Raw genomic sequence first — 72,089 nt, 5'->3', positions numbered from 1 at the left:
AATTTTGAGCGTCCAAATCACAACTCACGCACTAGTCGTAGTGTCCAAAACGTTTCGCTCCATTTAACTTAATTTGTGTTTATACATATATATATATCTATATATATATATATATATCTAGTGGTTTACGAAAAAAAAAAACATTCATCGACTATATTTGGTTTATAACTCTTAACAGATTGTATCTGCAATCGCACACTGCTACGTTTATATCCATCTAGGGATTTCGAGAAAATCACTTTCACTAGAGGAAGTTTCTCCTCTTAGACGGTCTATTTCCAAATTTATTAATCGAATAATTTCAAGTTATTTATCCAACACTGGGACACTTCACGAGACCTTTCATTAGGATCACTTTCGTATATGTTTATACATGGTTCGGATTTAAAAAAAAAAAAGATCTTCCACAGGTGTACGGAGTATGATGGTTCAAATTGAGGATAAAAAAAAACTGGTCAAGTCACAGGATACATATGAAGGTGAGACGGATTCAAGGTGCACTTTCCACAATGGTTTTAGGTTAATTGCTCAGGGATAATATTTGTTATGATGTGGATTACATTTAGACCTGCCGATATTTTTTCAATGCATGCCATTATATAAGTACAGAGGTTATCACTTACATTGATTCAGAGGAAAAGGAAAATTACTTAAGTGCACGGCGGTATTCTTAACAAAATCTACATTCTTAAATTCGTCGGAAGACTTCTGGTAAACTATAGCAACCAATACACGTCTAGGGGGACAGACACGAGCGCTCTTACATATACTCATAATACATTTAATATCATACTTTTACTTTAACATCATATTCACATACTAATTACACATACATTTCGAAGTATTTATTTCTATCTCTCTATATATATATTTATAATAAATGCGCACACATTTAAATTAATCATCCCCAACAATAAAATTTTACAAGGTTGCAACATTGTCCAAGAAAACAAATGACTTCCAACATTACATTTGGAAACAAATTAACTTTTATCTGATACCGCGCGTCTATAAATTTTTAACTTTTATATAATCAATTCGTGTTTAAATCATGAAGGAGAAGAAAAAAAACTTTGTGAGGCAGGCACGTAACACAGAGCATTTCTAGATATAACTAGGTAAATCAAAATACAATTTCTGGGCCCAGGTTAACTACAAGGTAATTGAAAACCAAAACAGAAAGGAAAGTGACCAATGGATTAAAAAGAAACTTAAGAGGAACGACGGTGAAAGAACGTAATCGAAGTGTCGTCAAATACTAAGTCTTTGTTCATTTCAGCGATAGGTCAAAATGTGATGGAGGACCCAATCACTATCTACTTCATCCATGAATCGTGTCTTGCAACGTCTCAGCTGATAATTTCAGATCAGAGTTGTACGTTAAATAAATCGTAAGCAACAAGTTCAAAATCTTGGGGGGGGAAGGTTGAAACAAATTTAAAAAAACTTGAAGAAATGAAGACAGAGAGAGAGATAGAGAAGAAGGAAGACGAAGAATAGGGGCGCCAAAGACTTAAGTGAGAAATAACTAACGCTACAAAGTTAGAAGTCGAATTTCGCTCTCAACAAAATCCATAGCCAAAATATTCTTAACATGCCAAAAAGGGTGGTCTACTCAAATACGTAGACTCAAGGGGCGCCCTGCTGCCAAGGATGCAAGTTCTGTGTCCATCAGATCCCAATACCACAAGAGTTTGCTTGTAAGATTGAAATCCGATCCCCGTATCCGGCCCAGACCAGCAGGATAAAAGGAGAGGGGGAAAGGGACCAGGTAACTGCGTCCCCAATTTTGAAATCTCTAAGTAAAAAAAAATATTCGACCCCTTAGAAAAACTAAGAAGGTTCGAGGACAGTAATGAAACTAGAATAGAAGTATTATCTAAGATATCCCTAACTAATGATTTGCCGAAATAAAAAAAAATTAAATAAACTGAATTTTGGATCGGTGATTTCTATTGCCAAACCTCACCGATAGCTACCCTGCGCAGACACGCCACAGTCTGGGATGTCGTTAATTTCCCTCGTCTAATTAAACTAAGAAAAGAAATGAAAATACTTAAAGGGACTAGGGGTCGACATCCGGGTACGCGAAAATAAATTTCAATAACTAATTGTTTTGATTCTGTACCCTATCAGAGCTGTCGCCTCCATGAACATTGTAAGCTAGCCCGAGTAGGTAACGTGGGAAAAAAAAATCTCACGGAGCAGGATATTCTATTTAAAAAAAAACGACCAGAAAATATAATTCACTACAGCCCTGTTCTATAACTGCTACTGTCTTTTCATAATTTATTATTCAATATGTTTAGTCAACGATTATATGATGCTACCCCTTCTATCAGATGGTATTACTATGGTTGATTATTATTATAACACATAAAACTACAAAGTATTACCATAGTCCGATTATATATCGCCCTCCGGTCCGCGTGATATTATGGTGCAGGGGTCAGAACCTGAGATGTTTGTAGCTACACATATCTATTCAATATCTATATATCAACACACGGCGAAGTATTCACTGGGCTACTATATATTTAACTATATGGGTGTCCTATATTCTATATTCATTTACTACAATATTCATATACTTTATATTCATATTCACATTAATATTCATTTGCCACGACGCTATATTCTACAAACACCCTGTTTCCTCTATCTACGCCCAGCCTATATACACATTTCATCATAACACTTTAAAATCTATAATCACTACAAACATTTCCCATTCCGATCACCGCACGACAACCTCACTCGAACCCAAGACTCTTTCATCCCACACACAATACTATGTAATACTCGGTAGCTTTATTAAGAAGAAAGAAAAAAAATCCTACGTATGTTCACTGAAAATAGAATTATCTGCGATAATGTTTAATGTTTACGAAATTTCTGCAGCAACAATTGACTTCTGCAGCCACGAAGAAAAATGAACATCTAATATAATTCCAAAGCGAAGAACTAGCATCATATCGCCCGACTTCTGTTAAAAATTTACGTATTGTTTATTTATTTAAATATCTCGATTTCTAGACTATGCAGAATGTTGAAACTTTCAGAATATATTAATTTTGGGTCACTTGACCTAACTGTACATTCATATGGGCTGTGAATTATACCTTCTAGGTTTTATTTCGGAAAGAAAGGTCAATTTCATGAAAACTAAATCACTAAGCACCTCGACGGAAGAATGGCGGTTAGTACTGACTTTTGACACTAGGGCTAGCGACGATATAATCAACCCTTGAACAACGGAATGTGACCTTGTACACGGAATTATTATACTATATTACGTTCACTTAATGACGGAGTAATAAAAATTTATCGCATAGTAAATACTACACTGTCCGTATTTAATTATCTCACACACTCTTTCATCACTTAACTACCACTACCACTGATACTACATTACAAATATACACATACTACTTAAACTACAAGACACATCATGCCAATACACACCAATTATCACTATCATTAATACATGTTGTACTGATAAATACACACAGAAAACATTCATATTTTACCATTTTAAATCGGCTCGAAAGGAAAAGGAAAGAAAGGGACAGGGCCAACTGGCCCTTGTTTCACTGAATCACATTCTTAAGTGTTTAATCAACGCCCCCGAGGGGACGTATCGAAGTATTAGCTAACAATAGGACCCCTGCCCTGAAGGGGCAGGAACCCGGAAACAAACTAAATGTTCAACTCATCCCGCTGGAAGCCGTACTCCCAATTTGGGAGTCAGATAGGAGCCCTTACTGATAATTCACACGTGCATTGTGATCACTATCCTAACTACAAAGAAATCAAATACCGCCATGTTATTACTAAATAAGTACAAAAGAAATCACATTTACTACATACACGAACACAAACGGCAGTGGGGCAGGCCTAACGTAACTCTAAACGGAGTAATTTTCAGGATGAGAATATTTTAAGGGAGAAACACTACTCTTCCGAAACTGTTTATAGATTTTTTCTTTCTAAGAACAACTAGCAAACTGATGCACTTCACAGAACCTGTCCACCACTAATTATATCAGCAAAACATGGCGTTACCGAGTTGACTTCCTATTTCTGCTCTACAGTCCGGTTTTTTACTATAAAAATTGGCAAATTATGGCTCCATAGCTTCCAGTGATTTTTTATACGTTAATAACGTCACAATATTACCTTTATTTTTAGTTTCTCTCAGTCCTTTCGACTTTTAAGTTAGACGAACAAAAACCAGTGTCTTCAGTAGCACTTTCCGGCGTGGAATGGAATAATTGCGCCCTAATATCATAGCGTGGGTTTATCAGCCAATCAAAACTAAGCATTTTGGCGGTGGGGCTTTGAAACGAATAAAATTTGGTAGAATCTGGATTAAACTAGATTTTAGAAGGACCTAGGTATCTAAAAGAGAGGTGAAGGGTGGTCCTGAAAATTCTGTCGAATTTTAGATTGGTTATTTGATCTGGAAAGTTCCGTCCAATAGTGGATCTATATTTTCGGATAGCACTGACACCGTAAGAATTGTAATAATCCATATACACATCCATATACAAGACTTATAACTAATTTAAAATATAAATAAAGATATTGATTCCCAAAACTATAATTCCCAATAATTTTTTTTTTTTTTTTTTTTTTTTTTTACAGTTTTCCATGTTAATTTGAAATAGAATAATGAACAATATTACGAATTATATGAACAGCCAGAATTTTTTTGTTAAACATCAAGTACAGTCGGTGCAAAAAATTTCGGGCACCCTCCTATTAAAAACATAATATCATTAGACTGTAATGGCATATTACATCTTGTCTCCTCATTTGTTTCTGTTCGGTTGCTTCCCATTTCGACAGCCCACCATGCTGTTTTTTCACTCCTATTCACAACTAAACTCATTCTGTTACTCGTCATGCTATACAGAGGTGTATACTCAGGTGAATACTAGTGAACCCCAGTTGTGGTATCTTTGTTTCGTATTCGTACGTCAGGTGTACGATCACTTTTTGCGTCTGCTCTATACATTTTCTACGGAATTTATTTACTTTCTGACCATTAAACTTGTCTTTGTGGTTATTTATTGATATATTCATAAAGCGTAGTTTTCATTATTCATATTGTGTGTGTTATTACACTTCTTAAATTTTCTGTTTCTTTTTCGCAGGCATTCTCGTTTCAATAGCATTGGTGTACGAACACTTTCTGCGCTCACTGTATGTACAGTAAATACAAATTTATAATTTTTGACTTTACGAAGTATACAATGTAATTGTACAATAATTAACATAAGCAGGCATTCATTAATTTATATTAATATACCGGTAATAGTTAACAAAACTAATAAGCGGGTGATTGATGACTCAGTGATAGAGTTTTCATCTATGGTATTCTAACCCAGGACATGTGGGTTTTCGATGGCTAATTTTGTGTTCGAAAATTTTCCCGGTGGTACTCTTGGTTCCCTTTCTTATATTTGTTCCATCATCACTCATTAACGAATTTAGTTTATCAAAACTCTATAGCCATATATTCATTCTGTCCGTCAGTGGAACAGTCTCAAGAACTATCTGATGGATTACCAATCAATTTTGGCCATGATGTACAGAGTCAATAGTTAAGAATCGAGTTCCCTGATGAATGTAATATTCAAACCGGAAGCGGTACAAATCAACCATTTCCGGTTTTAACGTTAATCATTATATAGTAAATATGGTAATAGATAGCGAGAAGCGGTTTCCAGTAATCGACATATATAACATTCATGTAGATAGAATGTTACCCAGTTTGTGCATCTGCTGAAACTAATGAGCTTAGGTATTTAGAGAGCATTTTCCGCTTTAGAAAATGTGTGCTTGGTAAAGAATGTAGAGAATTAGCTGAGTCAGGCACGTAGCTAGAATATGGTAATAGGAAATGGGGGTCTGTCACGAAATACTGTGGTTATTTACCAGGGGCTCAATCATTCTAAACTATTTTATTGGCAACATATATTGGTTCGTTTAGCCAAGATTTCTAATGGGGGCATGATATGAAATACTGTGGTTACACACCAGAGGCTCGATCAATCTAAATATTTTACTGACAACATACCCATATTGATTGGTTAGGACAATAAAATGAGGATATATTAGTAAGTATTTTAACAAGAAGCTATGAAGAAATCTCGAGTAAAAGAATATAAAAAAAGTATTGAAAAAGATATCGTCTTCCGAGGTCATTCGAACGGTGTCGAGAATTTTGCGTCTGGGAAATTTGCGCCCTACCTCAAGAACAGGGAAAATTGCGCCTGCGATGTACCTCCACCGGGAAGTTTGAGCCCTGCGAAATAAAAGAACCTATTGGAGCTTACGCATTTCCTCGGAGGGGCTGACATTACAGCATAAACAATCCTCCCCCCACAACCATGCCATTTGTGATTTATTTTCATTGTGGCTATATAAGGGGAGAATAAACTTCAATATAAGCCAAAAGAACACAACGGATCAACGCAATCACTGCTTCTTCCAGAGATGATTTTGGGGGAACACTGGCCTCCCTAGAGCTCTCAGAGTGCCCCCTCGGAGGAGACCAAAATAATACGTCTATAATATAATAATAAATAGAATAGTACCAGCAGTGACCCCCTCCGGAATACTAAATGTGCCCCCCGGAACATTTTTCCTGAAAGAACGACTGAACGCAATTGTGTGTTTGAAGTGTAATTCCAGCAAGTAAACACACTGTACATAGTTTTCTTGATAATATTACTGAACTGATTTTACATTCACTTCACATTTTCTTTTCTATATTTTGTGTCCTGAAAAGCCAAACAACTCGCAAGGATTGTGAACAGAGATATCTGGGTAGAGCCAAACAGCCTTTTGTAGATTAAATTATACTCTTTGATTATATTAATAAATAATTATATATCAGTCATTTATACGTTTATTGTAAATTTTGTAGTATAATGAAAAATTGTATTTGTATGGATTGCCCTTTAGTGAACTAAAATTGTATTTTTTTTTCATTTGTTCGGAATATTATAACGTATGGAGTAACTCACTGAGACGATGAGAGGCAAGCCTAGTTCAAGTGCGAGTGGAAGTTACTTTACACAATACAATAATAAGTTGAATTGTAGGGCGCTAACATCCCAGTGCAAAATATATAGCCGGCGCATTTTCCCCTCTTTTTGGGGTAGGGCGCAAATATCCCAGTGCAAATATATTGCGAGCGTATTTTTTCCTATTTTTGTGGTAGGGCGCAAAATTCTCGCATTCAAGGAAAATATAATGTCCGTGAAGTTGACAAGCCACTTATGTCAGACTCCAATTTCGACTTTAAACGTCGCTAGTGCTACGTTAGTGTTCGATAGTGACGCAAATCGTTAGTACTCCAACTGCATGCCAACACGCCCACTTCTAAGAATCATCTAGTGGACTTTGTGGTGGACAAACACCGCGTGCGTGGGTTTTCTCGGGGTTCTCCCGTTTCCTCCCACTTTCTTCATTCCACCATTTCATTCATTACTCATCTTCACCGTTCCTTTAGTCTAACCGGCATAACCGTGGGACGTAAAATTCAGAGATTTCATTTTTTCTAAGAATCATCTCAAAAATGAGGTTAACCGTTAGAGCAAGTAAGTGCTTATTGGTGCCATTATTAACATTAACGTTAAAGCCTCCATCGTACGGCCCTTTGAGTAATAATAACACCACGTTTTTTGCTAGTCTCAATGCGTCCCTATATTCTCGCGAATATTCTGACGTGCCCAAGTTAGTTACTTTTTTTTTGGGACTATTGTTTATCTGTTATTGTTTATTGTTTATTGCTAGTCTGCAGAGTAGTCCTTACATTAATATGCCATTGTCCTTGATAATCATTGCGTATTTACAAGCAATTTGTTATTACTGTTAGAAGATATCAAAAAACAGCAGATAAAATCTACTACTTAACGGTTCATATTTTTCTTTTAGAGTACATAAACGATTAATAATAATAATAATAATAATAATAATAATAATAATAATAATAATAATAATAATAATAATAATAATAATAAGACTATTCCAGCATAAAAGTTATCAATTGCATCACACTGGCAACAAGCGACGCATATTTTAACTTCATAAAAAATCGTTTCTCACGATTTTCTGGAAAACTACGTATGATAACATCTTCATTATGTCAAGTTGTTTATCTCAGTGTGATATATGTCTTACCTCTGGACAATATCACAGTAAAACAAAAATTAAATATTAGGAGTACATCGTACTTTTGGACTACATCTCATTAACCATGGGAAGATTGAGTAGTGTATACTTTAGGATGTAAGTTTCAGCTTAACTTGCATCATACATTCTTAGGATTACAAAAAGGAAATTTGTTCGTTTGCATTTGAACAAAATTCTTAGGATTACAAAAAGAAAAAATAATTTTTCCGAATTCCGGAATTTTTCCGAAATCCGGAATTTTTCCGAATTCCGGATTTTTTCCGAAATCTGTAATTTTTCCGAATTCCGGAATTTTTCCGAATTCCGGATTTTCCCCGAAATCCGGAATTTTCCCGAATTCCGGAATTTTTCCGAATTCCGGATTTTTTCTGAATTCCGGAATTTTTCCGAATTCCGGATTTTTCCGAAATCCGGATTTTTTCCGAATTCCGGAATTTTTCTAAATTCCGGATTTTTTTTCCGAAATCCGGAATTTTTCCGAATTCCGGAATTTTCCGATTTTACTTTCCGGATTCCGGAAAGTAAAAATTCCGGAATTGGCCATCCCTAGAATAAACAAATAAATCTACCCTCTGTGGCGTAACATATCTCATGGAAACAGGGCCTACCATTCAGCTTATGCCACTCATGTCTTTAGGGTAGGATGCGAATCCCGGGGCGGAATTTCCTTCTATTTTATGTAATCCCTTTCAAAAAGCAACAAACTGAAACATTGATTCTTCACAAAGCAACCAACTATCTCCTGTTAGGAACTATTTTATCCCCCTTCAAATATACACAACCTAATTCGCGCACTGCTTTTGGGTAATATATGCTCAGCATCTGCTGCTCTTATAGAATCTAGTCCTTAATGAAAGGGTCTAGAAAAAGAAGGAAAGTCAACCGTCTCTAAGTACAAACAAACTAAGGTTTTAATTTCGAAGTGTGACTTGACAAGTTATTTAAAAGTTACAAAAGCACATTTAGAATAATTAAAATTTAATATATAGAAAACGAACTATCACTTGATCTGAAGTACAACATAACCAAATCAAAACAATATCAATTATGTTGTTGTACTTTACTAATATGAAAGGCGGCAACTAATTCACTCTCCTGTTTTCTTTCCCAATCTTTCAAGCATGTTCTAACAGTGACGGTATAAATGCACCATGCTACGTTACATTGGATAGTACATTTGCTCATAATAATAAGTTCCTTGGAAGTAAAATATCTTTTTAAGATAAAAAAATACTTTACCTTAAATACAACTAATTTTTAAATGTGTAAGTGCTTGTGTTATCTCTTATTCGTTTAGCAACTGTAGAATAGATTGCTGTATATTTAGAAAAGTTCTCATCAGAGCCGTAGTTCGGGTGCGGGCGAGCGGGGCGGTTGCCCTGGGCGCTGATAGCAAGAGGGTGCCGAACGAGCAAGAAGAAAGAAAAGGTATTGGAAATGAATAAACGACGCGTCGCCCCGAAAAAGTATTGGCGCCCTATTAAATCAATATTGTTGTTGGTATGGAAAGAAATAGATTTGTTAAAAATTTTCTTGCTTGCTACGCTCGCAATCTAAACGTTTCAATAAGAGTCACAAGTTTTTACTTATCACTTTAAAAAAAAAAAGCTATTATATATGGTTTATTAATGACGATGTGACATACATGCTGCCAAGTAATGACTTACAGTGTACACAAGAACGTTTTCAAAATCAGAAACGGTCAAAGTGTTAAATACGAACGTATTTGGCGTTTTGCTGATGATGAATTTGGTTAGTTAATCACGTTTTTCTACCCAATTGTTTTAATCACGACGGTGAGAATAAAGGTATGAAAAATGAAAGGAGTTAAGAGACACACACAAGTTGCTCTTTGCTCGGGAATATTAAAAATAAAGGTAAACAAGGGGAATAATAACGTTCTTGAATTTGAAACAGTTGTAGTATAGGGGCTTAATGGGTCAGAACTTAACCCCATGAATTTTCTCTTTTTCAAAGACTGATCACTACCAGTGATTTTTTAAATTTCATTTGCATATGAAATGGTTCCAATTTCAAGGAATTTATTGGGATGATTCCTGCACTTTTCGCCTTTTCCCATCTCGCCTTATGACCTCTAGCAATGGAATTTACATGTAAAACCTGTTATCACTTTCTATCTTCATGTAAGGCGGAACGGGAAATCTCGATGTGAATTTTCCCGTTTCGCCTTACGAACATTATGTGGTAGGCTTGCAAGTGCATTCATAGATATAATTTAATTTGTTTATTCATATAACAAAATAAGTGCAGTAACTACAAGAAGTACAGAACACCTATACAAGATGGTGTTTATCTTCGGTACATATACAATGAGCAACAGCATCTAAGTATTGCATTAGAGAAATCTGTTTACTACTCATTCTACATTTCAAAGTACGCAGGCAAATGTTTAATTGTTTTCACTTCTATTTCTGGTGTCTCAGTGGTAGAGCGTTCATCTCTGGTGCATAGGATCCTTGGTTTGATCGCAGCTCACGCCAAGTGAGCCTTGTAGTGGACAAACACCCTGTGCGTGTGTTTTCTTGAGGTTCTCCCGTTTCCTCTCACTTTCTTCATTTCATCATTTCATTCATTTCTGATCATCACCGTCTCCTTTAGCCTAGCCGGCATAAATGTGGGACGTAAAACTTTCATTTCATTTCGTATGAGAGAACTTTCAATCTGCTCATTTCTTGGAGGATGTGTGTATTCACCAGATAAAGATTCAAATTCAACACAAATTAGAATAACAGTAACCTTACACCCTTCACTACAATTGCAATACTATTTTGACTCACGACAATAGTTTATCCGATAAATATGTTCTTCCTAACACAGTAACCTTCCCCTTCGTTTATATGCAATGAAAGATATAGCCATTTAACACACTTAAACACACTTGCACTTATACACTTTCCAGTGACGAACTCAGTACTAATCAGGAACTTTTACTCATCATACACAGTGTGAAACTAGTTGAGCAACGTACAGATTTTCAAATGTGACATCTAATCTGAAACCTGTTACCTGATTGACTCGTAATAATCAATAATCTTACAGAAAACAAAGTTACACAAAAATTCTAAAATCCCTTTCCTCTCCTGCTCTATCTTCGCAAATACATAGAAATAATCCAATTACATGAATATAAACATTAATTCTTATACATTTTCAATAATTTATCCCACTGACAAGAGCGGACTTGCCTACCTGGCTACCCGGCAATCATTTCTTTCAACTATTTTAACGTATTAGCATTGTTCATATTTTTAAAAAGTACTTCATTTTATACTATATTCTTCATTTGCTGTAGGCAGGGGGTGTGCCTGGGGATCCGAAAACCCCTATCCGAAATCACGACTTTCCTTAAATTTTGTCTAATTTTAGGGGCGATATTACAAATTTTAATACAATTTGTCCTCATATTGAATTTGGACAGCTTCCCCCCGAAATGAATTCCTGCTCACTCACGTCCCTGGCTGTATGTAAGTATTAAAAAAGTTTAATTAACATATAAGCGAACTCTATTTGGCAGGATATGGTTTGAAGGTCCAGCTCTTCGTTCCACTCTCTGGTTACCCTTCTGTATTGTACTCCTATTGCAAGTTCCTTGTTGCATTTTTTTAATGTCAACTTTACCAAATAAACCTATCCTCCCTTTAGGTTGTGAAAGAGTTCATTTATATTTTTTTCTGCCTAAGTATAGTTATACACTTCTTGCTTGAAATTTTTTGTATACTATGGAACTAGGGATGCGCACGATACAAGATTTGTGGCTGTCTCGTCTTGAAAATGTGCTGTAAAAGTGATGTCTCGACTCGAAAAATGTATATTTCTCTATTGGAAGAGCCGTGTCTCGACTCGAATTTTGTCAGGAAAATCCTGTCTCGACTCGTCTCGTGTGCATCCCTATATGGAACGTTAGGCTCAGACTGTTTGATATCTGGGAAGTTTTCTGAATCGGAATTTGTGCAAAAATGTTTTCATTACGCAATAAATGAAACATGATTATGAGAACTATCATTTTAGTTTGTCTCTTTTCTTTACACATAAGCATTGAGCGTCGGTGAAGACTTTTTGCACTCTTCAAAAATTTTCTGCGTTCCTGATCCAAATTAAGTTGTTTTCGAGGAGTTACAATTCTATTTCTGTAGGCAGAATAAACGATTTATATTGAGGTAAAAGAAATAAAATCCATTTAAGGTGGATACATGTAAGGTTAAAAGGCAGTGGCGGATCCAGGATATGATCAAGGGAGGGGCTAAACCATAATTTGCCGTTTTATCCAGTGTAAAGCAGAATTGAAGCCCATTTTATCCAGTGTAAACCTGAGCGTCAATGGGGGGCTACCTTATCACCCCTTGGATCTGCCCTTGTTAAAAGAGATTCTACTGTTTTACGTACAAAAACAAACACTTACGCCCTCCAGAATTTGTAGGACTATGCTTATGCCGTTTTTCTTTTCTTCTTTCTTTCTTTCTTTTTTTTTTTTTCTTTTTTTTTTTTTTTTTGTAATTAGGTATAACTTTGTTCCCGTGAATTGCAGTAGGGTGTCGAAAATCCGGATTCGTGAGCCATAATGGTCGGATTCATGGGTCAAAATTTTGATGGTGGGCCAAAGTTTGCCAGTCCACCCCTGCTCTGTGATAATTAATTCTTAGTTCTGATTTCGAATCCATTACATTGTTACCTTCTTTTTCAATGCAACTTATTTCTTTCCAGTTTTTCAGTATCCTTCTGTTGAACATTTTAATTACATTTATATTTGCTAAAGCAGGGCTACCAATATATGAAAATTATTGTAAGGCGAAAGGGGAATTCCCAATTTGCCTTATGATAACAAGTCATTAAGTACCAATTTTTGGTTGACGTTTCCTGTGATAAGAATCATAAGGCAAAACGGGAAAAGGCGAACAGTGAAGACACGATTGGGATCATTTCCCCATCAACCACTTGTATCGCCAGGATTTCTTTTGTGTGTGTGTGTGTGTGTGTGCGTGTGTGTGTGTTTACCTTTCTAGTTGTGTGATATTTTGTATGTATATTAATAATAAGTAACCTTAAATTCAAAATTTTCAGTCATTAAGAAATTAAGTAAGTACTATAATTTTAAATGTATATAGTAGCCAAACTATATTTTGGATTTCAAGTACAAACATTAAACGATTCTTCACCTCTATCGATCAATATTAAGAAATTCGCAAAGAAGGTCCATTCAGAGCTTCCGTTACATTTCACAAAATATTTTTTACTGTAAAACAATCAAAATTAAAATCTTCTTTATGTGGTCACATACAGAATAAATTTACAAAAGTTTACAATTATTACTGGAAATTGAAGCTGTTACCCATTTCGAACATTTCTTTTTAAACACATAGATTCAAACATATTAAAATTTCATTTCTTCTAGATAGTATGAAACGTAAACATTGTAAATTTTCATAACTGTTCTCAAGGTGGATCTGTGTACAGCCAGAGGCAGTTTTGTAAATTCAACAAAAAGTCCAAAATAAGCCTCTTGAAAACAGCTTTTATTTGTAAAAGAATAGAGAATGATCACTTTTGGCTGTTGCAATAATCTGTGTCTTATTTGTAAAAAAAACAGCTGTTTGTCTTATTTGTAAAAAAAAAAAAAAAAAAAAAAAAAAAAAAAAAGCTCGATAAGGTGAGTGTAGGGGCGCCGAAGTCTATAGCTACGGCTCTGTTTTTCATCCCCCTTCTAAACATTTGTCTAGTTTACTGACACTTATCGATTCGACTGTGATATTCCTCATTGTTGTAAATATATATATATATATATATATATATATATATATATATATATATATATATATATATATATATATAGAGAGAGAGAGAGAGAGAGAGAGAGAGAGAGAGAATTTTTCGAACATTTAACATTCCCCTTCACCGGACGCAAATTCTTATTAATCAATACACTGAGAAAAGTCGGTTATCCGGACAGTGATACATTGTACAAATATACGAAATCATTGTTTACTACAGGAATCTGCAAGGAGCACACGTTATCCATATGCTACAGACTTTCCTCACTTAGATGCTACATAATGCCGTTTTAGGATGTATGACATCTAACAGTCTTCCATGTATCAAATACGTATACGTATGTTACATACGCCAGCTGTATGTTACATGCGTATATCTGTATGTGACATCCTGATCACTTATATACAGTTCTTTCGTTCGTACAGAAAGTACGTTTATTCGAAATATTTATACGGAAAGTATGTCTTAGTTATACTTTTTTAGTTATACGTTTTTTAGTTCTATCTTAAGTCCAAAAACTACAGGATTTACACATGTAACCTACGTTTTTACGTACGCCACATACATTTTTTCTGAGTGTATAACTTCACAATACGCCCTATGTCCGTCTCTCATGTTAGTGTATAAGATATAAGAAATTTTACAACATTCAATGTAAGGTCTACTGAAAACATTTTGACACAGTAAGCAGACACTTTTGATCGATGTAAACCAACTTTTAAATTGAAAAATTATTGATTCAAATGACTGGACTAAACCACATGTTCAAATTAAATATTACAAATTTAGTGTTTTTTTTTAAATTATTTAGTTAACTGTAAACAAATTAATTTAAGTTGTTGGCCAATGCAATGATTGTTAGTGAATATTCTATGTTTGAACGCATCGTTGGATGACTAACAATTAATGAAAATATAATGAAACTAATTGTAGATCTGAAGTGAAGTGATTCAAATAAAAGCGTATAGATATAATTATATACTACTAAAATTATTCCTCAACAATGTCTTAAAATTCTGTTAAATTGGGAATAATATTAACAAGTTTGCTGTCCATCGGCGATTAGGTGCGTGGAGGTAATTGCTGCTCTCACTTTTTTAGCTTTACACTATAACCTAATTACATGGCCCCTTTATATTAGTAGTGTTTTGTCCCACTTTTTAGTGTTCATACCCAATTGCCGTACTTTCTATTACAAGTGAATGGATCTGTTTTTGCGCAACTACAATCGATCACGGAAAGTAAGATAAATTTAACACTTTATTAAAATTGTTATAGTTAGTTAGTATACTATATATTGATTTTTTCTAAAAAGAGAGGTTTGCACGTGTATGTTATATGGGAACAACATATAATAAAATGTAGGGTTGTTACAAATCATTGGAGCTGTTTCATGAATTTGGCGTAGATATGACATTTGGCATATTATCACGAAGCTTTACCATAATATAGACCTTAATTTAGGGCCTATTTAATTTCGAATTTATAGTAGTCAAATTCCGTTCAAACATTAGCCATTCACAACTCTCTATCCTACAATTCAACTCAGATTAGGTTATTTTCAAACAAAGTTAAACTATTCTGAACTACTAGTTTGTTTAAATTTTACTACATGTTGGTACAAACATCTAACTGCTTAATTAAATGAATTGAGAACTACCCAATTTTGGTTCAGATTTTTTCTTTCAAATGTTTAAACTGTTAACTCATTAAAGACACTTTGAACCAAATCCATTCGTTCATTTAAATTTATTTTTTTACTACATTTGTTTCACAACTTATGAACCAATCAGTTTGAAGGAATCTAAGTCGAAAGAGTTTCCATACTGGTTCAGAAAATAAACAGGTTTGTTTTATTTTAAATTTTCATTTCTCTCAGTGTAAAGATCCCGTCGAATTGTATGTTTTTAATACTCATAGTTCTTATATTCATTACATAAGGCATATTTCACTGTAAGAAATCGTGGTTATAAGGAAAAGGAATTAAGGAGAAAGTAAAAGGAAAAATGTAAACAAACTTGTATGTTATACGAAACTGAAACAATTAAATATCAATTAATTTCGAAGCTCTAGTAGTTAAAATACCACTAAAATAACACACTATTAAGTAGGAAATTGCGTCAATTATTATATCAATTCTCCTGACAGTGATGGACATGTTACTTACAAACATAGTAAAACGATATAACTTGAGTTGATTTTGAGTTTAACGTCCCTTTCAACAGCGAGGCTATATGATATGAGACCTACTGATTAACGTGGAATCCGAACCACATGACTCCCACCGGGAAGCGAACCCGGGTCTTCCACGCCAAAGACACGTACGCTAACCGTTTAGTGACATAGGAGCTCAGTAAAACGATTGAGTTGTTCAGGAAAGAAATTATTTAAGTGTCAGGTATTCATTGTTATTTAATATTTTGTGGTAATATACCTTAAGTTAACGTTTGTCTGGGAAAGATTGATAGTAACCATACCACAAAGGTTGAGAAATGCTTGAATGGAATACTACAAGTTAACATGAACTATTATGAGTGTATTCCTATTTCCTGCAAATGGGTGTCATTTAAATGTTGATGTTAGGTATGTTCTGTTTTGAACCTACATAAGTTTTCAAGTAAGTGGTGGTACAGTCCCCATCATGACGAGATATAATATAATGTTGAAAAATATTCAACATAGCTGGTATCCTGGATTGAACTAGAACTTTTATCACTGGAAAGCAAGCACACTAAAACAAGCGGTACAATGATTCTTCTATTTATACTTAGTATGTGAGCATTAATAGAGAAATAGGATTATTAGGTCTATTAAATTTAAATATGTATACATTCTGAGGTTTGAAATAATACACAAAGAAAGAAACATTAGGCTATGTATTGTGGTTTATCACATTTTCTTTTTCACGAGTAAAGTCACGTGGAAAAAAAATAGTGACTTTCTGAACCCATTTTGCTACAAGTTCTTGTAAGATTGAGAAGGTACTTAAAATAACAAGCAGCAGGTGGTCGAAATAGCAAAAAACTTTTATCGAATTTCGATACTCAAACGCAAATTTTTGCTCAGTTTTATCAGGCAGATATCGAGATAGTATCTTGTTGAAGGTCAAGATTACTACTTTTTATCTTAAATATACCTAGTAGGTACCTCTAGCCTCTATACTGGTGATGATTTCTTCTAAAAGTATTGTATGGGTAGCGTGGGACAAAACAAACTATCAGAAAGCTGCACTTGGACATTATTTGGTGAAGTGTTCTTCACAAGAGTGAAATGTAATTTATCTTTGCTACTGGGGACATTTTTATTCATATTCGACTTAGAGAACCAAGTGCCCGAAAGTATATCTGGAGGTAACATTGCTGTTGGTTGCCCTAACCTTCCTTCTTTCCCTTCTCTTGCTTTCTCTCTCTTTTATAAATAGCGTGACATTTTCAGTTTGCCGAGAATTGGTCACACCCTATTAAAGTCATGTTATACTTCTCTTTTTAATAGCAGAACATGAGCAATTCTAAAGGTGGGACTTCATCTTTATAACCATCTCGACCTCTGTGTCTGTGTGTGTGTGGGGGGGGGGGGGACTAATATGCAAATACTAAATTTAATGTTAAATTCGTAGTCGAAAGACATCATGTTCGATTGGATTGGGTTTCAATTTAGCGACCTCTTAAACAGCGAGGCTATATGAGAAGTGGGATCCAAACCATGACCTAGTGAGTAGGCTATATGATATTATCTATGAAATATTCGATACTTGCGCCCCTCGCAGGAAAAACTCTGCCTCGAAATTTCCGTGCTGGTTCACTAAAGACATAATTAATAAATTGAAGGCTAAGGCAAGTTATCGTAGGAAATTTCAACTAAAAACTAGCAATAGTACCTCCTATTACATGGAATTTGCTCGTTTGAGAAAAGAAGTTAAAAATGACATCAAATTAGCCTATGAAACATTCTTACATAATACTGAAAATATTATTACTAAGAATTCAAGTGAATTGTGGAATTTTATTAAAAATAGGAAAAGACATCTACCGTCCAAATCATTAAAGTTTCAGGGTCATAATCTGTGTAGTAACGAGGAAGTAGCCAATACTTTTGCGAAGTATTTTAGATCAGTCTATGTTTCCTCTTCAGAAACGATAATTGATCCCAACATAGATCTGGAAGATAACATATATGGTAGCATAGGAGCACTAAATATTTGCCAGATAGATTTGAATGAAATAGAAATGGCTATTAAGAACCTTAAGTCCAAAACGGCAGTTGGTTCTGACGGACTTCCCTCCTACATTGTGAAGGATTGCGCTGATATATTTAAATATCCCCTATTAATTGCATTCAATTTATCACTAAGAACAAGCACTTTTCCAGACAAATGGAAAACAGCTTTAATTTGTCCAATTCCGAAGTCCAACAATAGTCAAGATATTACCAACTTTCGACCCATAGCAATATTACCTGCTTTTGCCAAAGTATTTGAGCATATCTTGTATCGACGAATCCTTAATCACGTCAAACCGGTTATCTCAATTAAACAACATGGCTTTATTTCACAAAGATCCACAATAACAAATCTTGCAATTATTACAGATTTTATAGCGAATTCATTAGATGTAGGCAGCCAAGTAGATGTGATTTATATTGACTTTGAAAAAGCTTTTGATAAAGTTAATCATAACATATTACTAGAAAAATTAAAGCTTTTCCACTTTTCTCCGTCCCTGATTAAATTCTTCTCATCATACCTATCTAATCGTAAACAATCCGTTCTTTTTAATGCATACAAATCTAATGAATATATTGCATCCTCAGGGGTCCCTCAGGGTTCAAATTTAGGACCATTATTATTTCTCTTGTTTATTAATGATTTACCTGACTGTATTCCTGACCATGAAAAATTACTATATGCCGATGATCTAAAAATATATGCTAAAATCAATTCTGCGGACGACAACATAAAGCTGCAGCAAGGTCTAGATCATATTGGTAACTGGTGCTCTTCGAATCAACTTGGGGTCAATGAAAGCAAGTGCAAAGTATTATCATTCACTAGGAGCAAATCACCTCGTCACTTTAATTATGAAATTAATAAATATATAGTAAATAGGCATGAATCAGTTAAAGATCTGGGTGTTACGTTTGATTCTAAGTTAACGTTTGACAATCATATTGTAAATATAACAAGCGAAGCATTCAAGCTATTAGGATTCATAATTAGAACGGGAAAAGAATTTAAGAACTGTTCAACATTACAGAAGTTGTACAATGCATATGTTCGCTCAAAGTTAGAGTATGCCTCTACTATTTGGAATCCGACTCACATAAAACATCGCAAGCAATTAGAAAGAATACAAACAAAATTTTTTAAATTTCTAACATATAAAGAAACTCACATTTATCCTACATTTGACAGCTGTAAAACCATACTTGCTAACTTTAATCTTCCTACACTAGAACAAAGGCGACATATGATGGACTTATTATTCATTCAAAAAGTAACGCAAAATATTTTGGATTGTCCTGATTTAGTTTCTTTATTGAATTTTCATGTCCCCACATTAAAAGTACGTAGAAACACCGGTCTTTATTACTGCAGAAAATCAAGAACTAATATAATGATGAAATCACCAATCTGGAGGACAACAGCTTTGTATAATAGAATATGTTCAAATAACAATGAATTTGATATATGTGATATGTCGCCTAAGAAATTTCGGAATGCCATTATCATGAGTTATCTAGAGTTGTGAACTCAAGTTATGTTATCAAGAGTTACGAACATGTAATTGCGTAATTTACAACACTGTAATTGGGCTATAGCCTGTTGTGTTGACAATAAATAAATAAATAAACTACATGAGCTCCTGCCGAGAATCGAACAGGATGTCCCGCGCCAGAGAAGCGTACGCTGACCATATAGCCACAGAGGAGCTCTCATCATTTGCGAATTCTGATTAGGAAGTATTGGATTTAAATAGCTTTTTCTCTATGTACTGAAAATTAATTATGAATTTTAATTAGGAAATAATATCTCGTTTTGAGCAATAGAAAATATTAATTTAGCCAAAATCATGTATTGTATAGAAAGACTGAAACTAGATTGGAATGATGATTTCTGGTGAGTCTGCCAGCAAACCTCAGCAACGATCCGCGAGGACAACACAAGAACAGTTTTTTTCTTCTGAAAACAATAAAACCAGAACGGGGAGAAGGCCTGGAAAGGGCAAGAGACCACCTGCTGCTTGAAAACTCTTTCATCTGAGCCGTTTCTACGCGCCGTATTTACGCTCGAAGTTAAAAGCAGACAGACTTTTCCAGCGTATAAAAATTCGTTACGTAAACTTACGCCAGGTCCCATACACTAACGTATTGACAGCTGCTAACAAGACTAGCGTATGAAATTTTATGGTTACGACCGAAAAATACATCAATGTATGGTCGACTTAAATATGCAATTCGCATTTCCTGAGCAGCTGTCAGTCTCTTAACTCGCCCCAACTGAGACAATATTCTCTGTAATTATCTTTTGATTCTAATTGTACTGAATGAGACATGACAGAGACACGGACACAGAAAGATCGAGGACAGTTAAAATCACAGAGAATCTCCACTGCGGATGAAACCTCGGACCCATACACCAAAAACCCACCCACCAGCCACTATACCAGCTTAATTTCCTTTAATTAGTTGCAACAGCGACACCCGACTGTGTAGTCATCTTTTTTGGTTGCAATTCAACTTAAGCATACACGTTAGTGACAAACAGAAATGTAACGGACAGTCCAAATCACAAAGTATCTCTTAGCAGGAATCAAGGCCGGGACCCCTTATACAAAATGCTCACGTACTAGCGACTAGATTAACGCGAAAGCACAAAGGGAGGGTTTATAGATATTGTAGATAAATGTGCAAAAAGGACTTTCAGAAGATTACAATATTAGTTTAGGACCATTTTAACTCTTATACCCTTTGATGTCTGCCCCCATTCAAGACAAGTACATAGAATAAGAATTCATTCATCTATACGAAAGCTTGCTCAAAAGAAGAAGAGAAACTTGGTGTTCATGACTGCATCACTTGCTCGCATCAGACGTTATAAAGGCTGTAAAAAAAAAAACGCATAGTACTCATGTTAATATCACCTTCCAGCACAAATACAAACTGATATTTGAGCAGGTATATAGTCTTAAAGTAGCTAGGTGGTGGTCGTAGGAAATGCTGTCATAATCATGTGTCTGTCAGAATCGCATGCTAGGGCTATGTTTGATGAACCAAGGGTAGGTTATCAAACGAGAGTAGAAGATGTACAGTGACTAGAATACACCTGATTCATGTTATGAAAATGTGTTACCCTCTTCGAAGATGAAATAGCAAAATGTTGTTCAAATATTTATAGAGATGACAATTGAGGATGAAAGCACCCATAGCGGAACAACAGATGTGTGAGATATGTAGCTTAATGCCCTATAGTAAAATTTTGGTATTCATCCTATATGCGAAATTCATACACACTCAATAGTCGTCATTGTGTTAAAGGGCAAAAGGACAATATTATCGAAATATCAGCGTCCTCCATGTGCCTAGTCAATGACGAAGATCCTGTAAGCGATGAACATATGGAGAAAAATCGTAGGAAAAGAACATAAACGTGCGATTCAATAGTAGATTGGTTACTGTTCGTGCGTTCACATGGGTCCACACATGTTCCAATAAAGTTGGTAGTGATCGTCCTATCAATTATGGTTATCCGCACGTGTCTTACTTACGACTTACAGCGAATAACTATATACATCATTACCCACGAGAATGGTCTATAAATAAATACGTAAAATAGTGGTAAAATTCAGAGCAATATTTTAGTTTACCTTTAATAATTCAAGTAATAAATTACTTTCTGTAGAAAGGAAATAAATATATCTGGAAAAATTATCTTTTTTTGCTTCAGGGATGAAAAGAGTTGAAAATTAAGTGTATGTAAACAGTTACTGTAAGCAATAATGAAAGTGATGTTTAATTTTGTATAGGTGAAAATTCTGTGCATCTCCTTAACATGCACAACGATATGTTCAAAGAATATTTCTAACGTTAAATAAACCACCTGTAGACCTTGTAAACAAATTTTATATTTAACTCAATTGTCATGACAAGGTACAGCACTTTTTAGTAAAAACACTGTATAAAATGTAAAGTTTCAATACTATAATAGTATCTTCACCAGACTTAACACACGTATCTAGAATGTTGTTTCTACTCTTTCTACATCTCGAGGTGTAGCTCAAGGTTGTGGTTGCAAGGAGGTACCTAAAAGAACACCAAAAGCGATGCAACTAATGGGTCTAGGTCAAAACCCCCACAGCCAAAACCCCCACACTCAAGAAATGTCAAAACGCCCACACAAACGGTCATAACTCCCACACAAATGGACAAATCTCCCAACGCACGAACGGTCAAAACTATTCTCAGGTTATCGAAATGAATAATGAAAAATATATAACTAGTTAGTAAATCAAAGAAATATGAGTCGAAATGTTAAGTTTTGTATGAATAAATTTATAAGTACAGAAAAGGGAACATGTCATACACATCGTTATTTTAGAGAACCTAACCTATTCATTGAAAACCATAAAGTAAAAATTGTATGTAAGAGAATAACACTTACACAAATAATAAGAGGATATATATACATTATATATGCTGTATTATAAGTAAGCAATTTGTGATACTTTTATTGAAGTTATAGCATTTGTTCCAAAGGATCAATCTATATATGCCCATGAATATATTATAATGAAAGAAATACAAGAGAATACGAAGATAAATATGTGAGTAATGTGTTGGCTTATCGTATATTATTTATTCTTAAAAAGAATCTAAATGTATGTCGAGGAAATATTGTCTTGTAAAGGACAAACTGCGTTTCTTTACTAATATGACCGCAAAGGGGGTAACCGTGGCTAATATTGTGGAAAAACGGGTCTTTGGGGAGACAGTTTATTTCTTTTCTTTGTTTATTTTGTTTATTCCGTTATGAGAGCTTCTCCGTGGCTAAGCGGTTAGCGTACGCGCCTTTGGCGTGGGAGACCCGGGTTCGATTCCCGGCGGGAGCTCATGTGGTTCGGATTCCACGTTAATCAGTAGGTCCACGTCTCATATAGCCTCGCTGCTGAAACGGGCGCTAAACTAAAATCAACTCAACTCAATTTATTCCGTTATGAGTATTTCAAGTTTGAAGTTACCGACGAAGTGCCTGTGGTGCATCATCATGTAAGTAGTTCACTATGAGAGGGATACACTTTACACAAAAGCTCTTTCAATTTTCAAATTTAAAAGTAGTAGAAGAAATAATAAAGAAAAAGGACTTGAACCATATAAATATTGTTACTTGACTATTTCAACAAAAACGAAGTTGCAACTGTGCTGACGACCTTTACGGGGATGGAGATTTCACAAGTTTGGTTGGACCTCGCATAGAATTTGTGTGAAAGACCATGAAATCTACGAGCTATGGCTGACCTAATTCATTAAGCGGATGTCTGCTTCTTTTTTACATTTTCGAAATAAATCAATATATGTATTCCTTATTATAAGTAGAAAAATACAGTCGGTAAAAGTTAATAATAAAAAGTCTTGAACAAGAAGCTATAATCTTTAACAGAAAATGAATAAGGAAAGTAAGAAGAAACGCAATTATTTTAGCAATAATAACATCCTTAATAAGTAGGCAGTAGTTAGTATAATCATGACTTGTTTGCAAACACGTATCTTGAGATCTTTTTTGAGTATTCTATTTAGAACGTTTAGAATATATAGTTTTTTTATATATATATAATTTATTAAGTCAGGTTTGCGGGGTTCTTAGATTGTAGGAACTTTGCCCATAGTACAAGTAACTTTTGTCCTCTTGACCTGATTTACAGTCGTGAATTTTAAAATCGAAAGTTATAACAGAAAAAATTCTTTTACAACTATAAATTTTGGTATTTATTTTTTATACGATGTTGTACTTGGTGAGAAATTGTAGTTTGTAATTGTGAAAGTTGTGAATATTTGAAAGAATGTGAAGAAATATTTTCATAGCCTTGTAAAATATAAAGTAAATATTTTAAGTAAACACTTTTGTAATTTTCTTTAAAAATATTCTAAAGTGACGGCTTATATTTTGATGTCCCTATTCAAATTACCCGTTCCGAAAACAGGTTCGTATTCATTTTAACCAATTTGAAAATACTTATTACCAAGACTTTTTAATTAACTTGATTGTTATTACCTACGATTACAACTAGCTATCATGTTCGAAAAAGTGTATGTGTCACCTTACGAAAAGACAAGGAAACTGCTAGTTCAGTACTGCCAGGACAATGAATGAAAGCTGTCACTGATTATTGGCAACGAAAGATACAGTTGTTAGTGCAGCATATATATATATATATATATATATATATATATATATATATATATATATTATAAACTAAACTTGTATTCGAGCATCTCATTTTATTTGGTTCGATGTGATTTATCGATTTATACATATATAATGTGTTTGACAATGTTATTTTTAAAGGAAGAAAATAAATCAACAGTGTGGACTATATCTCATTAACTGAGTAATGCAGTCTTAGAATTGGTGTAATAAAGATCTTAATGACAGCGACAGCAATGGGATACTAAACTCCAACAACCAACATCAGTAAACATTCATTTTGAAACATAATTGCGAATTAATTAAAGTAAAACACATCAAAATTAAAATACCCTTTTCCGCTTTCTTTCATAAATAATTCTTCTTCTTTTTCGTAATATTGTAGGATGATGATTGAAGAATACATCTAAAATAAAATGATAGTTCGGTGACTTATCCTTTGGCAGATTTGTCCATTGGCAGATTTGGTAATTGGCGGATTTGGTAATTGGCGGATTTGTCAATTGGCAGATTTGTCCATTGGCAGATTTGTCCATTGGCAGATCTGTCCATTGGCAGATCTGTCCATTCTCACGATTGGCGCATTTGGTCATTTTCGCGATTGGCGCATTTGGTAATTGGCAGATTTGTCAATTGGCAGATTTGGTAATTGGCAGATTTGTCCTTTTTCACAATTGGCGCATTTGGTCATTTTCGCGTTTGGCGCATTTGGTAATTGGCAGATTTGGTAATTGGCAGATTTGTCCTTTTTCACAATTGGCGCATTTGGTCATTTTCGCGTTTGGCACATTTGGTAATTGGCAGATTTGGTAATTGGCAGATTTGTCAATTGGCAGATTTGTCCATTGGCGGATTTGTCCATTGGCAGATTTGTCCATTTTCACGATTGGCGCATTTGGTAATTGGCAGATTTGTCCTAGGCCCGTTTCTTTCTCTCTAAAAACTATGACATTTTAAAATTTGGAGATTGCTGTTTGTTTTGCGGACAACTACCACTGAATTGCAACTTTTAACAATGGAAACTCCTGTTAAACGAGAATACAATCATTCTTAAATCCTTTTAAAAAATTCTATGCGTGTGTTTTAAGGTACGGCATTATCTTCTATTGACATTTAACAAGTTCACATTCTAGAAGAAATTTTTTTATCAGTTTTCCGAAAAAAGGTGAAATTTGTAGTATATGATGTCTTTGCTTCGTACTTGTAAGAGAAAATAATGTAGATTAATTTATCGCTATTTCAAATCAGATTTCCGCAAGTCCCTATCACAAATAGTTTTCATTTTATGGCCATTTCTGCGGAACGAAACGTTTTTGAAGTCCGCCATTTTGGTGACGTCATCACGTGACCCCCAGGGTAGCATCAGGGGGATTGGGTATCCTTTGACATCATAAAAACTGAAAATTTAGGTGTGTTGCCAGGGACGTAGAGTCCATTAAGGCTATAAGGCTTAGCCTATCCATTTATTTATACATCAGCCTCAAATGTTACTTTTGGATATTGATATAATTAATTTTATTAAAATGGATTTATTTTATAATACGCTGTTTAAACATCAAGCGAGTTGAAGCGAAGCTTCTGCAAGAACGCATTGAAGGCTATCGGCAGCTAGCCTTCCGCTTCTCTCATGGAATAAGAAGAATGGGACGGTGACAATCACTTTCTCGCCACCCTCAGCAGACGAAAACTTCTTGAGCTATACACAAATTCAACATGATGCAACGAAAGTGGACGAATGTTGACGAAAGGCTAGCCTTTCGGGTGTTTGGCGAAACAAAAGCGACAGGGTGCGGTCTTGGAAGAAAGTATAGAACAGAGACTATGGAAAAATTTAGAAGCTCACATTCAGTAACGAGTTTTGACAAAGAAAAAAAGAGAGACAGAGAGAATAAAATGTAATGTTATTATGAATAGTATTAATACATCAGGGACCTTATTGCGTACTGGTCTGCGTTATCACGGCATAAAATTTACATTTTAGTTTTCGATAATTGACATAGTTATAATTGCTTGTTGTATTTTTTGCGTTGCGTTGCTATCCGCAAGTTTTTCGAAGATCGATACTGAAGGAGACCTCAGATGAGGTATAGTTTCTTTTCTTTTCCTTTTTTTTTATCATACTTTTAATCGAAAAATAGCTTTTTCTGTAAAAATCATCAATTGACTGTGAGCTACTGCTCCACTGTTTTCCATTAGTATGCTGACATCTGTTGTTGTAGGTGAAGTGCTTAAGTTTTTCTATGATTTGGGGAAGTTACACTTAAGATCGTTCTATAGCTATCCGTTTTTATTGGTTTCTTTGAAACAGTAATACAGTGTTTGTGTGATATGCGAGTATCGCATATGTAAGGACAGTGGCGTAACTAAAGTTTTAGGGGCCTCCTCGCAGACAGTGTGGAGTAGAGCTCCTTCTCTACTTCCCACTTCACGATTTGGAGGGCCCCCTGATGGTCTAAGGCCCCCCAATGCGGGGTCTGCGGGACCCTTATTTACGCTCCTGTGTAAGGAAACCGTATATGTAAGGGAAATATGAAGCAGAACCACTCTTATACTTTTTCTAGCATTGTATGAAAAATATATTGCATGAATTAGCATTTTTCTATCAAGCATTACAGCGTAGTCAGAATACTAAGACGTGATAGTTTAAATAAGAGCAGGATAGTTTTTTTTTTTTTTTTTGGAGGGGGTAACTTAAATTCACTTTACAATCATATATACATACAACAAAAAGTGCAAGTTACAGGGGATTGGGCCCTTCCTAGCCACCCTCTAGCTACGAATCTAATTTCAGCCTACCCATTTCAAAACTTCACTCTACGTTACTGTGTGTTGCTTTCTTCACGAAGGAGCACACGGGATGTTTTTTTCTTTTTTAACTATATGTTGAATTTCTGTATATCCTCTTCTACAGTACCTACCTGCATATACAGTAACTCTCTACTTCTTAAATTTTATTTAAAAAAAGAAGTAGATGTTCTTTGTATGGTTCCATTTATCACCTTATAATGATATGTTCATTCAAAATATGTTAGTAACTAACATAAAACCAAACTCCTTCGAAAGTGCAACATTTTTATTTTCATAAGCAGAAACGTACAGTACTTTTAAAAATACATATAAAATAGTAAAAGTTTCTTTTATATTCATATATATGCTATTTAATAGAACAACATTCTAATTTTGATTCTTAACATATAGCGTTTTATATCACAATAATGCAGATGAGTTATGAAAATATTTGGAATTTCTAATTAATTACAAGTTCCAATCGTCCATATGGGCCTCTGATAATAGTATTTACATATTGTCATGAATCGAAAGTTAAAACTCAATATTAGCTTCCTAATCTCTCGTTGAATATACTCTTGATACGTTATCATTAACTATATATATAGTATCTTACTTGCATACCTCTAACAACACATTTTTTAACTTAAATGAAAGATCGCCGTCAAAACTTCATTTGAATTCTCCACATATATCATCTTCTAACTGGAAAGTATATTCGTAAACACTGATTCTTTATATCATCATCGCAAATATATATTGATATAATCTACACATAATAGATATATTGTACATTTAATTTTATTGGTAAGTTATCTACAAACAATATGAAAAACAACGGTTCCACACTGGACTCTTGTGGAATTCCCCGGTTTACATCATAATTCAGATTCCACACGCTTACCACAAGATTTATACTTGAATAGACATAACCAAACTGTAAAGTTTTTGTTTTAAATGTCCTTGTTAACTTTGTAGAATATTTAGCGAAATCAATTCACATAATGTAGTAAACTTATCTATCTATATTTTCTAATGGAATCCATCGTACACATCCTGCACAAAATTACTTGTTAGTCAATGTTCTCTACCTGATGTAGAAACTGTAAATTTTCTGAGACAAAATATTTAATATGATCGAAAAATACACATCTATAGTATTCGTTCTAATATTTTTGCAGATTCATATATATATATCCTTCTATGTGTTCAGTATTACTAGATGGCAAACTGTTTGCAAACTGTACAAAGATCAATATTTCAGAGCAGAGCAAGCCTTACATATATATATATATATATATATATATATATATATATATATATATATTCTATATCCTATATATCCTATAAAACTACATGAACTGACATAAAGGAAAGGGGTACTTCCAATTGAAGTGGAAAGTTGAAATTTGGCATGATTGTATCTTACCGGGACTAACTTACAGGAAAATTGCCAAAAGTGAATATTTTTAATTTTTAGGGGGTCTAAAGGAAGAATGAAGAATTTCCCCATGTTATTTAAATAGGTATTTTTTGAGCCTATAATCTCGCATTTCAAGTACTTGGAATTAGAATAGAAACTTGAAATTCGGTATGCTTGTACGTTTTCGTTAGCATTACCTAAGTAAATCAGTAAAAATAAAAAAAATCAACTTTAGAATGGTTTTATGAGGAGCTGAAAAATCTTTCCCATGTTATTTGTATGGGACACGTTTTACACTCCAAAATTATTGGGCACTTCCAGCAGGATTAGAATGATGAAATTTGGCATGATTGTAGCCTTCCGGGACTAACCAACAGGAAAGTTGCCAAAAGTGAATATTTTAAATTTTTAAATGGTCTAAAGGGGGTGAAGGAATCCCCATGCTATTTAAATAGGCCGAGCAAACGCTTGAGTCTAGTGGCGGACCCCCCAGTTAGCCAAAGGCTAGTGAATATATATATATATATATATATATATATATATATATATATATATATATATATATATATATATATATAAGTTGGATATTATCAGGCTTACTCCTCTGTATATTCACTTTTGTAATATTGGGTACATCGATAAAGAATTACTTCTTGCATTTTGCTGTCTGTTTGTAATATGATTTGTTTCCAAAGCATCTCTATATGCTTTAAAAAGCCGCGTTGGTAAGGTATGGTAGTTAGTAAATGTTGCTGTCGCGTCGCGCAGTGCAAATATTTTGCAAAAGAATATGTAGACAATTATTGATAAAATTTAATTTTAAAGGATTGTTTCTGATGTTCTTCCTCAATTTCGTCTGTGGGAAGTGCCGTATCGTTATACCACATACTGCAAATGTTTTTATAGAAGCATTAGGATGTAATTAGAAAAAGAATTTTATTTTGTCAACAATATTTCGAGTGGTGTTTTTAAACAACTGGACGAAAATTTGCACCAGGGACGTTGAAGACTAATAAGGCAGGAAGGACGTCAGAGGTGTAAACTCCTTATCAATTCATGATGATTTGGCATGCACACTTACAAGAAAATCGGTTAAAACAGCAAATTAGTAAATCATCGGTTTCCAGTTTAATCAGTTTTTTTCGTTTAATTATGATTTCTTGGAATTACAAATTAATAGTTTTACAGCGTATAGTCGTTTCTTTACATATCGATAAAATTCAGTAATTAAAATATCTTCTTACATATGAATGGCCATAGATATTTTACATAGACAGTACTGAATTCAATTTTTTTAAAAATTATACGCAACAGCCATGTTGGTGTGCTTATTGCATAAAACTCATATTCATTATGCATTGATATACATGGATACTATTTCTATCCACCAGAATGAGTTTAACTACAAACATAAATTAAAATCAGGATATTCATATAATATAGAATAAAGAAACAAAGAAATAACATTATGGCAACTTAACACGATCAAGATTTACAAAGGAAAGTAACGATAATATGAACATTAATAAAATGTATAGAACAGACAAGAGGTTGACATGTTATTCATAAATTAAATACAATGTATTGTATATAATATAATTGCTATACAATACTGCTATAATTTACAGTTACACACTATTGCTTTACATAACATGCACCCACGTTATAAGACGATGGTATAAGTGTTTCAAACACCTTCGTAAGTTCGATGCACCATTTAAGATTAAAAACATGAAAGTACAGCCAATAATAATTATCTGTTTTACAAGTATTGCATTGGGTCCAATTACATTTCATATTGTATTGCTTTGTGCTATAAATGTGCTAGGTATAATATCCATGTTTAGATTAAAAAGCATCGATTTCTGTTTTTTTTTTTTTTTTTAAACAAAAGCATGTTCATGAATTGGTCAAAAAGCATCGATTTCTGATAAATTTTTATACAAAAGCATGTTAATAAATTGGCCAAAACTTCTGTTGATGGCATACAACTTGTATTTACACAAGATACTGACGAATAAACTGTGGGTTATTCCAAATAACCTGCTGATCAAAGCGATTAAAAAATGCTTCCAACTGGCAGCGTGCGGAGTAACGTTCTTGATCATTTAGTTGCAACAAGTTACACCTTGAATCCCAAAAATATGGAATACGACCTTCAGCCAAATAACGATGTAAAACTTTCAACATGTGAATGAAGAGCAAACTGAGCCCATTTTCCCAAAATTTTGGAACTTGTTTCTTTACTTCCCACAAAAACATTGTCTTTATGTGATAACTTGCTAGATTTACCCAACCTTGTTTATCTCGAAATCTCTTCATAAGTCGTAGAGTAGGAAGCAAGTGCTGCTTATCTTTAAGGATTTCTTTCTCTTGCTCAGGAAAACTAGTACGCCAAAAAGTATCTCCTGAGGGAGCATTTTGTCTTGGCTTAGGAACAGCTAACCAACTTCCAGGAGGAAATGTAAGTCCTTGTATAACACAGGACGGTTTATATTCCGGAATATGAATGACTACTACGATATCTACGCTATATTTCTTCCCATGTGATGTAGTAACTTCCAATGTGAAAGCAGGGCCTGATTTCTTAACTTCAACAGAGTTGTGTGAAATAACTCCAGTTCTTTTCATGTGCGTGACTGATCGTTCAACAACACTTTCCGTCCAGAATCGAACTGCATCTTCTTTTAAGTAACCCATCTCTCCTATCCAGTTGAGCATCTCTCGTGTGTCGTTGGAAGATGCATATTTTTGAACATGATTAGGGATTCGTACTCTTACATAGGAAGGCGGAGTGTCTTGTATTCCTATCTCAAGTCTGTCTGTTGGCAGTCTGAGAACAAAATTAACATCAAACTCATCAGCTTTGAAAACTCTTGTACCTTCATAGTAACTCCCAGTCCAGTAGATGTACGGTGACAAACGACTAAACAGCGGTTCAATTTGTTTCATTGTTCCAAATATCGTATCTACCAATCGTTTTTGGTGAGCAACTAGTAATTTAGTTTCATCATCGTCCAATCTAATGATATCTGCGTTGATGTTATTTAAAACATTGTCAACTGCGTGTGAAAGGGTTGTGGGTTGAGTAGAATTCTGATAGGAAGAAGCTACGTTGGAGTATCCATATGCAGATGACCACATCTTGATATTTCACGCTCTGTTAAAATAAATAAGGTATATATTGCAAATAAATTAATAAACAATATTTCATCTATTAATAAGCCTATTATTATCCTTGAGTCATTAATTTGGAATAAAAAAAGTAAAATATAAGTAAGAATTTAAGCCATACCAGTAAGTGTTTTATATACAGTTATATGACGTTAAAAATATTTCCCTCATTTCTATGACTTGTAACCAACAATTTTTCTTAGGAGATGTCCAAAGTTTCAGGGGGTTAATACTACAAGACATTACAAACAGCAGTATGTATCGCTGTTTTCTATGCTCGAAAATACGGTAAGTAATCGTTAAGTACTGCTACCTATATTTTCAGAAAAAAATATATAGAACTTGACTGTTTTCATAAGAAAAGAAAGAGTACAGATGAAGTGGATGATCAAATCTTTATGCTACATCAACCATTTCTATGCTAAACTAGTTTTATTAAGAAAGTATACAACTATATTTCAAGTTATGAAGTTTTGGAAAAGGGAGGTTAGGACCGGGAGAACTCTTGCGTGAGTGCGCCCTTTTCCATCATGAATATTCATATGTTAGGTTAACGCGAATGAAATGCCTGCTTTGACGTCTAGTGGAAAATTCACTTCAGCAACAGAAGGATGGACTCAGCTTACGTCTCTAGATATTCAGCAAACAAGTCGGAATACCTAGACAGTCAGGAGAGACTATGTTCTTGAACAGGATCGTATGAAAGTACACTGTATACATGCAATTGCGAGTGGCTTTTCCTTACAATTTTAAGCTGATTTATCCAGCACAGCAAGCCGCAGGAAACATTAACAGTGCATTTCGGCCAAGGATGGTGAATAAACCCACTATTCGCCTTGGATTAATCAGATTTTGCTCTGATAACACAGCATTGCAAGATGATCCTTGTGATTACCGACCAACATTATGTTCGGATGAACTCCTCAACAGCACCGTAGAAAAATATTCCTGGCATAGTAGAAGAGTTAGGCATTACTACAGTCGTTCGGCGACTCTGAGCAATTGATACGTGAAAGGGCTGGACTCATGGATGCTACGTAACTTGACACAGCCCAATAAAGATTGCCGTTTGGAAGTGTGTAGTTCTCTAACTATAAAGAATAACGAGCAAATTGTACACCATATTGTCACTTCGGCTGAAAAATAGATGTGCTGTAACAAACATAAATAGTCAAGATAATAGTTGGATCGTGATCAACGTCTGCGAGGACTTCCAAACGTATATTGTCGTTGTTCGTATATTACTCTAGGGTAAAGTGATACATCATGTGTTTCCCAGGCGAGCTGAAACCATCAATTCAAATAGTTACAGTGCTGAATTGTAAGAAATACAGCCCAAACTTGTCCACAAGCATCGAACAATGGACAATATATATAGTGTCCTCATGTTACTCGACAATGCTCGCGCACACATCGCGCAAGGAACAGTGTGAGCTCTCCATGAGTTTAAGTATGAATATCTTCCTCACCCACCGTGTTTTCCGACGTTCTTTTCCCATTGACTACCACCTCTTCCCGCATCTATCTCCTTTCTTAGAATGGAAGAATTTCCCTGAAGATTGAAAGGTGCAACATGTGGTTGAGGAACTCTTTGTCGCAGACTCCACAGTTTTTCTTTCTCCACGGGACCCAAACGTTGCTCAGCGATGGGAAAAAGTGCGTGGTTGCAGACGGCGAGTATCTTGGTTAACCAGGTACGTTCGGCGGCAGTCTGTATTGCCCTGTGTCAACTTAAGTGCCAATATGAGTCTATCTGTTTCATTTGCCTGGTATTAATCTGCTTACCAGTAAGAGCGCATCCGCTGAGTGAAATCGTATGGACATCCAAACACAGAAGAGAGTGCTCCAGTGCAACACCTGTCAATGAGGGTTTTTGGCTACTGCGTTGGCAAGGACATTTCCTCGAATTTTGACATGTTCCATTACCGAGCAAATGTTTTGGACGGGAGTGTGTTCGGAGTAAATAGTGAACACAGGCAATGCAGACTACATTATGAGCTGTCCTCGTCCATGAGAAAGGCGCAGCCAACGGAATTATCTCCTTTGGACCCATCCATATACAGGATATTAAAATCGTCTTCTAGTAATGCTCCGAACTTTTGCTGAAATTTCTGAGTATATCTGAATTGTTTGATGTGTGACTATAACCAAAAGTCGAGCTTTGGCGAGTTAACAACCAAGACAATCGAAACTTAAACTCAAAAATGCCAACGAATGAAAGAGACCATCCAGATACAAGTCTGGATCAACAAGCTACTGACAGAAAAGTGCACACACTTTTTTTTTTGCCAAAAAAAATTGAAAACCTGTCTATTTCGTTCAACGAACAAGACAGTTTATATAAATAAGTTGAACTGTCAACAATGCTGCAAACACATCTGAAACAGCCGTAAGTAACTAGAACATCAGCATACAGTAGACCTCGAATAGGAGCCTGGATTGAGATAGGACACTGTTGACGGAGAAAGCAAACAATGCCTTAAGGTACACCATTTTCATGCAGAAGTAGCCTAAGAGATTAGAACCCACACAGACGCTAAACAAAGTTTATCAAAAACGTTACTTAACAATTTAGGCGCATGGCCACGATGACTCCAAACATGAAGCTGTTTTAAAATTCCATAATACCTCATTGTGTCATAAACCCTTTTGAAATCGAAAAATAAAGCAACGAAATGCTCACGGTAAAAGAAGGTTTCTTGAATTTGGCTTTCGAGATTAGTAAAATTGTCTGTAGTGGATTGGAAAGAGCGAAATCCGACCACAACGTTGTGCAACGCATTGTAAGATGTATGATCAATCCCGGCAATCAATACGTAAGCCAAGAAACAAACTCGAGAGAGGTGAATGGAATGTTATAATTCTCCGAATTGGCGATTTTCGGAAACTTAAAGGACTACGAAAGCGATTGAACTAAGTCAAATCAGAGATATAATAGAAGTGTTCGAAGATTTTATCATGTATCTAGCACGGGCATGTAGAATGCGTAATTGAAGATCCTGAGAAATTGGATGCCGATTAAAGGTAGTAAGAGTATGTCGGCGAGTCGGGGCAGCTTCACTGATTTTCGCACCAGGAAACTAATTGTCGTGGACCATCGCCTCCTCATTCTGGGATGGAACCATAGGCAGCGTTGATAACAGTCTACTCAAATAAGTCTACCACAATACATACAGAGTATTCATAAGGAGAATGAAACTTATTGAACTTCCGAAATATTAGCTAATCAGCACGCTTCAATTTGAAGGGGAAGATTGTATGTATAGTAATAGGAAGACCTTAAGTAAGCACTGGAAAATGATCACTCCCATATAGTCATGGCAACTGCTCTGGTCCCGTGTGCACTGAAAGCTCCCCCTCTGACTTCAGATTCATGTTTGGGGTGGTTAACTTCTTTTTTTTAAAAAAAAAAAAACGGTCACATGATTTGGATGTAGTCGGTAAGGCCGCCACCTTGGATTCAAATATCGCGACTACATCCATTTATGATTATACGGCAATATCTCATCACGAAACTGAGAAACTTCATTCTGATGCCAAAGTAATGATAATGCATGTTTAAAATGATTTGAGTTGATACTTCCTTTATGTTGCCGATATTTTTAAATATGGCGGCTTATCATAAAAAAAACTTTCTCGGTTACATTATATTCGTTTCATAGCAGATTACTACGAAACTGCCAGAGATACGGAAAACACCTTGAAGTAAACGTTTTGAGTAGAATCTCACCTTTCAAACGATACCTATATTATTTCTGTATCTTAAAACCTGAAGAAGCTAGACCATTTTATGAAGCCCAAGATGTTGAATTTTGAGAACTTGCGCTAAACAAACTGGCAAGCGCAAGTACTCTTACAAATAAAGACGGAAAAACATTTGGAAAGGTATCTAGTGTTGTAATACTGTATTTTGGGAATCCTGCACCTCCTGGCGGAAATAGAATTTGGACATTGACTTACAATGATGTCATCAATATGGCGGCCAAGCAGTCACGTGTTATGGTCCCGTGTGCGCTGAAAGGTATCCTCTGTTTGACTTTAGATTCATGTTTGGGGTGGTTAAGTTGAGACGCATGATAATTATCGAGGGTAATACTAACTCATCTAAGTTTTACAGCTTAACCACCGTTTTTCTGATACATGATTCCTTTGCCGGACTGGCCACATTGGCTACTTGGCGATCGCCAAGGGCCCGAGGCCTGAGGGACCCTGCAGGGATCACGAGGCGCAGGACTGTAGGCCTTGGTCGAATACATTACAGAAGCAGATAAAAAGAGAAAAGAAATTACGAAAAATTCCACCGATTGTACGAAAAATGTGTCGCATTTGCCAAAGGCCTCAAAGAAGTATTGAAAAGTCAATTAGACATTGAAACAGATTTTCTCCAGAAATGAGTCCCCGTTAAAAAGAAAATACCAGATGAAAAAGCGAATGACGAGAGCGTGGACTTTTCTCCTCATGAACGTTTTAAAGTCGTATATTATGAAATCCTTGATAGTGTTCTGCAAAGCATTGAGGAAAGATTTGTGCCAAACGAATGTTATATCTTGATAGTTCTTGGCTAGATCTGCAAAGATACAGCAAAATTTCTAATCTTGATGTTTCTGACATCCCTAGTGACGTTTTTCTGAAAATTACTGAACTCAATGGTATTGATCGGAATTGTCTACTTCTAGAATTAAATCAGCTTGCTGGTCAAAATGATGACGTGGAGAGAGCATTACAGACCAATGCCAGAACCTAATGAAAACCAAAGTGATAGCGCACCTGAGTCTGAAAGCGGAAATGAATGCGACACATAAACTGAGTGTGAAATGTACGTTTTTTCTTGTTTCATCTTTCGCAACAGAGTGATTAGTTTAGTAATTTGTACACTGCTTTCAAATTTGTTCTTATTCTCCCATGCACTCAAGTCACGTGTGAGAGGGTATTTTCTAAATTGAACATTGTTAAAACTAGTCTAAGATCTACGATAAGTCAAAACCATTTCTCTCCTTTACTTTTTATATTTACAGAAAAAAAATCCAGAACGTAGACAAAGAAAAAGTAATTGATTTAATTGCCTCATCAAGTGAAGAACTGCGTAAAAACTGCCAAAGTAACTGAAGTAACTTCACGATTACGTTTGATTGTCTCACTATTATTGTAACATTTGTTTTTTCAATCTGTTTTGTACTATATATTTATTCAATATAGTAAATATTATTTTGTCAGTTATCATGTTTTGCAACTGACATGTTAAGTTTATATATATAGGTGGGAGCCCTTTAAGGACCAGCGCCAAGGGCCCTCAACTTGCCCAGTCCGACATTGCATGATTCATAGCATATAAATTCAGAAAGAGGTTGTAATACAATTAGAGCATGCACTGGCGGATCCACGTGGGGGGCGGAGGGGGCGACCGCCCCTCCCAAAGGTGTTATTTTTTTTTTACTTTCAGCATTTATGCTTGAGAAATATAAATATGGTCTTCTCCCTAGCGATCCAATCTGTGTGACAAGCCTAGCAGAGTCTAATCAAAATGTCTGGTACTTAATAGTATTTAAAGTTGAATCTGAACCACTATAGTGCGTTCAATGCATACTCACCGGGAATCAAACCACAGAACCTCATGCATCAAAGATCAAAGGTAGTATTGCTAGGTACTAGATCAACAAAGAGAGCAGTGACTCTTGGGGTTCAACACGGGAACATTAGGAAGGGATCAGGTATTCATTGTGGCTTTTAATGGCATTTCATCTTTCCTTGGGAAATATCATAAGCTAGCTGTTATTGTAATTCATATATAAAAGACGAAGTCCTGAGTGAATAAATAATCTTCACACAGGCCAAACCGCTTAAGCTAGAAACTTGAAATTCGGACAGTAGAAAAGATTTGTGACGTAGGGTATCACTAGAAAGGATTTTTTGGAAATTCGAAGAAAGGAAGGGGCGATGGAGTGGAAATTATTTTAATAAGGTGGCCATCTCTCCGAATCCCTTAAGGTTAGAGACTTGAAATTTGACATTTATATCATTTAAAATTATTTGACACAGTTTCAACGTTTTTTTGATATTCTAATAAAATCGGGGGGGGGGGGAAGAGGTGGGAAGAAAAGGGACGGGGATTACAATTATTATAATATGATATCAATATCTAAGAATCTTTGAAGGTTAGAAACACGGAATTTGCCAGGAACAAGAAAGGACGTAGATTTGATTTTGTGCTGTAATTTTTACCGAGATGAACTACAAGGTGACTAAGACCGTTCTGTGGGTTTCCGCCCGTTGTGGTTTTTGCCCATAATTATTTTCAACTTGTGGGTACTCCCCGAAAGTCATGAGTCTGAGTCTACAGTTGAACTCCTTGGATGTATCTGAATCGCAAAGAAAATCAAGAAAGATGAACGAACTTTTCTAAATTTTTAAATGAAACAAAAGGGCACAACTACAGTCGTAAAAAAAAAAGTGTTTATATAGTATATTTTTAATAAACAGTTATATATTATGCATATGATATTTGTTTTGTTTGTTTAACGTCCAACGATTGTGCCAGGACGGCTAAAGGAGACGTGGACCTACTGATTATAATGGAATCCGAACCACTTTTTTTTCGTTTAACTGTACTCCCACCGGGAATCGAACCCGGGACCACGTGCACCAAAGGTAAGCGTGTTAGTCATTAGGCCAAACGGGGTTCATATTATGTCTGAGATGAAAGAAAACCAAGTTATACGTAGTTTATTCTCCATTGGTAATTTCGTTAAAAGGTGAATTTTTCCAATATTCAATTTTAATTTACATTTTTTCAAATATCTGTTATTGTCAAATAATATCACTAGTCGGTATGTTAAAAGAAGTATGGTTTGTGCGCAGTAATGAACGGAAACATCATTTTGGTTTTACATTTCTGATCTTTCGTTCATTTTATTGTAGGCTTTGATAATGCTTTTTACTATTTATGCATTATAATGGCTTATAATGTGATTCTATATAATTTTAATTCATATTTTAATTCATGTAAAATTTATACACATTTCGTGCTAGATTGACAAAATTTCTGTTGCGTTTGTATAAGAGAACACTTAGTATTGATTTTTTTGTTATTACATTATTTACAGTATTTTACTGAATAAATTATGCACTTACCTTCGTAGTAACTAGCAATTTATATGGTTAAGGAGTTCTGCAATATATTATATTTATATAGATTTATATTCACAATTCATTTCTTTATATGTTACTGCTGTAGTTTGACTTCAAACCGTCGCTCTGGGTTCCTGTTAGTAGTACAGTGCAAGGTTTAAATGCAGTGATGATTAGTATTATGCATTCGAAAGTGTATCCATTTCATTCTCCTGTACTTGATCTGTGCCCTTGTGTGAGCAGGCTAGTTCTTCTAAGGGAGAAACCATAACATTCTTATGTCGGGGAAAAACCACGGAATTCATGTTCGGGCAATCGCCAAGAGGAATAATCACGGTGTCAGTAATACATCCTTGGAGTTCAGTTTGAATATTATATTTTTTTTTCTTTTCAATTTTCAATCTGCTGAATTATATCCTGATATAAATAGAAATGAAAGCAAATTGTAAAGATTGCTCCCCTATGTTTTGGCCCACTTGGAACACTGTGTACTATATACTACTGAACATCATTTTATAATTAATTATTGTATTATTTTTAAGCTACCAAGAAATGCATAGAAATATCATAATGTCTTTTGTAATTTGTGAACATTTTGTATTATTCTTTATGCTTGTATACCGTTATCTATTTTTGCATAGACCGATTCTTTTTTTTTTAAACTGTTGTCCCGCTATTCTTATTCAAAATATAAATGATTAGACCAAATTGTACACTCTTTCGTTAAAATGAATGCCATCGTCAATACAGTATTTTGTTTTGTACAAGTACTGTGCAAGACAGCGCGTCTGATACATGGCTGTGACTAGTTGTGAAGTGAATCATGACACCGCCACGCCTCCGAAACGGAAGTGCATATTTAATTTAAATTTACGGAAAGAATATACTTTCATAAAAAAAAAAAAACTTACAAATTCGGGTTCCTTTACACCCCCCTTCAGCCCCGGATTCATTAGCGTCCCATTCTTGCAAATTAAAACTATGGTCACCTTGATTCTACACTCATTTTCCAGGAAGCGAACCGCCCCCTCCAAACGATCCTTCTGGATCCGCTAGTGAGAGCATGTATCAAAATTTTAAAATATGCAAATTAATAAACAATACATTCCAATTGTAATTGGTTTTATCGCAAATGTGTAAATGATCTTATAGTTCGAAGAAAAAATTAAGAAAATAAAAAACAAAGAAAGAAATGAAAAGAAAAAATAAAACTATATTTTTCGGATTTTTACAATTTTAGGAATACGTTTCTTAAAATTGTCAGATATTAGTGATCGAGCAAGAACAATAACAATTTGTTACATTAAGGAGAAGAGTAGAGTATTTACAATTTCCCTTCAAGAATCACATTGCTTGCGAGACACCTGATGATCTTCTTCGTGGCTAAGCAGTTAGTGTACATATCTTTGGCGTGGGAGACCCAGGTTCAATTCCAGGCGGGAGCCCATGTAGTTCGGATTCCACATTAATCAGTAGATCCATGTCTCATATAGCCTCGCTGCTGAACGGGACGTTAAACTCAAAATCAACATCCACTCAACGAGAAACCTTACCTATTCTCGTTATCACCAGTGCAATTAAAAATGTTTCACTGTTCGTAGTTCCTACAATATTATCAACGTTTAACAAACAAACAAACAAAAAAACTAAAGACGAAACACACACCAAATCATAGATCTCATTAAGCTGAATAAAATGACAGGTTACTGAAAATCTTCATGCGTAATTTTCGAAAATTTTCATTTTTTTAAACTTAAAAATTGATGCTCTGCGATAACCACGCATCTATTTAAGATGAATCTGATACTGAAGTCTACACTAACTAAGCATTTTATTACAATATTTTTGGGTCGATGCATAAGTTCGTGCGGTTTTCTTTTCGTTTGGCAACAATGCGACGTGAAGTGACTGTTTATCGTTATTGCGTTGTTCTACCGTAGTTTGGAGTTTGTGTGTTGTGAAACACTGGTTGTCTTGATTGTGAACGTATTATTGTATGTATTTCAGACAAAGTAATATGGAATGTCAAGTTAAGAAAAGTGATCATTTCCGTCACATTCTACTCTTCGAGTTTAATCGAGGAACCAGTGCACCAGAAGCTGCGAGAACAATTTGTGCAATGTATGGGAATGAAGCAATTGCTGAAAGAACAGCACAGAAATGGTTCCCTCGCTTTCGAGCAGAACGGTTTGATTTTTATCTGATGATCCACGTTCTGCAAGACCTTCAGAGATTTTGATGAAAATCGCTTGAATGAGTTACTTCATGAGAATCCTCGTCAAACAACGCGGGAAATGGCTCAAGTTTTTGAATGTGTATGCAATGTATTGTTACACTCGTAGAATATGTTAATCTTATGTCTACATTGTATTTGTATTTGAATTTGAACAGAACAGTAGAATAAAAATAAAATATAAAAACCGCACGAACTTATGCATAGACAAGGGATGGCCGAAACCGGTTCCTGGTATAACCGGTTTTCAGCTCTGAATGGATCCGGTTCTAGATGCGGTTTTGGAACCGGGTTTTCGGATCCAGGTCTAGAACCGGGTTTTACGAATCAAGGCCTGGAACCGGTTCTGAAAATCGGATCTCCAAGAACCGGTTTCTCCTGGAACCGGTTCCGCCGAAACCGGAACTGTGTGGCCATCCCTAGCATCGACCCAGAAAGACGACAATATACAGGGTGCTTAATGACATACGTAGCCCAAAATTAAGGTCAACTCTTAAATTTTAAATTTTCTTTAACTAAATTATTGAACAATGAAACGACAAACATCAATTGATAGATTGTACCAAGTTGAACAAAATAAAAATCTTAGGAGTAAATTCTGATCCATAGTTTTAGAAAAATCAAGAAAGGACTGTCGCATTCGACGACAAGGCATCTTCTGAACGTATGTACACACTCATGTCACGCCAACCTTTGTCTACCACTAAACTGTGGATCTCTGATCGACCTCCACTTGCAGCTACCAGATCGCACACTCGGCACTTCTACTGCTTCAAGGCGCTACGCTTGCTAATCATTTATGTATCTTATCATTTTAAGGGCGCCGATCATGGGGGGGGGGGGGAGCCCGGGCCCCCAATGCTTATGTGAGCCCCAAGTATTTTTAAGAATATGTATTTTTTATTGTTATATGCATATTTATGAATATACGATATTTGGCATAATTTGAATTCAATTTGTCCTAAAAATCCTCATATATGCCTTCTTAGACCCTTGTCTGCAACCACACATCTGAATTCCCCCTTCCCAAGGTTACAGAGAAACTGTACCCTTGCCTTTAATGCTCTACATATCCTTCAAATCTGGACTTTCTTCGATGTTCCCTTCTTAATTGTGTATTTAGGACGACAGATATTGTGGAAAAGGAAAAATTTGAAAGGTTGATGAAGAAAGTTAATAATAATATTACACTACTGAAACGTTGAACTACTCACAACAACCTTCAATAAATAGAATATTGTTATGGGAAGCGCATAACCCTAACAGCCTTTGTACATTTTACCTGTATGTACAGTAAGTTAATCAACATATTTGAATCAGACATAAATCTATACCATTTCTGCATTTCTCGCTATCTCTTACCGATTTTCCTCTTATACCTATCGACACATAAACAGAAGAACAGAGTCAAGCTTGTGGCTATAAGATGTAGCTAGGGGGCACTCCAGCAATGGACTCCTGTCCTGTAAAAGGCCCTGTTTCCCAAAATTTACTTGGACTTGCAAAGATCTGGATATCTGACAACGAAACATCCGAAGGTCTCCAATGCCGCAGAAATCAGCGCCGCTATAAGCTCAGCCTAAATGCCCTTCAATCACCCTAAAACTGTCAATTGTTTGTTGGTATACAGTGAAACCTCGGTCAACGAACTTAATCTTTCCATAATGCTGCACGTAAACTGAAATTATATTACCTATTGAAATTAATGGGAATATGATTAATCCGTTCTAGTCACAGAAGCATGGTACTGTATATATTCTTTTACATTTTAAAATTATATCGAATGAATATAAATTTATCACTTTTAAAGACAAATAAATAACACTAAATTAAATAAAACAGTACAAGCGTTAATAAAAAATGGCACTAAAGTGAAAAAAAAAGAACAAAATGTAGTTTCTGAAACACAGAACTCTGAGAAACAATGTTTACGACAAAAGCGCGAAAACATTGCTAGACGCTTGGAATTATCGGTGCAGGTGTGTAAGTGTGCGTTCGTATCCCGAAATATTGTTCCTAGGCCGCTTCACAAAACTCGTTCGTAAACCGGCAGGTTCGTTGGTTCAATGTATGTAAAGTATTTATGAATGTAAAGTGAATTCAAGTTAGCCCTCCTCAACATTATGTTAGTACCGTTGTCTAGTATCCGGGGTAGGATCTGACACAGTAGTTCGAAAAGAATTTCTATATTTAGGCACAGCATAGTTTTGAAAGTCTAAATCTCAGAAGATATATGAAGAATTCCGCGATATTAAGGACAGTGGTATCATTCGAATCATCTAACGATGGTTCTTCGTATGATTGAGATAATGAGTTGATATTAGTATTAATATTAATGCTACCTGTTTATAATATTAATTTATTTATTTCAATCTGGCATGCACATAGGAATTTATTTCAGGGAGTTCAAAGCTTTGCAGGGAGGTCCAAATTCAATATCAGGACAAATTATATGAAAATTTGCAAAATTACTCCTAAGATTAGACTAAATTTACAAAAAAGTTGGGATTTCAGAGGAGTGCAAGGACCTTGCCCTGCGTACGTCCTTGATTCCAATGATATTAGTAACGGAATAAATACAGTTTATTAGATACAATATTTCCCACCTACCCACATAGATTTTTCTTCTGACCATTGAAACAAACAGCGACGTCTGTGTGAGTGCCAAAACACAAAAGTAGTAAGTCCCATTTCGCATAGATTTGCATCACCGCAACGAAAAATCTGTAACAGGAAACTAAACACGTCTTACAGAAACAAACTACACCTGCACATCGGCAAAGTTACATTTTCTTTGATGTGACGCTGTAGTGTCGTGTTTCAACCGCGGCCTCTCTTTGAAAGCTGGAAAGGAAATATATTTCCTAGATTCTCAAATGTATTACTAAAAATATAAATATTTTTCATAAGTACTGGGTCTAGAGATGGAGAGAGAATTTTAACAACCGGTTCGGGCAAACCGACTGAATGACACCACTAATTATAGCAGCCCGTCACCGTGATTGTCCCAAGTCACCTAGGCCTAATCGATTATTCCAAATACTATTACTTCGCCGACTTCTGTGTTTGGCTTACAAGTGATAGTTTTCTTCGTTTTAATTACTATTATATGTCATGGAAAACGACTGCAAGTTATTCGTTGTACTCTAACAAAACAAAAATCTTACTACAGACTAAGCATTAAGTGCAAGGAAACAAAAACAAACACCACACTTCTACATACCTCGATGAAGAAAGAAAATTCTTAAAATGATCTAATGATTTCAGCTGAAAAAGAATGTAATGCTTTCGAGTATTTGAAGCTCTCTAATACAGACGTCTACTAGTCTTAATGTTTTATTACCAAGAAATCAATATTACTTTCCAGATAATGATAATAATGATAAAACAACAGTTTTATTTTTTATAAGTGATAAATGATACTTACACTCATATATTATGTTAATTCAAGATAATCACAGAAAATTCACAAAAGGATAGATAATATAAATACAATTGCGAAGTTACATAGTACTAGAAACCTTCAGAAAATTACGTTATAAAACTAATGATAAATGCTATAAGAAACATGTAACTGCAAACATTTTCCCAATATAAGCAAGCGTAACGACTGAAGAGAAAAAAAATCATTTACGGGATTTTCCCTACTTTCTTGAGACTTCTCTGCCGTCACGTTGCTCGACAATTCAACATGAGTAGTGTAGTGCAGTCGAGCGATCGGAGCAGTGATGCCAACATTATAAAATCCCATCTCAAGAGGCAGAAAGTCCGATTTTGCTTTTGAAATTTCCATGTTACACTAATTCATATGTTAAACTACTAGCTGCTGTCTGTTAGTCAGTTTTTCAATATATCTATGATATATTCGTAAATTTCGATCTTTCATGTTTATAAAGACTATTTTAGTTTTTGAATCAGTATTGTCCTTAATCGAGAAGAAGCTAAGGGCCTATCCGATTGCAATGATGTCAGCGGCGCAAATCTGTCTTCAACATTGGGGGGACGGGTAAGACCGTTCCAATATCTTTTTTAAAGCGATGTTCAAAATATTTATGAAGTTGAAAAACAATGCTGTGGAGGAGCAGTGAGCAGAGTTGTCTTCAACATTGGGAGGCGGGCAGATTTGAGGCTTATTCTGGGGGGACATCAATTTCATCTCACTTTCCTTTGTGGCAATTGGACACACATCATCACATCCCCCCCCCCAAAAAAAACACATTTCAAATCGGATTATTGGGGGGACAATCCCCCCAGTTCCAAGATTGGAGGTGACATGTCCGCCTCATCCCCACGGGATTTGCGCCAGTAAATGATGTTAACAGACTTTGGAAGAGATGGCTAAAATTCAGCTTAAATAAAGAAAATATTATGTAGTTTCTGTATTCCAAAAGCAAATTGTCCTAAAATGGATGGTGGAAGATAGTTAAAAAAAAGCACAAAACATTAACATTAATGTCAATGAAAAATCTATGAAAAAACTGACGTTGTCCACATTCAAAAACTATAATAAAGATATGGCTAATTGAAAGCTTATTCGAAAGACATAATGACGAGCTTAAAAACAATGTATAGCACGTAAGGTAAATATGAATAGAAATTTGTCGAAAGTCGAGTTGTTTGAGTAAAATTAATAATAATGATAAAGTATAGGCATCTTCTACGAATTACCCAGGGCGAGACAGGCGGAGGTTACGTGCTTGAAATATCTTACATCTGGATTTGGAATCTCCAAACTCAATTTAGCACGTAACGTGACTTTTGACCAGGTCACGTGACACAATCTGGTCCTTATGGCAAACCGGATAGGCCCTTTGTTATCAGAAATGCAGTGTTTCTATCAGGCCTTTTTTTTCCTATCATCTTTTACTGGGCGTTACAACAATCGAAAAGCTTTGTTCTCTTGACGTTTCATGTGGAGTGTTTTAGAAGTTGATTGGTTCTAGTTTAGTATTTTACTCCGTTGGTTTCTTTCATTTATTAGTTTATTTTATTTGTTTTCTCTTTTAAATACGGGAGCATAATTTGTGCTCCTTGGCTTTTGATTTTTGAGAGTCATACGTTATTAAGTTACATCACAAACCACGTGGGCATAGCATATATTTTTCGAGCTAACAGTCAAAATAAATATTCGAGAAAAATCGATAAGTAACACTGATTTAATGGTTCTTTCTGATTCGTTTTGTCTACCTCCCAATTGTACAGAATTTTGTTAGCGTATACATATTATGGAGGTGAATATTAGGTGATCTAAATGAGAGTTCCAAATATTTGTTGCCAATTTCGAAAACAATCCTTTTACCCCTTGTTTAAAAATTATTGTAAAAAACCCACAAAATGGGATATTTCCCACAGGGATGTGCTAAAAGGTATGGTGACAGGAAAGAGTAAGAGAGAAAGGGTGAAGGAGGCTACAGTTGATGGACGGTATCAAAACACAAAAATCATACATGAAGAGAGCAGGTTAACTGAAGAGAGTGGAGCATGGGAGTTGCTGCAAGTGACCTGCCAACAATGGCAGAATATCTATAATAATGATGATTTAGTAAGATATCTGACATTGTATCGTGACTATTGTGTGATGTACAGTATTGTTTTACTGTTACTCATATTGTTCACGGTATTTTGCCAGAAATTCTAGAATGCACTTAGAAGTAATTTTGAATAAAAATATACATATTCGCCTTTAGGTATGACGTTACTTAAATTTCAATATGATCTGGTAATATACAATAATTCTACAAGAACTCTTACAGATTATTATTTTTGAAAAGATATAGATGTAATGACATAATATAAAAAAAATCATTAACAAAATTTACCTAATTAAAATAGGTTTATTTATCATTAATATGGTATTTAGTATTTTATTTCACTAGAAAATGGTGATCTTGATATAATTTTATCTATTTGAGAAATGTATTATTATTATTATTATTATTATTATTATTATTATTATTATTATTATTATTATTATTATTATTATTATTACTTTATTTACAATAAGTGAGTAAATTTGCACAAGTTAAGACTCAAACTTAGATAAAACTTGAAAGAAGGTATTTAATAAAATAAATAAATAAAAGTAATTGTGTTTTTGAATCTGTTGCTTAGTATAAACTTTGCAATAAATAAATAAATAAATAAAATGAATGGATAAATAAATAAATAAATAAATAAAAATGTTATCGTTTAGTAATATGTTCTGTTCATAATGTGGCTATATATCATATTTTAGTGTTTCTATATAACAGCAATGGTATAATTGCTTATTATTAATACTAAAATTATTAAGTCAGTGCTTAGAAAATAGTAATTAATTTTAAAAATTCAAAGAGAAACGTGAGAGAAGCCCTTAAAGATTTTTTATTATTACTATTATATAAATTCATGTGTTATTTACTTTATTAATATTGCAGTTTTTATTAATAACACTAATTGTTTTCTGAAAAGCCCCATATTCGTGACCGTGATTACGAATGAACTTTTTATACTAGTTGGGACATTAAAAACCATTGGATAAATAATCTGGCGAAAGTCTCTTTGAGTCATTGAATTAAACAATTCCCCCAGATTTACAATTCTCCCTTCTCTCCTTCCAGAAACATAGTAGAGAAGATCAGCGTCGGTTCTGACAAAGGTTAATCTTCCGCAGATGGCGACCGCCAATTAGACCAATATGAACCTGTTTTCAACGTTGTATTGCTATTTATTTATTTTTTTTTTTTTTAAATATGCCTTACCTAGAATTACTCTTCTATCATTTCCATCGTTCATTCGTAACTGTTAATCATAAATATTTCTTATTTTCATGTTTCCTTTGCTCTTCGTTAGATAAGTATTCGTCTGTATTGTATTACTGCGCAAAATTAGTACCTTCCTACTGATAAGAGTTGCAAACTACGCACTATTCAGAAATAACTAAAGAAACGAATTCTTATCTTCTCATGTTTCCAACCAGCACTATAAACAACAAGCTACTACAGTAATATGTAGATAAACTTTTAGAGGGGACATTGGGAGCGGAGCTCAATAATCAAACACATGCCAATTGGACATCAAAAATTACAAAACGCATACGAAATTTTTTTTTTCCTGTATTAGATTGTCCACAAGGTGATACTTTTATTTATGAAATATTAACTTCTCCTAGCAGGAATGTTAATTTCTCTTATTGCCATAGAAATTTTTCTTGAGGGAGGAGTTGCGTTAAAGGTTGCAAACTGACTTTAGGAAGGCTGAGCATAACTACAGTGTGTGCACATATGGCATAAAAATTTCAGTGGATAACATACGAATTATCTTTAAAACACAAACTGACTTGTGCTAGATGGTCACTAAAAAGACTAATGCTACCTAACCGAGTCAGAGCAGGAACGCTACAGGTGAAGAGAACGGTAGCTATTTGAGCCTGTATTGAACGAAACTCTTCGGATCGGCGAAAATACCTCCAATGACAATAAAGGCAGCAATGTTTGTCAGTGAAACGGGTTCCAGCGATTGAGTCATTTTAATAAATACCTGATAGGAATGAGTTCACTCTTGATGTGCTCCGATGCTCGAATACACTCCAGAAATTTTGTTGGGGTTCTCAACATTGAAACAATGGAAGGAAACTTTTTTCCAGAACATCCTATATAGTAATGATTTCGTATTTGGAAATATATTGCTTCAATCTAATTAGTTGAAAATGGATAGTGATAATACTGAACATGAGTGAGGTTTGGTGTTTATTATTAAGACAAGAGACGTAGCCATATTTAGATTTAAGTATTAATATTTGTGTATTTCTACAGTATATTGTGACTACTTAATTAAAATTTAAACTGTACTGCTTCAATGTAATTATTTGAAAATGGAAAGTGATAATAATGAACATCAACATGTTTGCTGCTTATTATTAAGATGAGGGACGTAACCCTGTAGATTTGAGTTTTAATATTTGTGTAACCACAAGCTACTATATGGACAAACTGAAAAAGAAAGAAACACTAAATGTAGACAATTACAACTTTCAATTAAGGACGATTTTACCCTATAGCGTACAGGAGCCGAGTACATATTAACTCTTGTAAATACATATTAATTCTTGTAAATATTTGCAGCATTTTGTTTGCGATGATTAATAACACAATGGGCAAAATGTATGCATAAAAAAAAAGTTCACATTAAGCATTATATTTGAAATACTTACTTCGCCCCCATTGATTATGTCTTCCTTACGAAAACATTTTTATATGTGTACAGGAATGAGTGAAAACAGCAGAGATTGCTTGCTACAAATAAAACCAGAAGAATCAATCCATGCTAAATTGCACTAAATGAAGTAACCAAGTGAAGAGTGTTCTAGAGGAAGGCAAAAGTTCTTCTAGTAACTTAGTTAGGTTCTAACAAAAAAAAAAAAAAAAAATTTTGTTAAATTTTCTTGTAAAAAATATCATTCTACATTACTAAAGAAACAAAACATAATAAATCATTTATAAAAAGTTTTAATACTTTGTAAACATGTTACTTACAGTGCACCTTGTAATAGAAGAGGTTTCTACCTGTCAGAGCGAATGTATTAAAGATATAAAGCAGAAACTGAGAAACAGCTGTTTACACGAAATGTCTTCAGAAAAGACTGCGGAGAAAAACCATTATGGTATGATATTGCACAACACGAAGCCTAAACACTCACTCAGCGCCGACGTCGATTTGCATTTGGATCGATTTGGATCAAGGACATTATTAACGTTACATGTGCAGGTGTGTGTCTTTTCATAGTGTGTAACAGCTAGATATTACAGTTTGCAACTTCCTCTTTGACTGAACTCTCATTAACGGAAATTAGGCTCAGAGTCAATTCACAGGCAAATATTAAGGACTAATTATAGTTGTAGGTAAACTAATTCGCATTTCTTAGGTCAAAGTTACTTTAAAACATTATAGCAAGAAACAGGCCGGTAGCCAGCCCAAAAATGTAGAGGGGGCCTGGTTGAAGTTAGGGGGGCCCGACCCAACCATATTATAGTTCATTTGCAAGCCTACCGTGAAAATTTTAGGGGGCGGGGCAGTGAAAATTTAGGGAGGGCGGCCCCTAGCCCCCCGTGGATACGGGCCTGGCAAGAAATACTCAGGAAAGAATTGCTACGAAAAAGAAAAAAGCTAATTTTTGACATACATGTGGAGCAAGGATATTTTTGAAAAAGTAAAATTACAATTAAACAAGGAATACTTTCTACAAAACTTACAATACACATCATAAACACATCACTGACTAACTCTATGACCTATGGAACCAGAAGATTCAATGCTGCATTTACTAAAGCTCCTTATTGATTTCTGTACTTAGCCAATTTGATCCAATTTCTATTTTGTATTCCTATTTCTGCATCCTCCCATCTGTGCCTAGGTCTTCTGACTGGATTTTTTTGCTAAAATTCTGAAAACATTCATACTTTCTTCCATTGTGGCTAATCCAGGCCCGCAACCAGCCATAAAAGTTTTGAAGGGCACATAAATATGATTGAGGGGGGCACAAGTCATTAAAAAATTGAAATCCCTCCAAATCAGTGATTACTAAGATTCTGTACGCGTGGTAACCATAATTTTAATTGTTTACCTACTTATAATAATAATAATAATAATAATAATAATAATAATAATAATAATAATAATAATAATAATAATAATAATAATAATAATAATAATAATAAAGGTCACTTCCTTTTTTCTTCTGCCACAATTTCTTTCATCCCAAATATCAATAAATTGTTCTATCTTTAATCTGGGTAAGGTAAATGTGGGGGTTCTTACTAATTTACTGACTGAAAACGGATATATATTATATTAGATTAGGTAAGCAGCGGCGGCCGCTGAAGGGGAGCCAATGTGCCGTGGCACTACCACAAATAATACAAAAAAAATAATATTTGCATCTTACTAAATAACAAACTTTTTAATTTTATGCACAATACTTTACTTGCAACGTCATCACTGCTCACGAGAAGCTGGTTTGAGTCGCGCTCAGTGATTGAATGCGCTCAGAATTACTCGCACGCTAGCAGTAATATACATAGGCCTATCTGTACTCTGTTCGTGCCAAGTTCGCCCGTGCTCTCCCTACTGGTCTAAAAATGGTTTGTGCGCATGCTCGTTAGTCGCAGAGCAGAAGGAAAGTACGGAGAAATAACTAGCGTTTTGTGCCACGATCGAAGGTGGCTCGAAGCGGGAGATTTGTTTCGTTTTATGTTTTGATGCTCTCGGAAAGAGGGCTTTGGTTTGGAGTTAAGTCGCTTGGAATTCTAACACGTGACTCCTCATTCACTTGTTCCTATTACAGTGTTTCCAAACTAGTTACTTATTACATATCAATATGGACCATCTAGATTTGACCCTCCCAAAAATCGATTTGGAGTTTATTTCGTTATTGTGTTGTCAACCCAGGTATGATCCCCCCCTGATTGAAACATAAACACATTGTGCGCCTGAGTGTTTATGGTGTTGAATGTGGTGTGTGTATGTAACTTGTCAATTATATATTTTTGCAAAGTTTTGAAGCTGAGTATTTAAGTGTAGTGCTGTTTTCTTCTATCTCTAAATTTGTAACTACTTTCCGTGAAACCAGAACAATAGATTGTGATAAATGCGGCAAGTAATTTAGTGAAATATCCGTTTTCATCTCTATCATATGACGACAAACTGGAAGCAGGAAATTTAGAAAAGCAAATGCCTAATTTAAAATTATGTGTTAAGCAAGTGATCCGTAATAAGGAAAGATTGCATCAATTTAACATGAACATATATTTGAAAAACAGTTCGAATTTGTGGTTGTGATGTAGCCAATCCTTTATTTTGTTTTCCGTGTGTTGTTTGGGGGGGGGGGGGATCGCAAGCTGTACAAAATCTGCTTTATGTTTATAATAAGTTTACTGTAGGCACAAACTTCTTTCTAAATAACTCACTCTCTTTATATATATATATATATATATATATATATATATATATATATATATATATATATATATATATATATATTACTTTTGGGTGCCGACAAATTTTAATCAAGTTCATGTGTGTGTGTGTGTGTGTGTGTAATTAATAAAATAATGTTATTTGTGCCATTACATGTCTTTTTTTTTTTTTTTTTTTTTTTTTTTTACGGATATGCGCTTATTTATTGGCACTACCATATCATATACTCACGAGCCGCCACTGTAGGTAAGCATGATACTCTTTATTATTTAATTAATGATACTGTAGAACTCTTTAAAACATATATTTAAAGCAGGGTTAAAAGTGGATCTGAAAAGGTAGAGGGACGGTAGGTAATTGCATAACGTCACGCCGCTCCCCCTACCTATCTTTGCCCATTGTAATTTTTTTGGGAACTGGGAGGACGCCGTACATATTTCTTTGGAGGTGGGGGACGGTGTACCCCCACGTTCCCCGCACTTTTACCCCTGATTTAAAGAGAAATGAAATAAAAGATAAGGGGCACCTACACTAAACTTTCTCCTCTCCATTTATTAAATTACGTAAATCAAGTTATATAGCAGTTATTAGTAAAACGTTTATTTACAAAATATTAAGAAAATTATAATAGGCATTTTTAGAATACTTAGAAGAAAATTTACCCCCGAAGTTAAACTGCTCCTTATTAAGTTTTCATTTGAAAAGACATGTGCCATGTTGTACGGTCGTTATTGTGTTTAAATATGAGTAAAATCCTTTTTTAAAAAGAAAATTGTCTGAGAAACTTACGTCAAGAATAAACTATCCCTTGATATTTTCAGGTAGAATTGTTCTTTATAGGCGCGTTCGGAAAGTAACTTCCGATTGATCACTGTGCTTGAAGTAGTGGGGGGCAGTGCTACATTTTTGCACAGACGTACGCGGCAGAGCGTATCCAACCAAGCTATGGTTGGATCAGTCTGCATCCAACCATGGTAGAGTGAAGGTTGTCTGATCATTAGTTCCACTTTTGTAACGTTTCAAAAATGTGTGTTGCAATAGAAAACCCCGCCAAGTGCGAGGTACGCGTACGAGCTGTTATACGTTTTCTTACAGCAAAACAATATTCGGCAGAAGCTATTAATCGGGAACTCTGTGCCGTGTATGGACCAAGTGTGATGAGTGAAGGAGTTGTTTGTGAATGGGTTCGTTCATTTAAAAGTGGACAAACAAACATTCATGACAAAGAGAGGAGTGGTAAGCTATCAGTAATCAGTGATGAACTCGTTCAGAAAATGGATGGAAAAGTTCCTGAAAATCTAAGTTTCACAATCTCGGATCTTTCGATGAATTTCCACAAATTTCCAGGATCCCAGTGCTTTGGTGATGATGAGGAGCTGAAAGATGCGGTCACAGGCTGGCTCAAGGCGCTGATGGCAGATTTTTATGCTGATGGAATTTCTCAGCTAATGCAGAGATCGATAAGTGCTTGAATGTTTATGGACACTATGTTGAAAAATAGAGCAAAGAAGTAGTTTTCAGGTGTATATAATACATTCTTCTTATTTACTTTGGTGTTTCTATTTTAACCAATCGGAAGTTACTTTCCGAATAGCCCTCGTATGAACAAAATGGCTAATGTTTTTTTTTTTTTTTTTTTTTTTTTAGGAAACCGTCTGAAAACAGGATTTAGATTTAGATCCTTAAAGGTCCCTTTTAGTACCGAGGTTATAGGAAGTATGGATTTAAGTTTAACGTAGAATCCGAACTACATAAGCTCCCGACGGAAATCGAACTCGGGTCTCCCACGCCAAATCCGCCTAGGAAGACCCAGATGCCTTTAGCGTGGAAGACTCAAGTTCGATTCCCGGCGGGAGCTCATGTGACAAAACCAAAAATAAATTAATCGTTGTGGATATCTTTAAAAGAAACTGCTTATACCACATAATAGGGATGCTAATGAAATATTTATTTATGAAATTTGAACTTGAGTAGTTTTTGATAAAACCATCTGAAAAATTCTTCCCAAGACTACACAACCCCCTGTTTTTCCAGAAGAGGTAGCTTCAGAAGAATATCACAGGGTTAGTAATTTTTGTTTCTCCGCTATATACAAAACCGGATGAGCAGTTTTTGAGAAAATCTCCCGAATAAAATTCACCACCAGAGTAAAAGAGGTCCCTTCTACTTTTTAGAAGAAACAGCTAACGCTAAGTTATAGCATTCTGAAATATGAAGAAAATCCTCAGAGAAGCTTTTCAGAGAATCGTTGGGGAAAAAAAAATCTCACCTCCGATAATAAAGTAATCCTTTTGGAATTTTTCATGGAAAGTAGCTTAAGTCATACTACAGGATAATTAATGAAATAAGAACAAAATTGCCTCAATAGTTTGTGAAAAAAACTCATAAAGAAAAACACCCCAGGAGTAAAATAACAAACACTACAACACACTGAGCAAGGCTATGTGATAAAAATATATAAAAACACAAAACACGTTAACGCCAGAAACAGTGAAATTTTTATTACATAGCTTTGGTCAATATTTCTTCCAGACATGTTTTGGGGGGCATTGCCCTCCCGGAGCTGAGCTGTGAGAGTGGCCCCCAGAGGAGACCAAAACAGCTATAATATAATACTAAATAGAATAGTATCAGTAGTGTACCCCGCAGAATACTGTGTGTGTCCCCGCGGAAGTTTTTCTGAAAGAAACACTGGCCTTGCTCAGTATGTTGTTGTGTTTAGTTTGGCAATATGAAAACAAGGCCAGCTAGAATATTAAAATAACACTTGTGTGTTTTCTTTTTTTTTAAAAAAAAAGAAGAAATGATTTACACATTGTGTTTCTTAATAACATATTTATTTTTAAAATGCTAGCAGAATACCCGTTTTTTACACATGGAGAATACGTTTCATTTTGGATATAATGGGCTGAATTTGGATTAAAACGGGATCGGGAGTGTCATTTTTTTGCCTCAGTGACCCAGAAATATATGTGGATTCGACACTAATATCGGTAATTTTCGATGATTTTTAAATATCTCCCTCCTCCCTTTTCCGTAAAAGTTCCGTTGTCAAAGTGAAATGATAAAACCATCCCAGGCTCTAACCTCATCTATGTGGCAAATTTGATCAAGATTAGTCGCGTGATTCTTGAGGTATGAAGTCACATAGTGACATATATACTAGCTGAATCTGCGCTCTCTACACAGCGCATGAATATGAATCTCCTTGTCATTCCTCACAACATCTGTACATGTCCCTTTAGAGACACAAGTGAAAAACGTCTTGAAAAAAATCGGCAAGGGGTATCATAAAGGGGAGATTTTTCGTTTTTTTTTTTTCAATATCTCGCACCATTTGCAAGATTTGAGCCTATTTCCGGTTGGAGTTTCTAATTCATGTATGATCACTGTTTTCTTTGTTCTTGCATGCAGTATGTTATAAGCAAATACATTACACACACAATTAATTATAATGTCAGTGATTTATGGTGTTCATTGGGCAAAACACTCCAAACAATAAAGATTCAACTTAGACTCGATAAATTGTTATCCTTCGTTTTTCATTATCATTTGGTCATGAAACAAACACCTGAGAGATATACAACCCCTATATATAAATATGTAGTGTTAAAATGTATAACTCGTAGGATATGATGATTTTTTTTTAATTTCAACACTTCCAGTGTACCTCTAAAAATGTAATAAAGAAGTAATGGACATTTTTTTTTAAATATTCAATTAGAACTGGATAATCTACTGAAATTTTGCAATCGATCAGTGAAAACGCCAACTTCTGTCGAAAGATTGACCACAAACATATAAACTTTTCTTGACCTCAAACATATAACTAACTAACTCTATGGCCTATGGAACCCGGAGGTTCAATGCCGCGTTCACAAAAGCTCTCCACTGACTTCTACCCTCAGCCAATTGGATTCAGTTTCTATTTTGTATTGGGACATTCCATGTGAAATCAACCAATGAAATGGCAAAATCTGACCTGACGATCTTAGATTTTTGTAAAAATTGGTGCACAGCTTTATTACAGTGGGAGATGAAAAAATCCCAAATATTACCTCTCTCCTCCTGAAAGTGTCCCCATACAGGGTGTTCAAAAATGCCAAAAAAAACCGGCATTTTTCAGTTACAGTGATTATTAAAAATTGTCATAAAATGGTTATGTGCACTAGAAACGTGAAACAAACACTATTGGAAAGCTTAAAAATTACTCTACAAGCTGTGCTATATTTAAGAAACCAGAAATTCAAATTAAGATTTGAATTTTGAATTTGGCATAGAAATGTCCCTCTGAATTTGTTCAAAATTGTCCAGATTGTAGTCTCATATGTGTACTAAAACACCACAAAGTTGCATTTTGGGCACTCAATGGGATCCGATTCAAAATTCAACATAAACCAAGCATTGCACGATATTGACCATGTGAATATCTGGGTTCAGATCGATAACAATTTGCCTGAAGCTATTTACCTGCAGCGTCAAAGGAATTTATATTCAATTTCACTTATTTCTTTTGATGTATTCATTTGAATTTACACAATTAATCACCTTTTGAGTTATTTAGAGAGGTATTACGTTTCCAAACAGTACTTAATATAGGTCATTATTCTTGTTAGTCAGTATGGATGTTTCTAAATTTATGTTGGCTACCTTGATACATGTTATTTTCATTCCTTTGTTTCAGGGTTGCTATTACAGAACATATTATGAAAGGGAAGGATATATTTTCCTCCCTTTTACAATATTTGTATCAAATGTGTTATGAAACACAGTGACACTGCTCACAATAACTTCACACACTTTCAGCACAAACAAATAGTCAATAAATTCTTTTTCCTATTTCAATGATGCACATCCACATGTCTGTAACAGCATAGGAATGAAAATAACATGTATCAATGTAGCTAATATAAATTGTATATAAAGCTTGTGTTTTTACCTCCAAATGTCACTTTAGTTTTACAACCTATGGACCAAGGAGTTATAAAATCTCTTAAGATGTAATACAGGAAGCTTCAGGTGATGAACATGTTACAAAAAAATCGAAGAAGATAAAGAACCAGTTTTCAATGTTCTTGATGCAATTTTTTAATATCTGAAGCGTGGGAAAATGTCACTCAAAGGACCATTGCTAATTGCTTTAACCATACAGGTTTCAGAGACCTTTCTTCACCATCCCACGGTGAGGACGACACGTTTTCAGCAACAGCTGATGATGAAGATGTGGAGGATGATATTCCTCTTGCGCGATTAGTGCAAGAGCTTGGTCCATCTTTGTCAACTTGTGAAATAGAAGACTTTGCCGAGGTAGACAATCATCTTGCAGTGTGCGCCTCAGCAAGTGAAGGAGAATTGTAGCTGATATCCAAAGCCAACAGGTAATTGGCGAAAATGAAAATGAACAAGAAGAAGAACAATTTGTTGTACCATCACTTAACGAAGCTCTGAGTGCAGTGAAAACTTTACAAAAAATTGTTATGTTCAAAGAAGAATTTAATATAAATGTCAATGGTGAGAGTTGAAACGAATGCATCGTCAAATGCTAAATGCGTACGCACATCTTAAGTGCAAGAAGCAAACAAAAGATAACTGATTACACTACAGTGTATGCGTTACTGCGTTGCTTACTAAAGTTAAAGCGTTTTCAAAGTACAGACGTGAAATAATAGTGTGTATATTACTTTTTGATGTTTTGTGGTTATGTGTGTTGGATTTTTCTAATGTGTAAGGTACAGTACATTACATTTGTACAACATCTTACCAAAAAAAAAAAAAAAAAAACAGCATTGCATTTATTGTACGAGAGTACATACAGTAATTTATATAGAGAGTACTGTATTTTAATTTTTGTACGGTAATAAATTAATTTTTGTAATACAGTATCTGGAACGAGAATACTGTATTTCATTCATGACTTATACTATACAACACATACAGTAAGATTAAAACATGCTCAACAAGTGAATAGCCTAAAACTTATTGTTAGATACGAAATTTTGAGCAAGGAAATGAAAACCCGGTTTGTGCGACTATCGGCTATAACGACCGTAAATTTGCGGTTCCTTCGGAGTCGTTATAACCGGTTTATTCTGTATATATACACACACATCGTTTTGTTACTAAAAATAAAGGTGCCGGTACGCAAGACCGTAAGTTCATAATGGTTAAAAAGTTACATACTTTTCAGGGTATTATTATTAATAATAATATACGGAGTAGCTTCATTGCTTTATTTACCTCACGAATCCCACCCTCAACATCTTATCTGTCACGTCCATTGAACTTCAGCGATAGACAAATTTGTTGGGATTATTTCAAACGTGGGATGTGTCTTTTCAGGGAAAAAAATCTGTTCGATTCAGAGCCTTTATGGTTTATATTACCATCCAAAAAAAGAATGAAAAGACGTAGACGCGATGATGGGCCAGCGAGCGAGAGACAGAACTGCCCAAATGTTTCTAGCTATGAATACACTTGTCACTTGCTCTTAACTAGAGACATGTTGATTATGGTTAACGAAATGCATTTAGTCACGTAACCAAATTTATAAATAAAACTAACATCGGTCAAAAATGGCTTCTGAGATACATTAGTGTGACAATAACACATGTTGCCACAGTTAGACAAATAAAGGCCACTTTAAGAAGTATTCTCCATATATTCTATTCCAATATGTTTTCCATGCAGGGTTCTTGCTGTTGATTCATTCTTATCCTATTCCGATATTGATCTTTACCCAAGATACTGGTATAGAACGTTTGGATTCGTATTCATTTCAAGTTCAATATGGTCGATACAACTTTTTAAATGATTACGATATGAAGCTAAAGTGCCCAAACGAATTTGTAACATATCACATCTTGAGTCCCAAAAATAATTAATACGCTTTTCACACAAGCAATCGTACAAAACTTTCAACATATATACGAAAAGAAAACTAAGTTTGTTCTCCCAAAAGTCTGGTTTCTGTTTACTCACTTCCCATAAAAACAGTGTCTTGATGTGGTAACTTGATATCTCCTCCTCCCAACCTTGTTTATCTCGGAATCTTTTCATGAGGCGCAAAGTGGGAAGCAAATGTTGTTTATTTTTAAACATGCTTCTCTCTTGATCAGAGAAACTTGTGCGCCAACAAATTTCAACTACTTTATCGATACCTCTATTCTTTGGAATAGCGAACCAATGATCAGGAGGAAAAACTACTCCAGGTATTGAGGGTGAGAGGGAAAATTCTGAAACACGAATGGCAGGTACGATGTCGATGCTGTATTCCATACCATCGGGTGTAGTAGCGTATGCGGTAAAGGCAGGACCTGCTTGCCGAAATCTCACTGCATTTTCTGGTATTATTTTATTATATTTCAGTTCCACTATGGTATCCACAATAGCCCAGTCCATCCAATTTCTAACACCATTTTGCTCAAGGTACCCATCTTGATCTACCCACTTCGTGAGTTCTTGCATATCCTTATGATGAGCATATTTTTCGAAACGTTCGGGAATCCTTAACATTACCGCCGAAGGTCGAGCTCGTTCTACAATCACTTCAATTCTGTCTGCTGGCAATTTTAAAACGAAATTAATATCAAACTCGTTGGCTTTGGAAACTCTTGTACCTTCATAATAGCTTCCGGTCCAGTAGATATATGGTGAAAGGTAGCGGAAGAGAGGTACTATGTCTTTCATTGCATTAAATATAGTTTCAACTAACCACTTCTGGTGGGCTACAAGCTTTTTGGTTTGCACGTCATCTAGTCTAATGATTTCTGCATTTATTTTGTCCAATACTCCTTCCATTACAACACGGACCAGGTTAAGATCTTACAAAACTTAGGATCAGTTTTTGCTGATTATTCACATCCAGAAACCGATTGTCTTGTTTTCATCTGGTATTAAATCCCACGGTCTCTGCCAACAGAATAAACAAACAAATAAATAAATAAATAAATAAATAAATGAGAGTTAACATAGTCTGCTATTCTTTTAAAGTCTTAAAAATTAAATTAACGTTTTACAGTAGTTTAAAGTTAAATTAATGCATTTTCGGGATAGAAGCTTGTACTAAATATCTTAGAATTTACGTAACACATCATCATATTGTTATATCTTCTTATTCATATGTGATAATATACAGCGAGACGTTTATAACTTGAGACTGCAAAGTGGCTGGAGAAATAAGCATCAGACGAAAAGAAAATGTTCGAAATAAAAAGTTAATATTTTAGAAAGGGAAAATTTACCTGTAATAAATTTAGCCCCCATCATCATCCCGAGGGCGCGTCAAGAGGCAACTTTGAAAACTTAAATGGGGACTTACACTTTTTTAAATTAAAAATTCGGATTTTATGGGGAAAAATAAGTAAATGTTATTCGAAGAACTTTTTTTCGATTCGTAATAAATGGCGCTGTAACAAGTCAAAATTAGTTTTCACTAAGGTTTCTTCAACTGGGAGCCACCATGTTTAATTGCAGAATAAATCTGCGATAAACATATACCAATCTTTAGTATTAAACGTTTTCTCAACTCGTGCTACGTAGTGTGGATGATTGTTCTGCAATTTAAATGTGGTGGTACAATAATGTGCAGACTACGGTGTTTATCGTCGTTAGCTACCACGCATTTTATCAGCTGCATCTCTCCGTGGTCTAAAATTACCGTATCTTAGACTATGGCTATTCGAAGATGCGTTAGTCCTTGCAGCGAACGCGGCCTAGGTAACCATTCGGTAATTTTACTTTCGCCAGAGTTATAAATCATACTGTGAGCCAGTCAGGCATTACTGCCACACCCTTATTCTCTTTCATGCGAATCACGAGAAATAAGTCCATTGTGTTACATAGATTTTTCTGTGATTAACTAATTTTTCGGAATTTATTGTATTTTTTATGAATTTTGATTTGTTAGATATACGCACATACTTTATAATAGCAGAATTCCAATACTCTGCACAAAGCATCTTCCAAGCAGTGTTTCTTGCTAAAATTCCCTTGCCTCCCAACACGTCTTTCCTTTCTTCCTTCCTTTAGGCATCTTTTACTGATTCCGAAACTTCAGGCGGTCTATTGTTCTGAGACGTATTTTGCGCGTTTTTATTGCTTTTGCGTTTGCAGCGTATTGCGATTAGCCATCCACATTTAAATACATTGTCAGCGTATTCCAAGCGTACGCATGAGCCATAAAAACGCGTTGCGAACGCATGGAATAGCCATCTACGTAGAAGATATCTTATAGATGATTATACAATTATAAAATTCTGTATATTTTATATGTGCTACTGACACATTTGGGTACTACTGTTTTACATTTTGGGTGCTAATGACACCACATCCAAATGGTCATTTTTATTATATTCATGTATTTGCTTCATTTGTTCTGAACTGCGTTCATTCCTTGTTTTTGAACTCTTTTTACCCGATTTAATGACTACGGGGCGATACAGCCGATACAACACTTGGTACCCTGCTACAATTTCCACCGTAAACTGCACCTAATTGCACATATCACGTTTGAATTACCTGAATTCACGCCAAATGCAGAGCAATCTTCCACACTACTTATCACGAATAGGGAAAACATTTAATACACAAGATTTGTACTGTTTATGACAGATTTATTTTGGAATTAAACGTAGCATCTTCCAATTGGAGAAATCTAACTGAAACTAATTTTCACTAATTACAACACTAACTATCACAAATCGAAAAAAATGTTTTGAATACAATTTACTTATTTTCTCCAGTAGAATATTTTTCCCGTACGATGCTCCTCGTCCAGCCCTCAGTGCGCGGATGAAGGGCTAATTTTATCACAGGTGAATTTGCCCCTCCAATAAATATATTTCGAACACTTTTTTCGTCCGATGCTTATTTCTCCAGATATTTTGCAGTCTCAATGCACAGCATATGGCAGAAATCAAAAGTAATTTCTCACACATGGTTTTCTTCAGTCGATCGATAATATTGTTTCTACATCGTAAAATTTTTTAACCCGCATTTGTCCTTGTTAACATCACCTATGTGTTGTGACGTTATCTGCACCTCATTCCATCCCTCATATTCATCTTTGCCCATATAGAATTTTCCAATCAACGTATCCTGATTTTTTAATTGAAATCTTGTTATTTATAATTGTTATTTTTATTTATATGCTATTTGTAATTGTTATGTTTTACTACCTGTTTTATGCATTACTTTCCTCAATGATGATTACGGTCGCAAAGACCATAATGACAATCCAATTGATGTATTTACTTATAAAGGAATGTACCATAGCCCAACGCCAGTAATCCCACATCTCAATAGTTCCCTCTGCAACGCTTCCCTAAAAGAGGGTGTAGCCCTCTACAAGGTAGCTAGCCTCTGGGGTAGCAATTAATAAAAGTAATTAATTGATTATTATTTCAGTACTTTCAAAATAACTCAAGACATGACTGTAGGAGCCAGATGCTGAATATTGCACTAAGAAAACAAAAATAAATAAATATTAAAAAAAAAAAAAAAAGATATGATCAATACCTATAAAACCAAGGATGTTATAAAATAGAGGATCTGCCCATACGTATCTTCATTCTAGGAAGTCACTGAAGCCGAAAAACAACTGAGCATCGTCTGAGCTGCTACGTCTGATTGGCTACTCTCGTTCCCGCCATGTTTGTTGGCTCGAAATATTGCGATCTTAGTGGCGCGGAGCGGGCAGAGTAGGTGTGGCTGAACTGTGACGTATGGCTTCACGATTTTGTTGTATCGGCAGATCCTCTATTTTTTAACATCCTTGTCTAAAACAACTATTAAAAGTTTCTAAATGTATACATAAAAAACAACCATTTTCAAGCGGAAATCCCTGGCGCGACATAACTAGGATGTGCCGGAGAGGGGAGGGGAATGAAATAGTTAATGATATACAGTAGGACGAAGATAATGCGAACGTCAAAAACCCGAACGCGGACCCTAGGAGCTTTTTACATTTTGTCTTAGCGCTAGCGATAAACAAACTTGTGTGAAGTCAGTGTTTTTACAAAAGCTCATTCATATGTAAATGTTTGTCATACATATTTTTAATTTTATTTTCCCTTAGATCAGAAACGGTAAGATATATCGAACAACGTTTTGTTGAAATCGATTCATCGTCCCAAGAACAGGTTCCCTCTCCTCCATTAAGTCTCTATTCGAATAGGAAGTGGTTTAAATTAACAATTTCCGGTTTCAAGGTTTATCGTCACAGAACATTAACAGTAACAGATAGCGACAAGTGGTCTTTTTGCAATCAATTCACCGTCTCAAAAAAACATATCGTCACTACCCACAATACTCCACTGAAATCGAAGTGTTTGAAATTTACTACTACATCCGGTATCAATAGTGATTTCCATAGAGCAAAAACGGTTCAGAGACATGGAGAAGTAATCTTTTACAATTCACTGAATGTCCCAAGAATATATTCCATCTCTTTCGTTAACCCTCTACTCAAACCGGAAATGATAGAAATCAACCACTTCCGGTTTCAACGTTAATCCCCATAGAACAGAAGCGATAATACATGGCAACAAGCTGTTTTGTTTTTGCAATCAATTCAACGTCTCAAGACAATACACCATCACAACCCGCAATGTTCTACGGAAACCAGAGTGACTAAAATTTATTAGTACACCCCCTGTACCTCAAACATTGATTTTGACACAACTGTTTCAACATTGATTTTCACACAACAAAGACGGTAATTCTTTTTTTAAAACATAGATTCAGTGTCCCAAGATTGTTTTGTCTTGATTTTTTATCTATTTGTGGAAATGGTGAAAATCTAAGATTTTTCGGTTCCATTTCTGGCTGCATAATGGGTGAAACGGAAATAGATAGCAACAGGCAGTTTTTGAATATGGATTCAGTACAGCAAAAGTACGTTTCAACTCTGATTTTATTTCTTTATTGCAACAGGAAGTGATAAACATCAATTAGCCCTTCCGGTTTCAATATTACGCTCCATAGTGGCAAAATAAATGAACTGAAATCTTTGAGTTTTACGTCCCATGGTTATGCCGGTTAGGCTAAAGGAGACGGTGATGATAAGAAATGAATGAAATGGTGGAATGAACAAAGTGGGAGGAAACGGGAGAACCCCGAGAAAACCCACGCACATGGTGTTTGTCCACCACAAAATCCACTTGGCGAGAGCTTGGATCGAACGAAGGACCCCATGCACCAGAGGTGAACGCCCTACCACTGAGCCACAGCGGCCCTCATAGTGGCAAAAGAGTAAAAGATAGGGAGTAATGGCTTTTTAATATGGATTCAGCGTCCGAGGAATAGTTTCTCTCTTTGATCTTATTCCTCTATTGAAACCTGTAGCTATAGATGTACTACTGCGTTATAGCTATAGTTGTATCGATACTAACACTACAACACTCATTTCTGATCCGAGGGAAGTCCTTGGTTAGATCCCATGCCATGTTATTTTGTGATGAACATCGTCCTGGTGGGTTTTCTCGGGGTTGTCCCGTTTCTTTCCACATCCTCATTCCAGTTTTATTAACTTCGTTAATCACGCGTCTTCTTTAGCCTATAAGGAATAAAATTTAAAATATCTTTTTAAATTTATAATTAACTAGCATCAATTACCCACTTCGCTGCGTTAAATTAAGAAAAAATAGTAACATGTTTCATTAGTCAGTCACTTTTTACTATTACTAAAGCGCTCCTTGATATTGGTCATTTTCGATGATTTTTATATATTCCCTTTCCTCCCCATGTTGCGGGCCACAGCATCGGAAGTGTCATTGCGCATCTCAGCGACCCCGAAAAGTATGAATTCGACACTGATATTGCTAATTTTGATTTTATATATATACAGGGGAGGGACAAAAATCTAAAACACTTCATACAGGACACGTAAGTTTTGTTCTCCACTGTACAACGCGGGTTGTGGTTGCCGATCGTTTTTTGTTTTCAATGTGTCATGTGAAGCTTTCTCTTCCGTCAGCAGTAACCTGTTCACCTGTGAGTGTCGTGATGTGAAAGTGGTGCGGTAAAATGAGCGACCTAACAGACTTCCAAAGAGTCATGGTCGTTGGTGCCCGTCTGGTTGGAACTTCAGTGGCAACAGTGGCAAACATTGTGGGGGTATCGAAAGGCACTGTCTCCAATGTAACGAGGGCATACACAATTTATGGGCAAACGACGTCTGCAGAGCACAACAGTAGTCGAAAGACAATCCTGTCAGATAGCGACCGGAGGCATTAAAACGGATTGTAGCAACTAAAAAGAAGACCACTGCAATGAAAATTACGTCTGAACTCAATTCCGGCCTACAGAACCCGGTTTAATCGAAAACAGTGCGCCGGGAACTTCATAAAATCAAAATTTATGGCAGGGCCGCTATCGCCAAACCCCTAGTCACAGCAGTAAATGCGAAGAGGCGTATCCAATGGTGCAAGGACCACAAGGCGTGGACCCATGAGCAGTGGAAACACGTAATGTGGTCCGATGAATCGACCTTCACCTTGTTTCCAACAACCGGTCGTGTTTACGTATGGAGAACACCGTCGCAGGCCTATGATAAAGACTGTCTGCTCCCAACTGTAAAGCATGGGGGTGGTTCTGTTACAGTATGGGCAGTGATATCGTGGTTTTCTGCAGGTCCCAACATAGCCCTGCATGAAATGATGAATGCTAAGGCGTATAAACCATTTTGGGCGACCAGGTTCTACTCATGGCCCAAATATGGTTCCCTGATGGTGATGGCATCTACCAAGATGATTTGGCACCCTATCACACTGCAATAACGGTGAAATCATGGTTTGAGGAGCATGACCAGGAGCTATCACACTTCCCTGGGTCCCACAATCACCAAATCTGAACATCATTGAGCCATTGTGGTCTGAGTTAGAAAGGCGTGTTCGGTCTCATTACCCTCCTTAAGGAACTGGAGCATGTTTTGGAGGAACAATGTTGCAATATTCCACGATTCAGGAGCTCTATACGTCCATTCCACGTCGGATTCAAGCTGTTTTGGACGCAACAAGGAAGTCCCACACCATACTACGTATGATTTTCACACTTTTGCAAGCGTTTTAGATTTTTTTTGTCTAACTCCTGTATATATATATATATATATATATATATATATATATATATATATATATATATATATATATATATATATATATATATATATATATATATATATATATATCCCCGACCGCTCCCACAATTTTTACGGGGCTCAATTTGAATTTAAATGGCATCAGAAGTGTCACTGTTCATCTCAGCGACCTCAAAAACTATAGATTCGACACTAATATCGATCATTTTCGATCAATTGTAAATGTGTTTCCCTCCTTTGTTAGATTGTCAAAGTGATATGGCAAAAATCATCTCATGTTTGAACTTAATCTATGTTGAAAATTTGATCGAGATCGGCCCGGTGGTTCAAGAGTTATTAAGTTTTATTTATTTTTATAGCATATCTGCCTTTCCTACCTACTCCTCTAAGTTCTATCGTCAAAGTGAATAGATAAAAACCACCCCAGGTCCGAACTTCATCTATATTGAAAATTTGATTAAGATCGGTCCTTTGGTTAAAGCATGATGAAGTCACAAAAACGGTCACTTTTATTTTTATTCTTTTTACATGTATCTTTCTCCTCCCCCTCCCCCTCCCCTAGTTCCACTGTAAAGTGAAACAACAAAAACATCGCAGCCCCGAACCTTATCTATGTTGAAAGTTTGATCAAGATAGGTCTGGTGGCTCAAGAGTTATTAAGTTTCATTTATTTTTATAGATCTCTCCCCTCCCCTTCCCCTCTTCTAAGTTCTACTGTTAAATTGATATACTAAACACCACCTCAGGATACTGAATTTTTTTTAAAACATCGGTCGGGTGGTTTAAGCGTGGTGAAGTCACAAAGACAGTCACTTTTATTTTCACTTTTATTACATATATCTCTCCCCTCCCCTCCCCTCCCCTCCCCTTCGTTGCATTATAAAAGTGAAATGAAGAAAACATCCCAGGCCCGAACCTTATCTATGTTGAAAGTTTCATCGGGAAAGGTCGGGTGGTTCAAGAGTTATTAAGTTTTATTTATTTTCATATATTTCCCCTCCTCCTCTTCCCCTCCCCTAAGATCTACTGTCAAAATGAAATGACAAAAAAAATCCCAGGTTTGAACTTCATATATGTTGAAAATTTGATTGAGATCGATCGGGTGGTTCAAAAGTAATTAATTCACGAACCCAGTCACTTTTATTTTTATATTTATTGATTTTTGTATATCTCCCCCTCCATGCGCTTCCCTACTTTGCTCCGTCAAAGTGAAATGATAAAAATCATCCCAGTCCCGAACCTCATCTACATTGAAAATTTGATCAAGCTCGGTCGAGTGGTTCAAGAGTTATTAAGTTTTATTTATTTTTTCTGTCCCCTTCTTCCCCCTCCCCTAAGTTGTACCGTCAAAGTAAATAGCTAAAAACACTCCCATGTCAGAACCGCATCTACGTTGTAAATTTGATCGAGATCGGTCGGGCGGTTCAAGAGATTAAGAGTCACAAACATAGTCACTTTCAATTTTATAATATAGATTAAAGATTTTTTTTACAACTTTTATGTTTAAAAGGATTTTATGTGTATAATTTCAAATCTTGTTTATTTTCCCTTAGTTTTGTAACGATCAAATTTAGTTTAAACCATTGACCTCGAATAGCGCTGTTTAGGACGTGGGTAGACGTTTCTTGGAAACCAATTTACAGCGATATACAAGATATTCCTGTATATAGTCATCATGCCTTACAGCTACCCGGAATAACTGTAACTTGTAAATTGTGCTCTCTCTCCCTCTCTCTCTCTCTCTCGTCGGCACGATCAATTTTGTTTATCTTTTTGCCAACTATTATCACAACATGTTCTTTTGAGAAAGAAAGAAGTGACCCTAACTTGTTATGGATGAACATAAGAACATAAATGGAACTTTTTTTTTATCCTGGTAACTTACAATACAATGAAACGACACTTTTTAAATTAGTCAAGCTTAGTTCCACAAAAACTGTCCTAAAAGATGCTACAAGTGGCCAGTTTACGGAATGAATAATGAGGCTCAAACTGAATAGATTGATAATACAGGTGCAAACTAGTGCGGCATGAAATAAATCGTTAATCAAAGACAGACACGAACGTGTGATACGTTACAGTAGAGGAGAGAAGAACACAGCAGAGGAGTGTATGTTAGGTAAGGATAATAGGGCATTTTAGGTTAGTAGGGTAGATTAGATAAGGATAATAAATAGGTTAGGGTTAGTATGGTAAGTTTGATTAGTAGGGTAGGGTATGGTAGATGACATTAGTAAAATAAGTTAGCTTAGTGGGGTAAGTTATACTGCAAGTGATACTACTTGTTCCTTCTGACAGCTCGCTGCGCGCACGTGGTGCTCAATGCTGTGTTGCCAGCTTTTGTGTCGGATATCCAAACACCAACTTATTCACTGCAACTAAATCCCAGTTTTATAAAATTAAATGATACAAAAGAGAACTAAAAAGAATGCTCCCAATAACCAGCAGATCCACTACTCAAGTTGACATTCAACTAAAACAACGTTCATTTCTTCATATCCAAATTGGCAACGTGCGGAAAGGGTGGAATGTTTAACATAACAGAGCGAAGAAATGAGCCACTATAATTGGCTGAACGTGCTGTTGGCATAGAAACAGTTCTTCTTGCCTGATTGTTGTGACTACATGTGGGAAGGGGAAAAAAAGAAGGAAAGCAACTGTCAGAAGGGACAAGTTGTATCAAATGGACTGTAGGTTAGGTCAGTAGAGTAGATTAGGTTAAAAATCTTTCAGTTTATCTTACCAAAGTATGCCCTTTAGGCTCAGAGATGATGACTAAACAAGTGAATGATAGTAGAATCGGTGGAATGAAAAATTAGTAGGAAAAGGGGGTACCCCAAGGAATTCCACGCACACGATGTTGTCCATTAAGAATTTACTTGGCCGGTGATCGAACCATGGACCCCAGGTACCACAAGTAACCGCTCTACCACTGAGACACCGTGCTACCTCTAGGTTAGGTTAGATTAGCAAATTAGGTTAGGTTACTTGGAGTGTTTTATGCAAGATCATAGAGTTATAATCGTGAGTCGTTTCTGAGAAAATCTTAAAAGAGAACACCCCAAGAGTAAATCATCCCTGTGGATTTTAAAAGACAAAACTACTTACTCTACAATATAGTATTAGTAATAATATCTATGGAATATAAACAAAACCGTCAGAGTTGCTCTCGAGAAAATCGTCCAGAATAAACCAACAACCCTCAAGAGTAAATTAGCCCTTCTGAATCTTTCCTAGATAAACGACTTACACCATAGGTTTGTTAATCAAACAAGCATTGATTTGTGAAATACATGGTCAAAATCGTTAAGAGCCACTTTCGAGAAAATTGCGAAATTTAATTATCGGCTCTCAGTAAACTACCCTTACTTTCTGGGGTAAGAAGAAAAATTAAGAGAAACGCCGTTACAGAATCTCATAATAACCTTAAGGTTAAAAGTTTGTCTCGATACTTTAAACGGTATGGGCTGTAGAATAGAGAACACACAACATCGGAAAAACGCATTGATGGACAGACATCCAAAAATCTATTTTTTTCAGCATGCAGGAGTCATGAAACGTATAAATCCATTGATATCTTAAATTCAATTTCTTTCACGATCCTATATACTTTCGTCAACGGATTTTGTGGTGGATAAACACCGTGTTCGTGAGTTTTCTCGGGGTTCTCCCGTTTCCTTCCACATTCATTCCATCATTGCATTCATTTGTCATCATCACCATCTCCTTTAGCCTAGCCGGAATAACCGTGGGAAGTAAAACTGAAAGATTTCATTTTTTTCCAAGTTGAGAACCATTACACCAGAGGGAAAAAGTTGGAAATTGAACATTTCTTCGGACGCTTAATGGATTACAGAAAGAAAAAAGAAAGAAAACAACTGCTTCTCTCTATCTCTTACATTTTTTGCTATATGGAAATTACAGTGAAACCGGAAGCACTGTACTAGTAAGTTTCTACCACTTCCGGTTTCAGCAGAGAGAGAGATAGATGCTGTTGAAGATAGCATTTTTCCTTAAGGAGATCCAGTCGATTCCCAAACACCGCTTCTCGTTCTCGTTTTGTTTTATAGAGGACAACATGTCAAAACCGGAAATGGTTAATTTCTACCATTTCCTGTTTGAATAGAGGGTTAACAGATGAGGGAGAACTTAATCTTCAGACCCTAATCGATTCCAAAAAATAGCTTATTGATGTCTCTTTCCGTTTTTACCCTGATACTTATTGACAGACAGACAGCGACAGCCGGACGGACAGATATGGCCGCTCTATACGACTTCCGACACTTACTTAACCCATTTCTGCCTAAATTATTTTTTCGAAATATTTGTTTCTATTTTTCATATCTCTTACAAAATACTCACCATAATCGTAGGCAGTGATACCAACCGACACTAGAAAAAGTTGTACCGTTTACCCCGATTTTTATTTCAGCCCCAGAGGTTCCGAAACCTCACAAATGTCGACGTCAGAGGTTGTCGACAAATGTCGACAATGGGCACAAATGAGTTAATGTAAAGATTATTTGGTTTTTTGAGTATTGGGTATAAAGAAATGAATATTCATAAATCAATCTATTGGAATTTATTATACGTCCTTTTATGTATAAATTAAGGGGTGCCATGAGGTGAGAAAAAGTACCATAAATACATCCAGTGGAACAATTTTCCTCTCGTATGAACGACTAGGTTAGTAAAAATAAGTAATAGTGAAAATCCTATGTTAATAGTTAGTCCAAACAGTTACTGATACGTAGCTTATATACCCCATTTTTATACCCCTATTTGACCCTTTCAATGCGCTTGTTGGCCGATATAATAGAAAATACGTGTCGCTTCTTTTTTGATGTATGTGCAATCTCATCACAATCGACGTGTTACAACGAGGAACCCTGCCTTGTCAGTAACTGATTGAATCCTTTAACATCGGATCTTCACAATGTCACCAAGTTTACATGCTTTTTCATATGACATAAAAATCGTTTCCCCACCCCACGGTACACCAGAAATCGTAGCACCTCTTAACTTTTGCATAAAATTTCCTTTTTTGAACGTATAAACTCCAGAAGTTTGATTTTCGATTTTCCACATATCTATACTCAGTACCCCACACCCGACCCTAAATATCCAAGATGTCACTTACCTGGTATTTAAGAAGTATTCACTCGAGAAGATTCAATCAGTTATCTGGATGACGTTCTATTGTGACGCACACAACAGATAAAAAGCTATTTTAATACACTGTGAAACTTCAGTATCTCCGAATGTCTATGCACTGAAGTAAACACTAAAGTAAATGATGTTCAAGCTTCTTTTCTTCGTGGAATAGAACAACCAAGGCCAGCAGTCAAACACGAAGACGCACAACAATGCAATACACACTGTAGAAAGCTCTGGTGAATATTGATTTAGAACTCACCCATTCGGGACTTTCCCGATGTTTTCTGCCAGACGGCACACTTTTGAAGGTTCTCTTAATAATCTTCCCACGTGACATTGAGAGAACGGAAGTAAGATTGCGGTTATGTATGTCTGTGTGTGTGTGTGTGAGAGAGAGAGAGAGAGAGAGAGTTGTGGCTTGACGGAAAAACTGATAATTTAAGTGAGACATTTTAACGTATTAGAGGGGCCTGAAAGTTAATAATAATAATAATAATAATAATAATAATAATAATAATAATAATAATAATAATAATAATAATAATAATAATAATAATAATAATAAATTTATAGCAAAGAGTTTTATTGATTGCTTTCACATTTCTGTATACTGTAATTTCTACATATAATCTAAATTATGTGTTTGTCCTTCTTCGCCTTTACATTGATACTAACTGTGCGATGTCGCTTACAGAATTTCAATATTAGAGTGCGGTAGCTCATTGGTAGA

The 72,089-nt window shown here is 35.4% G+C and overlaps 2 protein-coding genes across 3 annotated transcripts; both read right to left on the bottom strand.

Annotated features, from left to right (window-relative positions):
* Window positions 1-29,207: 29,207 nt before the first annotated feature.
* Window positions 29,208-49,819, bottom strand: LOC145680564 (cyclic GMP-AMP synthase-like receptor). Of its 2 annotated transcripts, none has more exons than XM_081751199.1 (2): window positions 49,668-49,819; window positions 29,208-31,782 (listed from the first exon to the last, which is right to left on the bottom strand). In XM_081751199.1, the coding sequence occupies exon 2, from the start codon at window positions 31,764-31,766 to the stop codon at window positions 30,621-30,623; it is 1,146 nt and encodes a 381-aa protein (XP_081607325.1). In that variant the 5' UTR covers window positions 31,767-31,782; window positions 49,668-49,819; the 3' UTR covers window positions 29,208-30,620. The 2 variants fall into 2 exon arrangements, with proteins under 2 accessions (XP_081607325.1, XP_081607326.1); XM_081751200.1 differs by lacking the exon at window positions 49,668-49,819 and adding an exon at window positions 49,346-49,527.
* Window positions 49,820-58,839: 9,020 nt separating this feature from the next.
* On the bottom strand, window positions 58,840-71,633 carry LOC145681855 (cyclic GMP-AMP synthase-like receptor). The gene is made up of 2 exons (XM_081753463.1): window positions 71,343-71,633; window positions 58,840-60,015 (listed from the first exon to the last, which is right to left on the bottom strand). The coding sequence occupies exon 2, from the start codon at window positions 59,902-59,904 to the stop codon at window positions 58,840-58,842; it is 1,065 nt and encodes a 354-aa protein (XP_081609589.1). The 5' UTR covers window positions 59,905-60,015; window positions 71,343-71,633.
* Between the last annotated feature and the right edge of the window lie 456 nt (window positions 71,634-72,089).

The sequence above is a fragment of the Thermobia domestica genome, chromosome 3, assembly GCF_964235325.1.
Source record: "Thermobia domestica chromosome 3, izTheDome1.hap1.1, whole genome shotgun sequence".
In the NCBI taxonomy this organism is placed as follows: domain Eukaryota; kingdom Metazoa; phylum Arthropoda; class Insecta; order Zygentoma; family Lepismatidae; genus Thermobia; species Thermobia domestica.
The sequence above is the reverse complement of the archived record's forward strand: the minus strand, read 5'-3'. Positions and strand labels throughout refer to the sequence as shown.

What these genes read in the sequence shown, in the direction of transcription:
- LOC145680564 (XM_081751199.1), bottom strand. Translation starts at nt 31,766, where the DNA reads ATGTGGTCATCTGCATATGGATACTCCAACGTAGCTTCTTCCTATCAG.
- LOC145681855 (XM_081753463.1), bottom strand. Translation starts at nt 59,904, where the DNA reads ATGGAAGGAGTATTGGACAAAATAAATGCAGAAATCATTAGACTAGAT.